The sequence below is a fragment of the Musa acuminata genome, chromosome BXJ2-6 (genome assembly GCF_036884655.1).
Source record: "Musa acuminata AAA Group cultivar baxijiao chromosome BXJ2-6, Cavendish_Baxijiao_AAA, whole genome shotgun sequence".
NCBI classification, from domain to species: Eukaryota; Viridiplantae; Streptophyta; class Magnoliopsida; order Zingiberales; family Musaceae; genus Musa; species Musa acuminata.
Genome location: NC_088343.1, coordinates 36,601,596 through 36,673,684, shown reverse-complemented (window position 1 = coordinate 36,673,684; position 72,089 = coordinate 36,601,596). Strand labels below are relative to the sequence as shown.

Genomic DNA, 72,089 nt, shown 5'->3' with positions numbered 1-72,089 from the left:
AGTTCATAAATGAAAACAAAAATAAGTATAACTTGGATGGTACTAATTCGCACTACAAAATTATCAAAATAATTAATGTCAAACTTTTTATTGAAAACCTTAAGCAATAGGCTTGGCCTTGTATTTTTCAATTATATCATTAATCCTAATCTTCTTCCTGAAAATCCATATATAATCAGGGATTTAGCTGCAAGAGATAAATGTTGAATCATAAATTTTAATGATGAAATCAATTGATGAGTTTATAGACTAATAAGTGTTTGAGATAAGTGACACAAGAGAAACTTGATCACGGACTTAAACCATCGAAATGTAAATAGTTGAAATGAGAGAATCAGACGTTGGGTCGGAGAGCATCATGTCAGAGATTGGATGTTAGGTCGAAGGATTGGTCGATATGCCAGATGATTGACTTCGTACCATGAGTTTGGGCATCGGGCCGGAAGGATCGGGTATTGCGCCAAAAAGATTAGATATTGTGGGAGGTCAATATTTTGATGGATCGAACAATACGTCGAAGGAAAGGACGATGCGTCAGAGATTCAAATGAAGTACCGGAAGAATAGATGACATTTTAGATAATGTGCTGAAGGCTTCCTTGTAATTAGAGTTATTAAGTCTAGATCGAAGTCATTTAGAATCTAATTGAGTTAATTTTGGGGTGTAACCATGTCAGCTTGATTAGGAGTCTATTGGGCATGAACCAAGGTCAAATTAGGCCTATTGCAAGACTAATTCAGTATCCTAGGATTGGGCTAGGCGATGGTACTGCCTATGAGCTGGAAAGCACGGGTTATGCTTTTTCGGGAATCTCGACAAAAGTACCTCCAATGTCAACGGTAATGTCGCCCAAGGCAACGGTAGTACCACCTAGACAAGCAGTGGCACCGCTAGAGCCTAAGTTCTTAGGCTTTATTATGCAGTAGTACCACCTAGGCAGGTGATGGTACCGCATGAGCCTAGGTTCCCAAGCTCTATCAGGCGATAGTACCATCCGATGCAAGCGGTAATATTGTCAATACTCCGAAAACTTAGGGATTTAAATTTTTGCCTCTATTTTTGAAGTCATTTGGGGTCTATAAATACTCTACTTATGCTTGCTTGATAAAGTAAGAAATGAGCAAGAATTCTTGAGGATAAAAATATTATAAACTCTCTTGAAGAGTGTTGAGTCTCTTTCTCTTTGAGTTTAGAGGATATACTAAGAAGGAGTGAGGTCTTTCGTAAAAGAAGGGTACGGAGATTCTCTCCTAGCCTATGAAAAAAAGATAAGATTATAACAAGGGTAATTAATGTTCACTATTGAAATGAAGATTAGTAGTAAAAGCCGATGACCACTAGGGAAGAGGAATTAAGAGTGGATATAAGTCGAGATGACTAAACTACTATAATTTGGTTTGTATTTCTTTTTATTTTTTTTTATTATTACAAACTGATTTAGTTGCTCATTATACTTACATTCTAAGCTAAACTTATTTTCGATATGAATTTATTAATTAAAAATTTTAAATTAGAACTTTATTTCGAAAGTTCTAATTCATCTCCTATTAGTGTCTTTACAATTCTAACAGTAAATTAATAAAAATCTAAAGTGTGATTACTAATTATGATTTCTATTTCATTATTAATCATCTCATCTCTTTTGAGACACAAGCATTAGGAGAGCACATTGCTTCTTAAAATAAACTTGGTATATCTATTATTATATAAGAAATAAAATAATCACTAAAGTTCTTTTTAATCGTAGGTTTAGGTTGAATGTTAGATTTTATAGATGTTCATCATTTAAAATATTAGTAAATAATATAGTTTTAAAAAAATATATTTTCAAGGAATGATTCCATTAAAGTGTCATTTGAGATTTTTGCGGTTTTAGAATTTACTATAGGAACCACTATAGTATCCTACAAGTGCTACATCCATTCTTTTAGGATCTATCTTCCTTCACTTGAGTTTTGGAAAATATCTCCACATTCAAAAATAACTTAATTTTAGTTTATAACTCTTCCAAAATTTATATGGAGTTAAGGGAAATATCTCCACATTAAAAAATAACTTAATTTTAGTTTATAACTCCTCCAAAATTTATAAGGAGTTAAGAGAGCCTCCCCCCATAAGTTGTGAAATACTCATAAATTAAGGATCAAAGCATTAACTATATCTAAAAGATGTGTTTTTTTTGTTATATCATTAGAATGAGGTGAATAGGAAACAACGAAATGAATTATGCCATGACCTTCATAAAATTTGACAAATTCATTAGAGATGTCCTCACCTCCTTTATCAAGCCTTAAAGAAAAGTCCTTCTATTTCTAATAGTGTAGCTAACAATTTTAATTTTGGAAGCAAACTAAATTGTAATCTTCAATCAAGAAATTGTCAACTACACTAGATTGAAGGAATTATTATATTAAATTTAAAAAGTCATTCACATACAAAACCTTTCCCTATATATATCTCCCTTGAAGATTACAATTTAGTTTACTTTCAAAACTATAAAATATCATAATTGTATAAAGAGAGATCACTGATTAGGTTTTGACAGATATCTAGTTGATGCATCACATCTTGAAATAAAAGTGTCTTTCGTGAAATAAATTTCAGGTTGACGTGTTCCTAACACATTCACAGATGTCCCATTCTCTATGGTTACACTTCCTCCACTTGAGATTTTGTAAAAAAAAAAATCATTTTTGGTTAGTATAAATATGGATATTTATACCAAAATCTACTCATAATTTAGAATTATGATAGGTTAGATTCACAATTAGGATAAAGAAAACAAACATGAAAGAGAAATTTGATGGTTCCGCCTCAATTACATTGACTTGAAGTTTAGATTTAAAGAAGTCATTCTTTATGATCATCTATTTTCTCGGTAGAAGCAAGATGGAGCAAGGTGATTGCCCCGACCATAAACATACCAGAAGCAATCTTTTCCTAGCTTCTTATTCCCTTTGGGTTTAGAGAAATGTTTAGGGTTTTAAAATTAGTTGGATTTAGGGTTAGGGTTAGAATTTAGATTAAGATTTAAGAATTTTAATTTAGACTTTTACCCTTATATTTGAAGTTTTACTTTACACATTAAAGTTATGACTTTGGTTCTAGTTAGAGTTTCTATTATTTTGAAAATGACTTTAGGATTCAATTTATAGTCATATTGACTTTAGTTTATATTTGATTTTCTAGAGTTTCTCTTTGTGGATATTAGTTTTCTATTCTAATAACTTAGATAATAGACTTAAAATTTTGAGTAGTTTGAGATATCCTAATATCTTGATCAAATTTGGACCAAGAGGCAGGAAGTCTATCTAAAATGATGAAATAATCATCAAACAACTATACGAGAGTAACAGTTATAAAATATTTGTTTCATAATACTAACCTAGTAATTAAATTAAATTATTTAACAAAAAATCAAACACTTATATAAAGATTAACATGAATAAATATTTTTTTTAATTTTTGGGCTAGTACCCCATTTAGTTTTAATCGTAGGTGAATACTATTAAAATATTAGAACAATGATACTAAAATAAAAATAAATCGAAATATGTTAAAATTAATATAAAAAATTTAAGAGATGAATTCGAAGACATGCAAGTACTATTCTAAGCATATTCCTTAGCTCCATTCCACCATTATCGAAGAGTCACTCAAGATACAATCAGGATGTTTCTTTTATAAGTATGATCATGAAAAATCTAAAGATGTTCTACACTAACGATGAAAGAGAAATAAAGAAAAAATAATAAAATGAGTGAAAGTGAAAAAAACTTCTTTTTGTCTTTTTTTTTTCCTGTCTTTCTCTGTTTTTCTCATAATATTTTGCCAATTTTTTGACAAAATTTCAGTATATATCTTTTTATGCTTGGAAGTGGTTTACTTATATCTAAACCCAACCAATAAGGAAATGCCATATGGCATTGTACAGACAGCACAATGGTACACTCCTGCATGGTGCACACTTGGGCGATACCTAATATAATATAATTTTATAATTATAGGTAAATGAGTAAATGAGTAATTTTATAATTATCTAATATATTATAAAATAAAAAATAAAATTAAATATGTGTCATGTTCAAACATGCAAGTAAATCCGACTCATCAAATCCAAATACCTACATGTTAATGAGTTAGAGCTAATCTTGCTTTTCAGTCTTAATATATCAAACTCCGAATCAGCTTACAGTTCAACAGTTTTCAAAGAATGATCTTACAAGTACTTCAGTAGTGGATGCAGATTGACGATGTTGTGCCGCTCGTCTCTTCCTGCAACAAGCACCTCTTTTCCTGTACTTCAATGGCAATCTTGGCTCACTTTAACATAGCTTTGTTGACTGCATAAAATCCTTTGTAGAACACCACAAGTTTGTGTAACGTCGGAAGGATGGCAAACTTAGCTCCGTATCTTGTTGGACACAAGTTATAACCGTTATTATTAAATATCTAATTTAATAATAATATAACTGTTGTCATTATGATTCATAATTCATTATCATGAATTTCTTCATTTATTATGATTTAAATGATTTCAGTTTTTTATTTTTTATGCATGAAACCGTTATTATTAAATTGAATATTTAATATCATTAAAGTTCTTAATTATGATCCAAACGTTATAAATTTTAAATTAATTCTTGAACGTTATGATTTGGTGATAATAAATGTTCTTGATGGGAGAACATATATATATATATATATATATGAGAATTTTGGTCCCTGGGCTCAATCATCTCTTTGAAGCGAAAGGCTTTCCTACACCATCTAAAGCGATAGTTCTGAGCCGAGAAGTACCAAAGTTCAGGAAGAAACCTCTACAGAAATTCTTGGTGACAATGGCTGGAGGTACGCTATTTTGTTTCCGCATTAGTTTTTATTGTGTTTCTATTATAATGATTTAGAAACACAAGTTGGTTTTAGTGATTTCTTACCAAGGTTCGCCATACCGATGTGTACCGCCCGGTACGGGCGGTACGTACCGGTCCGAGAGGCGACCGGTACGCGGACCGCCCTCTACCGGGCGGTACACCAAAAAAAGTATATATCGGGCGGTAACGATCGAAATTTCGACCGTTACCGCCCGGTACCATTCGGTAACGGTCGATTTCGACCGTTACCGCCCGATACCACTCGGTAACGGTCGAAATCGACCGGTACCACTCGGTAACGGTCGAAATCGACCGTTACCACACTGTAGCAGTGCTACAGTGCTCCAACGGTCAAATTGACCGTTGGAGCCCTTTCTCCTCCTATTTAAACTAATCTTCTCTCTCCTATTTCATTATACTCTCTTAAACTCTCTCTCAAACATTTCTTTTCTCTCATAAACTCTATAAAACAACGATTTGTGAATTCAATCGAGGTAAATTAGAGGAAGAACTTTCTAATCAAGAGGTATGTATTCGTTTTCTTTAATTAGAGAGTAATTAAGTTATTTAATGCTGCGATTAGTTATTTTAATGATGATTTAATCGAAATTTGTTTGATTTTATATCAATTTAATGTCTTTAATACCTATTAGGGTATTTGTCATGTTTATAGTGGTGAAAGAGAAGTAAATGATTAGTGTAGATAAATGATAAGTTTATCATAATTTGAATTTTGAATCATATTGGATTAAAATTACATATTTAATGTTTCTTTTATGTGTTTAACATATATATGATGGTAAAATAAGTTTAATTATGTTTTATTAAAGTTATTTAATATTGTAATTAGTTATTTTTACGATGATTTAATCAAAATTTATTCGATTTTATGTGAATCCAATATCTTTAATATCTATTAGAGTATTTGCCATGTTTATAATGTTGAAAGAGAAATAATTAGTGAAAAATTAACTATATTAATCACATAATTAGTGTATCTAATGATTTTAATACTTCTTTTATGCACGTAACATATTTATGATAATAAAATATGATTAGTTATGTTTTAATAAAATTACTTAATATTGTGATTAGTGATTTATGATCGATATTTGGTCAATTTAATATGTTTATACTTTATAGTTTATTTGATTTAAATTTGATAGGATCATGGCACCAAAGGAACAGTCACACGATGATGCATGGGTTCATGCCCGAAAGCTAGATGGAAACCGTCATCATTGGCAATGTATTTATTGTGACTACATTGGTAAAGGTGGAGGAATAACTCGAGTAAAAATGCATTTGGCTGGTGGGTATCCTGACGTTGCAAAATGCAAGAAGGTTCCAACGGAGATCCGTAAATTATTTCAAAGCAAGATGAAACAAGCAAAGGAAGATGCATTAAAAAAGAAGGCAAGAGTTGAGGAAGAATATCATAGGGCTACACAGGAACCAATTTATGATCAGTATGAGGGTTGCGGCGATGAAGTCGACCCGGATCTCACAGCTGGGATTCGTGCATCATTGGAGCATCAGCATACGGTCGATGAAGCAATGAGGCATCGACGACCTGACTCACAATTAGAGCATGGTAGTGGTAGTGGAATCCAGAGGTCAACCAGCATGAGGCAACCAACTGCTCCTTCTCAGTTAGGCCGAACTAGTAGCATAAGGTATGGTGGACTCCGTGGTTTTATGAGAGGTCTTGGCAGGAGGTCCGCACCAGATATTGTTGATATTGATCCGTAAGTCTATCCCCCACAAACCGCGAAACAGACACGGATTGACGATGCATATACAAAAGAAAAAAAACGGGATATTGGGAAGGCAATCTCAAAATGGTTCAACTTTCATAGGATTCCAGCCAACACAGCCCAAGGTCCATATTATCAGAGCATGATCTCCTCTATTCAAAAGTCTGGCACGGGGATCCAACCTCCAACACCGAAGGAGATTCACGGCGTGTACTTAGATGAGGAGGTGGCAGAACTAAAGGATTGGATCAAATCCTTCAAGAGGCAATGAGATGAATATGGGGTGACATTGATGTGTGACAGTTGGACAGGACCAACAAGAATGAGTATCATCAACTTTCTTGTTTATTGCAATAGAAGAGTGGTGTTTCATAAGTCCGTTAATGTTTCTGAAAAGATCCAAGATGCAAACTACATTGAGAGCTTGATGGACACTATGGTAGAGGAGATTGGACCACAGTATGTTGTCCAAATAATAACCGACAATGGAGCGAATTTCAAAAAAGCCGGTTTGCAATTGATGGAAAAAAGAAAAACTTTGTTTTGGACTCCATGTGCAGCTCATTGCATAGATCTAATGCTAAAGGATATTGGTGAGTTGGATACGGTCAAGAAATGTGTAGCTCGAGCACAATCAATTACAAAGTTTATATATAATCATCATTGGGTCCACGCATTAATGCAAAAGTATGTAAATGGTGAGATACTTCGACCTGGAATTACTCGGTTTGCTACAAATTTTATTGCATTAAAATCATTACAGCAAAAAAGACATGGCTTGAAGGCAATGGCTAGCTCACAAGAGTGGTCTGAATCCAGATATTCGAAATTGAGTGATGGAAAGAAGATAGAAAAGGCCATTCTTTCATCTAGATTTTGGGAGACTATAGCAGAAATCATAAAAGGTGTGGAACCACTTTATATTGTCCTCCGTAAGGTCGATATGGACAAGCGTCCACAAATGCCGTATCTTAAATATATGCTGATTTCAGCAAGAGAGGAGGTCAGGAAAGCATTCAAAGATGATTTTAAGGCCGACCAATACGTACGAATCATTGATCGTCGGACCGAAGTTCATATGGATCAAGATATCCATAATGCAGGTAAATTCATATTCAAAAATACTTAATTTATTATTATTTAGATAATAAATTATCATACTAACAAAATTATGTTTTGCAGCGTATTATCTAAACCCGGCAATTCAATATCAATATGCTCTCGGAACGCAAAATAATTTCCTAACGACACTACGAAATGTTATATATCGACTCTTGCCAAACACTACCGAGGCAGCCGATGCTTTTATGGAGGGTCGATTATTTCGAGAAACAGTTGGTTCATTCTCCGACGTTGTAGCTATATCATGCCGTTACACTATGGATCCTGGTGAGGAAAAGTTATGCATATTGATTATCAATTATATTTAATGTTAATTATTTGTTATGCTAATAAAATCTTATTTATATCTTTTTGCAGTCGAGTGGTGGTTACAATTTGGAGGCGATGCACCACATTTAAGGAAGGTTGCCGTTCGTGTACTTTCACAGACAACAACATCTAGTGGTTGCGAACGTAATTGGTCAACGTTTGCGTTGATTCATACGAAAGTCCGCAACAGACTCTCCTACAGACGGTTAGAGAAACTAGTATATGTCCATTATAATATGCGGCTAAAATTGCGATGTGCTGAGTTGGATAAGGAGCCAGAGGAACCAGATATTGATCCCATTGACCTCCAATTCTACAACGAAGATTCAGAGCCAATGTTAAATTGGGTTGAAGCAGCAGAGAACCAAGAGGATCCTCTACTTGATGAGGCGGGAGATCCTCAGCGTCCTTCACGTTTTATCACCGAGGCAATAGAAGAAGAAGAAGCACAACCCCAACGGGTAGAAAATCCCCCTCGATTACAACATGGTATGAGTCAAACTGCTCGAGGAACTACCGATACCCAACGGTCACACTCGTCCGCCCAACGTGCAAAGGCAAAGGGGAAGGCAATAGCATCAGTTGCATCATTGGAAAGAATCGAGTCGGGCGACGAGACACCTTCACAATCACATTCTCTTTCTCATTCGGTCCAGAGACATGACAGCAACACGGACAGCAGTGCCTCAACAGATGATGGCGGTGATACCGGGCAGTCGTTGGTCTCGTCTGCACAACTTGAGGGTGGTGAATGGACTGAGGAGCAATATTTTACACATGCCACTCAAGATTCAGATCATGGAACTCGACAAGGTACTGGTCAAGTTTATGCGCGGAAGGGAAAGGAGAAGGGGAAGGGGAAGGCAGTGGATGAATATGAACAAATGCGACAGAGCATACATGATATAGACACAGAAAGAGACTCATCGTATTCATAGCCATCGTATTATGAAGAATCATATGGGCAACAACAGTATGGTGATAGTTGGTCATCCTTCTCTGAGCAACAACATGATACAGAACAACACCAATATATGCCTCAAGAGCTGCCTCGGACAAATATGATTTATGACGATCAATCTACGATCAGTACCACATTGATGCATCAATGGCATACGGTGTATCAATACACTATGTCATGGGATCAATTTCATGATTGGGTCCAACAAACGTATCATATTGATATGTATCGGATCGAGGACCCCGATCCACCACCCGTGGAGGCTCGTCGTTCGTTTTGGTGGTAGAATTAACAATCAGGTATATCTAGATATATGATTATTTAATTCATTTGAATTTTAGAGTTTATATTGTAACAAAATAGTCTAACAATTCAACTGATTTTTCTATAGATATTTCAATCTATAACGAGCTGAAATACGAACCTCGAACAAGACTACCTCAAAGCCCGAAAAAGATATGTGATGCTATTTTTATCTAATTTACATTGATTTTGCTAAACTTATACTAGTACTATATTTATTTGTAACTTAAAAACTCTATCCTAACTTTTTTTTTAATTTTCAGGTATTTTCGGAGGGATAAATCGGTGAAATTAAGTGTACCGAGCGGTACACCTCGGTATACCGCTCGGTACGCCGTACCGTACCGTACCGAGCCGGCGTCGAAACGCCGGTACGGTACGGTTCGGCGAACCTTGTTTCTTACATTTGGTATCAGAGCCTTTTGACCTCTGCCTTGATACGAAAGAGTTTTCGTTTTTTATGCCATGAAGATGATTTGATTATGGTTTCTTCTTGAAAACTTCTTGATATATTTTATTGAAAATCATGAGGAAATATCATTTTCAACATTTTAGTTGGTAAAATGCTCATATTATGTATGCATATTTAGGTATATTAAATTATGCTTATGAGCAAATTTTTTATATTTAAAATGTCTAGTGATCCATATAATCTTAATGAATTAAGAATTAGCCACAGCATCCTTAATTAATTAAAATTATATATAAAGTTAAAATAAGGATCACATAAGTAATTAGACATCATATTGTGATTGATTATATTTCGTATAATAATTGTTATCCCATAGGATCTTTTATTATATTTAATATAATTAATCAGGATAAAATATCAGATTATTTTCATAATTTACCCACAAGGATTATGAATTGGAGTATAATTTGATAGTTTTATCATAAAGACCATATGAATCTATTTGAATTAAGAATTTAGCCCACAGGAAATTTTTATGTCATGAGATTCATATTTTTTTGCATGTTTCACATTGGTAAAACATGTAATTTAGTCTATTAAGCTTCAAATTTTGATATAAGCATGTTTGATTTTATGCAGTTTCTCAAACTGTTAATTTCTCTGATATTCGATGTGATATTCCTGAACTTAATGGTGATAACTATAAAATATGGAAGGAGAGGGTTCTCCTCCATTTAGGGTGGATAGATATCGATTATGCTATCAAGAAAGACGAACCACCTATAGTCACTAATACCAGCACTCCAACTGAGATCACGTTATATGAGCGATGGGAGCGATCCAATCAGCTCAGCGTGATGTTTATCAAAACTAAGATGACCGCTAGCATACGTAGTTCTGTTGACCAGCATGAAAATGTCCGAGACTTGCTAAAAGCTATTGATGAACAATTCGTCACTTCAGATAAGGCACTAGCAAGTACCCTTATTATGAAATGTTCATCCCTTAGACTCACCAACATAAAGAGTGTGCGTGAGCACATAATGCAAATGCGAGATATTGCGGCTCAACTTAAGAAACTTGAGGTTAATATGTCAGAATCCTTCTTAGTGCACTATATTCTGAACACCCTTCCACCTCAATATAGCCCTTTTAAAATTTCATACAATACATATAAGGACAAATGGTCAATCAATGAATTAATGACCATATGTGTTCAAGAAGAAGAGAGGCTAGTGATGGAATTTGGTGAGAATGCATTAGTAGTAACCACTCGAGGAAAAAATAAAACTAATAAACATCAAGCCAATCAGAAAGCTCATTAGTAAGGAAAAGGTAAAATACCACCCGAAGCTGATATCAAGAAAGAAGTAAGGTGTTTCTTTTGTAAAAGAAAGGGACATGTGAAGAAGGAATGCACGAAATTCCAACAATGGCTTGAAAAGAAAGGTAAACCAACCTCATATGTATGTTATGAATCTAATATGGTCAATGTTAATATTAACACCTGGTGGATTGACTTTGGATCAACAATCCATATTGCAAACTCTTTGTAGGGTATGCAAAACCGAAGGAAGCCAGTGGGAAGTGAGCAAAGCATCTTATCAGGAAATAAGATGGGCTCACATGTGGAAGCAAGTTGAACATGCATTTTAACTTTAAGTAGTGGTTTTGTTTTAAAATTGGAAAGAACCTTTTATGTACAAAGTTTCTCACGAAACTTAATTTCTGTTTCCAAACTCGTACCATTTGGGATTCCTTTAATTTTAAAGACACATCATTTTGTTTATTACATAAATCTGATTGTGTTGAGAATGGTATTTTGTCTGATGATCTTTACCGTATTTTATTATAAAATGAGAATACTTCAATGCATGTTCACGTTGGCATTAAGAGGTGTAATATTAATGAGGACTCCTCTATATTATGGCATCGGCGATTAGGACATATCTCCATAGAGAGAATTAAAAGATTAGTTAAAGATGGGGTACTTAGTACTCTTGATTTTACTAATTTTAAGACTTGTGTGGACTATATTAAGGGAAAGCAGACCAATAAGTCCAAAAAGGGTGCTAATAGGAGTTCAGACTTATTAGAGATAATTCATACTGATATATGTTGTCCAGACATGGACATACATGGTCAGAAATACTTCATCTCCTTTATAGATGATTACTCACGATATATGTATATATATTTGCTTCATAACAAAAATGAAGCATTGGATGCCTTCAAAGTCTTTAAGGCTGAAGTTGAGAACCAATGTGGTAAGCAAATTAAAATTGTGAGATCAGATAGGGGTGGAGAATATTATGGTAGATATACTGAAAATGGACAAGCACCTGGTCCTTTTGCTAAGTTTCTTCAAGAACATGGAATTATTACCCAATACACTATGCCTGGTTCTCCAGACCAGAATGGTGTTGCAGAAAGAAGAAACCGAACCTTATTAGATATGGTGCGGAGTATGCTTAGCAACTCCAGTCTTCCTAAGTTCTTGTGGACTGAAGCACTAAAGACGGTTGTGTATATATTAAACCGAGTTCCAACTAAGGCTGTCCAAAAGACACCATTTGTATTATGGAAAGGTTGGAAACCGAGTTTGCGACATATGCGCATTTGGGGATATCCGTCTGAAGTCAGGATATATAATCCACAAGAGAAGAAACTGGACCCGAGGACTGTTAGTGGGTATTTCATTGGATATGCCGAAAAGTCCAAAGGTTACAAATTCTATTGTCCATCTCACACAACTAGGATTGTGGAATCAAGAAACGCTAAATTTCTTGAGGATGATATGATTAGTGGGAGCTATCATATCAAGAACATAGTTTCCGCACATGATCATATAGAATCTCAACCTTCCACATCAAATGATAGATTGGTTATAGTTCATAGCACTCCTCAAGTACAAACTAGTGCTGAACAACCAATCATTGAAATTCCACAAGTTGTTGATAGTATTCTAATAGATCAAGCAGTTCAGGAATTACAACAAGCTCCTGAACAACTAGTTGAACCACAAGTTCCTCAAGGAACCATTGGTATAACATTAAGAAGATCTACTAGAAATAAAAGATCAGCAATTCCTAGTAATTATGTTGTATATTTACAAGAATCTGATTATAATATTGGAGCCAAAAATGATTCCGAAACATTTTCACAAGCCATGAGTTGTAAAGAGTCAAATTTGTTGCATGATGCCATGAAAGAAGAGATGAATTCCATGATGAGCAATGGAGTTTGGGATCTTGTAGAGTTGCCTAATGAAGCAAAGGCTATTGGTTGCAAATGGGTCTTTAAAACTAAGAAAGATTCGTTAGGCAACATTGAGAGATATAAGGCAAGACTTGTTGCAAAGGGATTTACTCAAAAAGAGGGAATCGATTATACGGAGACGTTTTCTCCTGTATCTAAGAAAGATTCTCTACATATAATTTTAGCATTAGTTGCTTATTTTGACCTTGAATTGCAATAAATGGATGTGAAAACGACATTTCTAAATGGAGATCTAGAGGAAGAGGTTTATATGAAACAACATGAAGGTTTCTCCTCTAGTGTTGGTAAACACTTGGTTTGCAAACTTAGGAAGTCTATATACGGCTTAAAATAAGCCTCTCGTCAATGATATTTTAAATTTCATGAAGTGATTTCTTCATTCGGATTTGTTGAAAATCCTATGGATCAATGCATATACCAGAAAGTTAGTGGGAGTAAAATATGTTTCCTTGTTTTATACGTAGATGATATTTTGCTTGCAACCAACGATAAGGGTTTGCTGCATGAGGTGAAACAATTCCTTTCTAAAAATTTTGACATGAAGGATATGGGTGAAGCATCTTATGTCATTGGCATTAAGATCCATAGAGATAGACCTCGATGCATTTTAGGTCTATCACAAGAAACCTATATTGATAAACTTTTAGAAAGATTTCGGATGAAGGATTGTTCACCAAGTGTTGCTCCCATTGTAAAAGGTGATAGGTTCAGTTTGAACCAATGCCCAAAGAACAACTTTGAAAGGGAATCAATGAAAAACATCCCATATGCTTCTGTCATAGGAAGCCTTATGTATGCTCAGGTCTGTACAAAACCTGATATTGCATTTATTGTGGGGATGCTAGGTCGATATCAGAGTAATCCAGGTATGGACCATTGGAGAGCTGCAAAGAAAGTGATGAGGTATCTACAAGGAACCAAAGATTATATGCTTATGTATAGACATATAGACAATTTGGATGTGATTGGTTACTCAGATTCAGACTTCGCCGGTTGTGTTGATTCTCGTAAATCAACATCATGATATATTTTTATGATGGCCGGTGGAGCTATTTCTTGGAGAAGCGCTAAGCAGACCTTGACTGCTACTTCTACCATGGAAGCTGAGTTTGTCTCTTGTTTTGAGGCTACTTCACATGGTGTATGGATTAAGAGTTTCATTTCTAGGCTTAGAATCATGGATTCTATTTCTAAGCCATTAAGAATTTTTTGTGACAATTCAGCTGCTGTCTTTATGGCTAAAAACAATAAAAGTGGAAGTTGAAGTAAACACATCGACATTAAGTATTTAGCCATAAGAGAACGTGTAAAGGAAAAGAAAGTGGTCATTGAGCATATAAGCACTGAATTGATGATTGCTGATCCTTTGACTAAAGGCATGCCACCTCTGAATTTCAAGGATCATGTAGAAAAAATGAGACTTGGTTCCACTTTGTAATGATATTGAAACTCTTATATATTATGTAATTTTCTCATTCATGTGCACATTATTTTGAGAAAATATATTGTTACTGGACCAAGAATAAACATAAGGTTTATTCATTAAGTAATATTACCACATTAAGATTAAGAAACTAAATACATCATGATACATGGATGATAATACTCGCTCTTAGAGGACTTATCGCTATGATTCGTGTATTTATTTCTTAAGAAAATTGTTCGAGAAAGATTAATTCAAATTATTAAGATAAACGTATGGACGAGAATGTAACTGTTATTATTAAATATATAATTTAATAATAATATAACTGTTCTCATTATGATTCATAATTCATTATCATGAATTTCTTCATTTATTATGATTTAAATGATTTCAATTTTTTATTCTTTATGCATGAAACCGTTATTATTAAATTGAATATTTAATATCATTAAAGTTATTAATTATGGTCCAAACGTTACAAATTTGAATTAATTCTTGAACGTTATGATTTGGTGATAATAAATGTTCTTGATGGGAGAACATTTATATATATGAGAATTTTGGTCCCTGGGCTCAATCATCTCTTTGAAGCGAAAGACTTTCCTACACCATCTAAAGCGAGAGTTCTGAGCCGAGAAGCACCAAAGTTCAGGAAGAAATCTCTGTAGAAATTCTTGGCGACAATCGCTGAAGATACGCTATTTTGTTTCCGTATTAGTTTTTATTATGTTTCTATTATAATGATTTAGAAACACAAATTGGTTTCAGTGATTTCTTACACAAATCTCATAAGAGAACGATCAAATCGAAAGATATCAAGTTGGGATTTTTCATCAACATCCAAATCGAAAGCTCAAGACAAGATATCATCTTGTAGGTCAAACTATTCCGAGGAATCACGGTGATACTTCAAACTCCAAAACCTCAGGTTTGAAGATCAAGTCGAGCAAAGTTATCTCGGATCAAGTCATCTATGCCAAGTTTTCTTAAAGCTCAACAAATATTTTTGAGATGAATTACTTGATAATAATAATAATTAATAATATATATTAAAATAGTTTCATATTAGAGCGTACGTATGGAAAAGCTGTGGCTTGGATTGGGTTCGATGACATAATAGATCAGCCAACCCACATCGGTCGCTGTTGAGCTTTTTGGAATTGCAATTGGAATTGAGTCGAGGATTGAATCCCCAACTTATACTCATTTGATATATGTATTATTTATGGCACATTTAAGGTCGAATTAAAGTACACGTTGATCAAATTCGTGACTGACACGTGTAAAAGAGCATACCCGAGTGAAGCGGGTTTTACTTGGAAACGCGAATGAAATGGATGGAATGAGATCCGTGAATGTGTATTTAATTCGTGCGATCTGAGAAACGAATCATGTGTTTGCGCCCAAATTGGCAGGAGCGGTCCACGTCCGCAGGCCGGCCGCGTCCGGTGGTCTCTGATTCGATCTCTTCCCCATAAACCGATCGCGGGCCGAAACCCTAATCCCGATTCACTCGGGTTTTGATACACACGAAGAAACCAATTAGGAGGGAGGGAGAGATGACGAAGTCGGCGACGGATAAAAGGAGGGTTCGGAGAGTCCCACAAAATGGGGGAAGAGATCCTTCCGATCCCCCATCCAAGGTTTGATCTTCTTTCCTCACCTCTTCTCTGTGGTTTCTTGTTCTTTTTTTCCCATCTCGTTTCTCCTTTCCGGCTCCTTTCATTGCGTTTGGATTTGAGATTTCGTTTCTTTATGAATCTTGCTTTTTTGGGGAACAATTTCTTTTTTGTATATATTGCAATTTGATTCAGCGAAATGAAGTTTGATTGTGCGATTGCTGTTATGGTTGGGGTTATTCGGTCTGTTCGCCGACGCGAGCAGAATTAGGTGCAATTATTTTTGCGGCTGAAAGTTCTTGCCGGATGGTGCATTCGTACTTTGATTGTTTTGGTTGTTGATTTTGGTGGTTATGAACTGCCTATTTATTTTGTTCGATAGGTTCTGAACAGAAGTCCAAATTATAGGCAAGTAGTATAAATGGCGGAAGTAGTTCCATACTTATTTTTTCGTGTTAGAAATTTTGTTGTAATAATGGAAATTTTGATTTCGTTGAAAATCCTATGTATATATGCAATTTTTCTTTCTTGCTTGAAAATAAGAATAGAACATTTAAAGTAAAAATAAAAGATGAGATTAAAAACAAAAGATCCACTAAACACATGTCCAGCTATATGCTTCTTTTTATCCAAAATTCCCCCACATGGAAGGAAATCTTCTTGGACCATTTGGTTGTGCTGCTACTATGAAAACAAAAAATGCAAATGGTTGAGTCCTGTATGCTTATTTTTGGTTTTGTGGCTACCAACTACAGATCAGTTCTATAGAATGTCCTACAAGTGATGAAGCTTGAATAGGATGGTTATTTTTTTTACCCATTGATCATAAACTGAATGAAGTTTAGATAAACTACCAATAGTTATTTTGTCTTAGTTGCTGCAAGTCTTATCAAGTGCATTGGGATAAGATACATTCCAGGACCAAGTGATTACCAAATATTTGCATGTGAAGTCGAAGAGTAAAGATTTAGATGAAAGAAACCATATTTACGCTAGCATCTTCAGTTTATGAGAAGATAACTACTGAGAATGACTGCATTGAGTTTGAAATGGCAAAACCATTATTTTTTCTTCAATGAAAAATGTCTAATATATAGCCAAACTGCTGGCAGAAATTGCTATTTTTTTCATCTGTTTTAATATATCCTTCCTCTCACCTTCTATATAAGAAGTAGGTTGATAGAGGAGGGATATTGGGAAAAATGGCTGGTCTCATCCTTTAGTCTCACATTTTCTTATCATCCCTCTTTTCCATCCATGATTTCAATGTATAGAAACACATCTTGGGCATATTTATGTCAATCAAATTTTAAGCTGATCAAGAGTGAATAATTATGTAGTGGTCAATTCATTTCTACATCACTCAGTAGAAAGAAGAATTTGAAGGAAGAAAAAAATTGGAGTAGGTAAAAAAAAATCATAGTTAACAATTGAGGAAAAAGAAAAGAAGTCTAGTCAATTTATGACCCTTTCTATAGTCCATTTCAAGCATGGTCGGAGGGGGATTGCATCAAGTTGTTGATAACCAGTGTACAACTTCATCAAAACTAATTTTATTATAATTTACTGATTTGTGGGTCTACTAAGAAAATATAATAGGTAATGCTTTTATTTGTGAATAGTTAGGGCCTTAGGGGTCATTCTGATACTACCGATCAAAGACAAAATGTAGGAAAAACCATCGAAATGCGGTTTATACATGTTCAAAGATATATAAATGGAACCATTAGATAGGGTGAGTGAGTTCAGATTAGTGGTGGGTGAGAGGTAAGCGAAGATCAGAAACAATAAGAAAGAATTTGCTGGTTCTTGTCTTGATTAGTAATAAATATTACCCTCAAGAAGGCTCTAGTGCAGGAAGATGTCCATTTGTCTTGAACTTCATGGTTGATGTAAATCTAAGATTTAGCTTATGCCGCTCTTGATTTTATTGCTGCTGGTCACCCCAAGATTTTTAAACTATGTATGAGGCTTCAGTCGTAGGACTTTTTAATTGATCTAGATGAATTTGGCTTACAATCATATATTTCTTTCGATTTTAACTAACTGAATACACAACACAGAAGTTCATAATAGTAACCCTAGGAGCCTATCCTTTGAATCGGTACCATGATTTTTATTTTCCAAAACCTGCAGCACTACCTGTTCGTGAGAGCTATCAACCTGCTGTTTTAACTCCTTTTGGGATCTTATCTAGATTCTAATGATGTAGAGATTAGAAACTAATGATTAAACATAGTATGCCTTATATTTGGCATCTGCTGGACACATTTATGATAATTAAGCCACTTAAAAACTTAACCATATAAATATTGCTTATCAAAAATCAAACTAGCATCCAAAACCTAGAGGGATGTGTGTGTGTGTGTATGAGTGAGGGAAGAAAAGGGTGCCTGCCTCACTTCTTATCTATATATTTACTTTTGGTAGGGTGCAGGAATGTTACCAGGCCAAATGTCTTTAATCTTATAACTTCCACTTTTTTCCATTTTCCTGCATATAAAGTTGAGTTAAAGTGTGATCAAAGAAGGAAAAGTAGGATGGCATCTGCTGAAACCAAGAGCAAGGAACCTACAGTGGGGTCTTCCATTTGGATTTACTATTTTCTAAAGTGATTGAAATGTTCAATTGGCAGATGATTTAATATGCTTAGATTAACAAAGTAGATAGGCACCAAGTTCATTTGTTAAAATTAACACAGCCAATCTAAAGTTGGGCACAATTTAGGTGACATGGAACTGTTGTATAAAGCAAATTAATTAAGTTAACACCCAAATCTTATGAATTCCTTGCAAGTCTTGGTAGGTTTGTGTAAAGATTTCCATGAGAGAAGAAAATAATGTTTCCACCTGATCATGCCGGCATTTTTTTATCAAATATTTGCATCGCAGATTTAGGAATTCTTGACTGATTTTCAGGATTTGAAACAGCTTGTCTATGGAAACAACTTTCAATGTCACATTTGCTGGGATTTTGGCATTTAGTATCAACTAATGTAAAGAAAATATTATGGTGAGTCAATCACCCAGTGTGTCTGTTGCATTTAGTAAAGAGAATTTAAGGACTGCTATGCGAAGAAAAAACAGAAGTAAAACTGTCATAAGAAACTGGTCAATACCTGCTGGATTAATTTCTCCTAACTTCTGTTTGCATCTGATTTGTGGCTCCTTTTAACTCCCTGCTTTTAACTCTTTCTAGGACTCATTTTCATATTTGATAAAATAACTGAAATTGCATATTACATCGAAGAGATAGGGGATGATGATTATTTTAGGATCAAGAGGCTAATTAAGTGTCAACATGCCAGCAAATTATTTTGTATACAAAATTTAACATGAAACTTGAAATTTATTGAAAAAAATAAATGTTCAACGACTGATAATAAATGACTACAGATCAAAACTTGCCTAGTGGACTCTAGTTTCACAGTGTCTAGCCCTTTATTCATTAAACATTGAAGCAGGCAGTTGGAGAAACCATTCCAATAACTGATTTCAGTTACATAAGCATCCATTTAAAATCTCTAATATTCAGCCAAACAACATTACAAACCCCCTGTTGTCAGTATCACTGGTTTCTTTTAGATGGGCATCGACTATATGAGGGAGGCACTATTTATAAGACATGCGGGTATACTAGCTGATTGAATGAAGTATCAGCCTGTTTTACTTTGAGCTCAATCTAACTCAATTGACTTCTTAAAGTGACTAACACTTTTCTTGATCCTCCAATTAAATTAGTTCACATGTGTAGGATGTAGATTCCAAGGCCTAATGAACCAGGAAAAGTATGCCTTAATAAACTATTAATTTCTCTCTCTCTCTCTCTCTCTCTCTCTCTCTCTCTCTCTCTCTCTCTTTATATATATATATATATATATATATATATATATATATATATATACACACACAAAAAGAAACCATAAACTGCATTTAATTACATAAAGTTACATGTTCTATATTTCTATATTTAAGCCCCTTGCATTCTTTGGTAGGGTTCACACTGACATAGGAAATCTCTATGTTTCTTTGGGACAATAATGTGCACTGTGATCCAACATAAAATACTTTTATTACATTTTGGATTTTTGCACTACATATTATTAAATAGTTCTGTTGTGTGGTCATCTGTAGAGGTTTGTGGCATAAAAGATGAAAATTAGGGGTTTAGAAATTCTGTTGTTATCCTTTACTCAATGCATCCTAAGATGAAGTGGTTGTATTGTACATTTCATCCAGAAACCAATGTCTGAATTCTACAATTTTATTTTCTATGGCTATTCCTGATTTTCACTTGTATTTTGCTTCTATAATCTCTCAATTTAAAGCACATTTGAAAGAAAAAAATGTAAATGTTAAAAGAATCAGTGACACAATTTTAATGTTAAATATGTATTAGGAGGTTAGTACTTATGCTTATGCCCAAACGGGATTAGATGAATTTTCATAGGAATCACTTTTGGTGTTGGAAATTTTTTGAGGAAATTTAAATGCTTACATTGATAATTTGAATATGTAAATATTGCAAAATATTGAAACGGGAGACATGACTTCAGATGCTGCTGTCTTCTATATATTTTTCAAGAATAGGAATAGATATATTATGTTTTATTTGCACATAAATATGTTAAATTAACATTTTATCACGAGGAGGATAAATACTATTGCAGAAGCTAAAAGGTTATAGAATTATAACAGAAGTAAAAATTAATAGAAATTATTGATGATTTCAGACTCATATTAGGAAGATAAATAAGTATATTTGAACTAATGATGATACTTAAATTTAGAGGAAAATCACACTAATATCAAGTGGGATTTGATGGCTCATCATGTCAAGGTAGTGGTTTCATATTGAAGAAAGGTTAGCAGTGGTGAAAACTCTAAAAAATAATTATAGCAAAATGGGTATTAAAATGGAAGTGAATTAGATATTTTTAATTATCAGGAAGAAAGACCAAGAAAGTGGTAGTTTCACAAAAATAAGGCTCACGACAGTCTTACAATATGATAGGGACAAAAGATAGAGTGAAGCATATATATATTTGCACAAGAAAAAGGGAAAAATTGAGATGTCGAGCTTCTATATTATGTCAAAAATAAGTAAAATGGAGGAATTGTTTTCACAAATTATTTAGCCAGTACTTTATTTTATATTTAGTGTTTTTAGATCTAGAATATAGCCATGCATTTAGGAGCCATAATTTGTCAGTAAAATTTATCCGATGTAAAAAAACAATAAAAAGATAAAAATCGAGTACATTATAAGGCTAAATGACATCCTTATTGAGGTATGAAAGTGGGAGATTAAAGAATACTTGGGGTTTGTTCCCACTGCATCTTCGATGGAGTTTTTCATTATTTCTATGGTATTATTTAATGGTCTTATTTTTTGAAAATCTCTTCCCCAAATTATCTTAAACTATGCAAATCATAAGAGTTGGAAATTGGCCAGGCATAAGAATTTAGAAAGTGATTGTTTTGGTCAAGGCTAGCCTTATCGGTCTGAGTCAGCGTGTCGGCCAGCGACACGGTATTTGTTGCCCGTATCGGGGGCCAAAAATTACTCCGAAATTATCTAAAATTAAAAAAAAATAGATTAGGATTTTTAAGTTGGAAATAAATGTAAATTGCTTCGAAATTAAACCTATTCTACGTTCACAAACATATAAATCACCCTAATATGCATGAAATACAAAGATATCACCCAATATGTGTCTAATTTTGATTAAATCAGCATTAAACAAATTATTCACAGCATTAAAAATCATAATTACTCCCTAATTGACTCTATTCTTACCATCATAAAGGCCTTAAAACAACATATTAGACATCGAGAACATAAAATAGGCTTAATCATCTCATAAATCAACAAAAATCTAGAAAAAGAATATGTACCTTTGATTAGAGAGTTCTTCCTGTAACTTAGGTATTAATCTTTCCAAATTAGCCTCCCAAGCTTGATCCAATCCACAAATTGCAATCTTATGGAGTTTACGAGAGTGCAAATGAGAGAATGAGAGAAAGAAGTGGGTGAGAAAGAGATTGAGAGAGCAGAAGACCGTGAAAGGAGAGTGAATGAAGGGGTCGAAAGGGTTTAAAAACCCATAGATCTGGTTCAAACGATCAAATGGACCGTTTGAATTCAATATATCTCAGCCATTGATTGGTATCGGTTGAAAACCGACCGTTACCGATTAGTGCAAGTTGGCAATGATCGGATTTTGATTGTTTAGTTTGGTACAGACCCTAGCGATACAGGGTCATATGCCATGGATCGCTCAATACAGGGCGGTCTGCGTGTCGGTCCCTTATCAGACCGATACATACTGCCTAGTAAACCGCGGCACAATGAACATTGGTTCCAATAATTGCTAATAATTTCTATATAAATGAGGCTCACGAGTTGCCTGTTTTGGTACTAAGACAATTATAAAAGTGAAACTTCTTATATACTTCTAAATTCTAATTATGATTTTAGCTTTATGTTACTGTGAATCTTGCTTAATTGTTAAAATACATATAAATTATATGCAAAACTGGAGTTGTCTTTTGATAGATTGGTATTTATAAAGTTATTTGGCAGGTATCGTTTATATAATGCCTGAAAAAAACACATTTTGGAATGCTGATGAAATGTATGATTCTAATTTGTCGTTCAATCTCTCTATATTCGATGTAAATTTGACACACTATTAGATAGACCACTTTGTAATTTGTTCTTTGTTTCTGGACAGACTTGTTTTCCCTGGTTTGGTTGGTATGTTACTTTGATCATTTAAATTTTGGATTCTTTTACACTATGGAAGGACATTTCACAAGGCTGCAAAAACTATTTCTAGTGAATGATGATGCTATCTCCGACATACTTGATGTTAGTCTTGAGATAAAAGGGTGACCCATGATGCATGAGACTTTTTTCAATGGAGGTTCTATGTAGAGCCAGTGAATGCGACCTCACCCCCATGGAAGTGGGGATTCCATAACTTGGATCCTATTTAGGCAAAGGGTCAATGTTAGTCCTGAGATGTGGTTCTTGAAAGTCCTCCTAATGGATGATGTAACTGGGAAATTGTGCTTTATGTTGAATTCTTGATGTCATACCCCCTTTGTGCTTGATTTCTTTCGACTTGTTTTTTAGTTACTTTTTCTTCACAAAGGCAAATTTACATTTAGGATGTGATTATAAGACAAAATGATGAAAGACAATTATATTCATTGTCACTTTATATTACTTAATGAGCCTGAATTTGTCTTGTGCTACCATTGGATTGTGTCCCCAATCAACTTAAGGGCCACGTCCCTGGAGAAAAGATTAGGCACCTTTATGTTGAAACTTGCTATTTGTTGGATGAATAACTCCTTTTGATTTGTCAACCGGAAGGCCATATTGTTGCATGTATTATGTCAGAATTTATTAGCACATAGTTTAAACATATTTAATTATCTCTTTGGATTTTGATTGTCAAGCAGCATATTGTATTTAATTAGCACATGGTGTCTTAGTTTTTCTTCTTTTTTTCTGAATAAGTTTGATGAAGGGGTTGAATGTTTCTATCAAACTACTAGCATGATTTGTCTTACATGCTTCATGTTATTTGCAGAAGACATCTTCGAGTAAAGATGTTTTTCAGCTATTTGCTGAGAAGGTTAGAGACAATAAGAAGCTAGAATCAAGATGGGCTATCATGCAAGAAACAAGAGTTGAGTACTTTAGAGGGAAAGACATTACCATCTTTTTGAGAAACCATCCAGAGGTTAAGCAAATCCTAGATTCAGATAAGGATTTAGAGGTGGAGGATATTGTTAATACCTTATTAATGAAGAACCTTTTGGTAAGATGTGACCGTGTGGTTAAAACTATTAGGCCTGGGAAGAAAAAGTTATCCTCATGGCCAGCTCATCTGCAGATACATTCTGTAAGTACCCTTTTAACTATAGACTCAAATCACATGCAGTCTGAATATTTTGTTTTTTTCTCTCCCCAGTATATGAGTTCCTCAACAGTTATTTTTAAGCATTATTGAGATACACAAGCTTTTCTTCTTCCATAGAGTATCTTGTACTTTTGTTGTTACTATATGAGGTTTGGCCCAAAACAAGAAGTGAGCTCATCCAAAAAGGTCCTCACACTGAGGATCTGCAAAATTCCAGCAGGAAGGAACACTTATTCACATGAAGTTTTGGACTTGACAGTCCTTATTGATTATGATTATAACTTGAAGCATTGTTCACATTTTATTTGGACAGAAAGTCCTTAATGATTTAGTTATTATGATTTGGTGAAATTTAATCTAATTAGTTTGTTTTTCATTTTTGCTAAACTTCCATACGGAATCAATGTCTGACGTCCATGAAAACCTATTCTTGTTACACTGTGTCTGTTAGAAGAGTCGAGTTATATGCTGTTGATTTTTTCTTTTGCACATCTATTGCTTGCATGCTTCTTAAAATTTTGGTTTCCTGAAATTCTCCAGTCAGGAATTTACCTTGAAATCTCAATGTGTTATTGTTTTTGAATTACCAAGATCATAACAAAAATTTAAGTTATTTCAGCTAGTGCTAAATAGCCAGTAGCCAGAGGATTTATTTATCTTTCCATTACCAGATCCTCCACCACTTCGTTAGCTTTATGAAGTTCTAGTTTATTAGTAAGTGATGAAATATAGTTCTTTTTTGCAGAATTAAGTGATGAAAGGGGATTTGATACCAAGGCCTTGCAATAATCTGACAATGCCTTTACTAGCTTAGCTTGTTGTCACTTTGAAAAAAATGTTGGATGAGGTTTCAAACCCTTAACTCTTGATAAATGGATTAGGTATGCCACTACTACTACTTTTGAAAACATATCAAATGAGGTCTCAAACCTTTAATCTATGGTAAATAGAATTGATACATTACAACCATACAAATGTTTTTGGTGAAAATATATTAGATGAGGATTCAAATCCTCAACCTTTTGTAAGTGGGTTACACCACCACCGGACCAATATTTAAGGTATAAAAATACACCCAATTCGTTTACACCGTCTGGTGATGGTGTACTAAATCCACTTACTAAAGGTTGAGAATTCGAAACCTATATTTTAATATATAAAACATTGATTTGATGATGGTGTGTCAGATTCACTTACCAAATGTAGATGATTTGAAGCCTCATCTGATAATAAAACATGGATGCTATGACTTTGACCAGGATGTTTTATGATAAGCTGGTGAAGATATTTAATATAGATATTTCTGCATGGGCTGAGATGCATATTTTATATTATTAGCATTGATATTAGGATGAACTAGATGGATCTCAAGTGTTTAACCTATATAGGATGATGCAATATGGATTCAAATTTCGAGGTGCAAAACTGCCTGGTTGATGATATGTAAGAACAATTAGGAGTTTTGGAACAATTATGGAAGAATTTTTTGCAGTATCATGTCATGAGGATATAGCCATTGCTTGAACAAACCCCAAATATTTTGAATAAAAGCTAAATGTTTATATGATATATGTTGTGACTTTGTTTTATGAGATTTATTCTTCACAATCGACTAGCATTTTGAATCTCATTTCAAAATTGCTGAAGGGTCATGACCAATGGCACCCTCTTGTATTTGCTTGTTGATGTGCTTCTACATGTACGAAGACTATGTAAGGCATTTTCTAAAAGCACAAAATTTTGAGTCCTGCGGTCCTCATGTTTCAGTCTAAAGTTAGATGATCAAGAGTTGCTTGGGTTTCAGTAATTTTGTGCACATGTCATTGCATTAACAAATGTTATGATTTTTGTTTAACTGTTGGAGCAGCTGAAACTAAAGGAATCTAAGTTGAATAAATTCTGTTTGATTTGCTGCATTTAGATCTATTTGCTTACCATGATGTACAAATACTGCATAGCATTCTCCTGCATATGAATATTCTCCTGCATGGCATTGCAAATCGATGGCGCAATTTTATGACCTCTTGTTTGTAGACGGCACATATTAAAAGCTAGATCACTTCTACAGATCGAAGTATAGCTCAAGTTCTTGACAAGAATGCAGAGGTGCCATCTGTCACTCTTGTCTTTGATGAGAAACTGTGATTCCCATCATCAGCTTGTAGCATTTAGATTGAGGATCCAATATCAATTGTTACAGGCTTACAGCAAGGCGTATTTTGTGCATTTTGATCTTGGTTTGGTTTGTAACTAGGATAAGTTTGACTTTAGGTATATGCTAGGTTGTATTTCTAAATTTTTCAAGTACTTTTGGACAATATTATAAGTATTTATTTTTATCTTCCTTTAAAGTTGGAAATTACTTTAGGCATATTTGGTGTTAAGTGTAAAAGTCAAATTGTCTGTTGGATGCTATTTTGATAAATTTCAAGGTGTTCGTAAAATCCTAGTTTAAGTTAGACTTGGGTGTGGTCAAAGTATTTATATAACTTAGGGCTGTTGTCTTTTAGAAAATAGAAGATTATATTCTGATTTCTTAAATCCAATGAATTCTCCATTATTATCTTTTCCCCCTCTTCCCCGAAAGTTTCTATCTCTATTTTGTCCTATTCCCTTCCCTGATTTGTTATTTTTCTCTCTGTGGTAAGTGTAACGGCATCAATCTTGCTGTTGTATGTTATTGTACAACTGGACCCTTTTTACATAGGATTATACATCTGATCGAATAGAATCCTGTGTGGCGGAGACATGTAATGAGCTACACTATCATCCTTCAGATTCCTACTAAAATTACTTTCACATTATCACTTAAATGCCTATTCATATGTTTTCAATGATTGTTGGAGATGGAGTATGGATATATACGTTTTTTTGAAGTCTATTGAATTCTACATTATCTTTTTCTCTTTTTTCTAACGGAAGTTTCTCTATCTTGTCTTGTTCTTCTCCCTAATTTGTTATTCCTCTTTTTCTGTGTCAAGTGTAACAGCATCAATCTTGCTTTTGTATTCTATTATACCATAGGACCCTTCTGCTTGATTTTAGACTGGAAAATTTTTATTGTATACATCTGATCAAAAGGATCCCAGTGTAGCAGAGTCATGCAAGGTGCTACACCAACATATTTCAGAATCCTACTACAACAATCTTGCTGTCATATTCTATTATCACTAATAGCTGTTGTAGAAATAACAAAAACTTCCATCTGTATCTGAGTTTTTTTTTCCTTTTCCTTTCATCAACATACTTTAAATAGACATATCAATAATACAGTTACTCATTTGCATTTGAATATGATGTTTTATACACTTGATGCCATTGATTTGATTATGCTTTTTTGTCAGCAGTATGTGACGATCAAGCATGTGTTTTATGGTTTCAGGTCTATTTTACTTTGTCAATGGGTATCATATACATCTGCTGTTTAATTATCACCTACATATGTTCATTGATTATGAAGATCAAGCATATAATGGCATTGCCATACATGATTGTTCAACAGATTCCTGATTCTTTGCTTTTTGTTGTTGCTTTGTCATTGATCTTGTTCCATACAGATGTTTTATAAATGATTTTATGTTCTAAGGAACTCTGTTGCTGAGCGCTTGTCTCTGAGGTGTAATGATTTTGCAAAATTGTTCATTTTTTATCTATATTTGCATTTTAGAATAAGAAAAATATATAGAGGAAATCTTGACATAATTGTCATTCTTTATATTTTCTTCTCGACTAATTAGTTTTATTCAACTGAATTTCATTTTCATTTCTATATGCAGGAGCAAGTATTCTCTGAAAATGATGGTTTTTTTGCATGGACTTTTATGAAAAGGCGGACTCTATGGCAGACAATTCTTTCATTCCTTTGGCCGCTGGTTGCACTTGCTGTGTGCTTGTTTCCTGTTTACCCTTACCAGTGCAAGATTGTTGTGCTCTACTCCTGTGCTGGAGCTCTATTATTCTTGGTCACCCTTCTTTTATGTAAGTTCCACAATGTCAATGCTATTTGATATTTGGTCTATTTTATTATCTAGGAACTCTAAATAACTTTTTACTGAATAAAAGAAATTGAATGTCGAGGAAGCAAATATACCTTTTGCTGTATATGTGCTAAAGTATTTTGGTAATTTTGCTTCTGCCTGTTGAATGATTATTTTTTTTCCCTCCTTTTATGTGGGCATGATATGTATCTCAATAGGAGTTGACATTATAGATGTTTATCCAGCTCTTTTCTGTTTCGTTTAATATACAAGTAACTTGTTTACCATCATCATACATTATCTTATGTTTATGAAATATTTTTCTACACTTGTTAGCTAGGATTGCCATTTCATGGCAAGGATGTATATGTCCATAACCTTTGTGACACCACACAATGCTGTGTTATGCCAATTGACATGCTCTTGTGGCAGTAGCATAGGCCAAAAGCAGCACTAACCTTCTGTCAGCACTTCCAGCAATGATATCTTTGTAGCGTGATATAGTTCAAACTATGATGATGTATGCCAATTGGCTTGACAATTGTTTTTTGTTGGATATAGTCATAATCATACAGTTTATAGAAAATGAAGTGTTTGACTATTTGTTTGAGATTAATGGCAAGATGTACTTAACATATATGAAAGACAGGACCGCAGGTTGTTATAAGTTTTCTAAAGAGGTTACCCATGAGCCTTAGAACTCAGTTGGAATTCAAATTTATTTGCTCAAGTTACTCTTTCATAAATGAACAAAATTTGAGCTAGGCCTACTCCCTCATGCTTGACTTGTTTCTGCCCCTATGTCACTGAGAAACAAGAAAAAGATAACCTTTGTTGCTTATATTACACCACTGCATTCTAATACTGGATATCCAAATTTGGCAAATTCGCACAATTCATGGATGTTCTTTTTTTGGTAAAGAAATTAGTGGTCAATGCAAAGATTTGTTTATAACGAATAATCATTTCTGCTGGTATATACCAGTGTGTGATATGTCCTACAAGACATGGTCAGATCAAATAACCTGAAGAATGAAAGTTATGCCAAAGTTTTCTAGCATAGAATGGTAAGTGAGTCTACACAGAGATGATACATTCTACAGCTATTATGTTTGTTATGAGGGTTAAGGTCTCCATTTTGCAAGACATTATCTTAGTTAATGGATTTTGTGGACCATAGAAACAGAGAGGTCAGTTTACATGGATTCCCTTTTGTGCTTTTATTTTATATGAAGTAATAGACTTCTCTATGACAAGTTTTTTCTTAAGAAAAAAATAGGGTGTAGCCTACTTAAACTCATTGCATTAAAGAAACAACTGCAAAAGGAAATAAAATGTAAAAGAGCTACAAATTAAGACATTGTTTAAGCCAAGACCAAAGGAATAAAATCTAGACAGATTTTTTTGGGTTATTAATTCTCCACAAATAGAATCTCCAATAGGTAGTTCTCACTATCAAGAAGAGAGTTGATCATAGAGGCAAAGAGGTAGAGTAATTATCAAATCTCCTTGTGAGGTTGTTTAAGCGGGCATAATGGACAACTTTAGATGAGACCTTTGCCAAATCAGTTTAACCTGGAAGGCAGCCTGAGGTGATGGTATTAGGAAAATGGTGGGTTAAAAAGAAAAGAATGAGAAGCAGAATAAGAGGTTCATATAATACTAACGCATAGGATATAATCCTGCTTCAGGTGAATGCATTTAGATGAGTTATCAACCACCCCTTAGCACTATATCTATTCTATACTGGAGGTAATGCATCTTATGATGCCTAGCATCAATGAATATCTTTTATATTTTTATTCCTTAAATCATATTTCAAGTACAGAGTACAAAATACTGATACCCAAATTTTGTTGTTGATATAAGGTTTTCCATTCATATTGCATAAGATGCTTAGAATTTATATTGCTCAAAGTTTAATGTTCTTGTTGATATATCGTTTTCTGATCATATCACATAATAATTAATATGCACTTAGAACTTAGGAAGATTGCTCAAAATTTAATGCTTCTGAATTTTGCTTGGAAAATAATACTTATGAAGTTATGATTTAGAGCCTTTGGCTTAATTTTTTCAATGCAAATTTAATTCAGCTGATATAGTTATGATTTAGTGTCATGGATAATTCATATGTTTCCTTGATTCTAGTTTGGTTGGAACTCCATTGTTTTTGCTTATTCTGGTGATGACGCTCAGTAACTGAAAAAGTTAAAAGTTATTAACCCCACAATAATCTGATTGCTAGTGACAACTAAGAGAAGGTTATTTATGCACCTTGACAAAAAAATCTAAGGCACTTTATTTCCTTGGTGTGATGTGGCCGTATGCTTGACAGTAACCAAATAACAAGGCCTTTCTTTGATGTTCTTTGGCTTCATTCTTCATCTTTCAGTGAGAGGAGCAATCTTTGGTTTTCTCTATGTCGTATTGGGAAAACGCATTTGGTTTTTCCCCAATATCAATGCTGAGGAAACAACATTTAGGGAGTTGATTCGGTTTTGGCCGAAGAAGGATGAAGAAGAACCCCCAAAGTGGACATCCAGGCTTACATATGCTGTTGCAGCTGTGCTATTCATATTGTTGCTTAGGCATCACGCTCCTGATGAGGCTGCAAGAGCTAGGTATCTTTTTTTTCCAACTATATACTTTCTATATCAATTGCCTATATTGACAATCGTTAAAATGCTTCAACTGTTTGTGCCAACTCTATAAATCCTTTTGACTGTTATTTTGCCACCGATGGAAAGCTTTCTTAGTTACATTCTTGAATTCTGGTCGAGTCTCAAGATATATTGACCTCTTTACTGCTTGCCTTGTGGCCCTTTTTGCTGTTATATATAAGGTGGTTTCTTTACTGCAGATACCAAAAGAAGGTTTACAATATCATTGATGATGTTCTTGAGTGGTCTCCAAAATTGGCATTGTCTGGTATGATGGAGAAGCAACACCCTGTGGATAATGCAACAGACATAAATTATACACAGGACGAGAGCCAAGCAGCCAATGCTGAAGAATTAACTGATGATAATGTGATGGTGAATATTAGTTCATCTGGCACTGATGATCATGATGCTGGTGAAGTAGAGACCTAGAATGAGCTGAAGATTCATAAGATGTAACAGCAGACATTTGAACCCTCGTGTCATTTTTTTGGATGCTGAATCATGTCGGTAAATAGGACTGAGTGTGGTTTCCTCTGTGATGAGTATCTTGTCATCCAGAATAGAATACTAATTTGTCATTCAAGGATCATTGAAGTTGCATGTCAAGCTGAAGGTGTCTCCAAGAAATACGTGCTGCCAAAGTGGCATTTCATGTAACATGGAATGTGATATGTATGTGGATTAGGATTCATGCTTTTTTGTTGAGACCATGGGACCCGCGGCTTCAATGGAATTAAGGATTTGATGAGTATCTTGTTGTCGAGATATCATATTAATTCAGGATCGTTCATGTTTCATGTCAAGCTAAAAATGTCTCCGACAAATAAATGCTGCAAAAGTTGCATTTCATGTAACATGGAATGTGGTTTGCCCGTGGATAAGAATTCATGCTTTTGGTTGAGACCATATAGATCTAGGATTTGTGAGACAGTTGGATACGTGATCAGAATGACATGCTGATGATTTGCTAAAATCTTATAGGTATGTGGTCGCAATAAAAATGCGTGGTATGTTCATTTCATATGACCTGCCAACATGAACGCAAGTTGCATGGGAAGGTTCATGAGGATCTTTCCTTTAATATATCAATTATCCACTTGATCTTCTTTATTGAGACTGCGTCGTGGTGATGTCTTTGTGTGCCATTTAATAGTGGACTCTTCTTCCTAGTTAAAAAAAAAATACATCGAATTATCTGTTTGATGTTGTCAAATCAATTTTGTGATATTAAAACTTAAAGATTTAAAGCTTCATACTTTTGGACCAAATTGGATGACACCAAAAAAGTAAATTATTTTTGTTAAATTGTCCGACTTGACACATAAATGAGTCCATGTGAAATTATTTAGATATTCATGGTGATGAAATATATTATTAGCAAACTCAAACCTTCAAAAATTATTATTTTCATACCACAATGACGAATGATCAGCGCTGACTTGGTCTGAATCAGAAAAGTGATTTGACCAAAAATTTCCAAAGGGAAAGTCTTCTTTTTTTTTTCTCTTTCTTTCTTTCTTTCTTTCGATTGAGTTGGAAAACATTAAGTTGGAACGATATACAGGAAGCCAAGAAGAGATTTAACTACAATAAACACATTACATTAACATAATAATTGTTGTTAACGATACACACACATTGTATGTAAAATACATTAAGTTTCATTATTAGACTATAATTTAAAATTTTATAATAAACCTGCAACAATTCAATTAATTAAGACAATCTATAAAAAGAGAGAAATAACAATCATTAGAAATACTTACTAATTTCATCCTATCTACGAGTCCGAACGTTTATCAAACCTAATTTGGTCCCAAATTTGATCATCGAGTTGCTAAATGTTGCTTAGGTGGGCCTGAGCTTATTCCAAAATCCAAACCCTCAACTTGTATCTTTTTTTTTTTTCCCTTTTCATCTTTCAAATTCAGTTAATAAATATTTTAATTCAACTTTAAACACTTTAATTACATTTAAATGAATCAGATAGATATAATTGACTATAAAATCCAGACTTAGAGAAGAGACAGACGCAGCTGTCAACGCCATCATCTCAAGTCAAACTGTTGAACACGAGAAGACATATGAAGGCAAAAGTTGCTTGAGATCTAAGCGGAGGACGTCCACCACCTCCTCTTTCGACTTGTTCTTCTTTAGCGTGAAGTGAAGGGTGGGCAGAGGAAGATGACAAAGCCGAACAATTCGGTGCATCTGCCGACCTCCCCCGGTCAACTTGAGGCCAACGACGAAGCCTCTCGTCTCGTCTCCTTGTTTTAATTAATCCAAACAAGCTTCAGCCTTTTCCTTCCGCATCCTCTAGCCGTGAGCCATGGGCCCCACCGACGAGGTCGAAATCCGTTCGCCATAAGGCTGTTGCCCGCTCTGGTCGAGAGAGCATATCTTCATAGTACAGAGAGTTCGATTTCGAGGAAAGTGGGTGTTCAACGTGGCTGTCAGTATTCTGAGCATCCTTCGAGTTGACCATTTCAAAACGTCTTTGTTCAATCCAAGGAATCCTAATCTCCTGCTATATTTTAGTTGTTATTGCGGAGGTTCCCCACCAATAATAATGACAAATGTTTAGTACTCCTGGAGTGATGGCTCAACTTTCTTATATTATTTTATATTTTGGGGAAGTGTGTGCTCTGCTGTAAAATATTCCAAGTTGGGGATGGGAGATGTATCCATTACATATTTGGTTCTAATAGTTAATTCTATTGATTTATAAAAGTGATTAATTATTTTAAGCCTTGTCCTTGAGACTTTAACTTATTATTGGCATACCCTCCTCCACATTGGTAGTGTCTTAAATTAAAAAAATATAATATATATGTATATAGAAAATATATATTTAGAATGATATATGTAACTTTGATAGATGATAAAATAAATAAATAAATATATATATATATATATATATATTTAGAATGATATTGACGAGAGATATAAATGTCATAGTAATAAATGATGAAATAATTATTAATAAAATAATAATAATAATAATAATAAATCTAAAAATATTATATTTTAAATTAAAATAAATATTTAAATACTCTTTGGTTTAAATAGTTGTATATTTTTTCATAAGGAACAATGATAGCAAAAGTTTCATATAGTTACTCGCAAATGGTTTGGACATTAGCACTTGTTATTGTTGTCGTAATTATTTCAACCCTTATTGATTAGTTGTCATATATTCCTTAATATTAACAAATAACTTAGCAAATCAATGATTTGATTTTTCAATAATGCATTAGGTTTTGGAATCTTATTGATCGATGACATGGAGTTCCGTTTCCAAGTCTTTTTTTAATCTTATTTTATAGTGTGGAAGGTGGGGGAAGTAACATCTTTTTCTTCTCTCAAACAGTGAAAATTATGTATACATATGAATAAAAAGGAAGTCAGTATGCTTCACGTTTAGAGTCGTTCTACAAGTGGCCAAGAACGAGAACAATTGACCTTTCTATCCCAATCCAAAATGTTTTTCTTGGATTTAACTCATGCATCGAGGAAAACATGCAAATAGTTGTGGTCTTATTAGCCACCTCACCTCCAAGGAAAAACTTGCGATGAGAACTGATCATACCATCTTCTTATGCAAAGAAGGATGAATCATGTGTGATGATATTGAGGTGCTTGGGGAATTGTTTGTTGCCGTGTTGGAGAGTAGTGATGTGCTTAGATGAGAATGCATACGAATACAAGAAAGAAATTTTGGTATGTTATATTGATTCATATGTCAAAGTTTAGTATCTTTTAGTATCTTTCCCATATAGAGGGCATAGCTGACCCGATTCATTTTCCTCGTGCTTTAGAGCCGTAAGTTCGAAGAACACCTAAAAGACAAGGTGGAGTTTCAATTTAGGATTTTAAGATAAATTATCAAAACTTTTACCAATTTAGTTGATATGTTCAAACTTTTAAAAAGTTATTAATATACTATGATGAGCACTAACATTAAAAATATTTTTACTAAACTTGTGTGACACTCAAAAGTCAAATAAAGAATAAGAACATAGAAAATGAGAATATGAGCTTGAGATTAGACTGAACATATCATGTCCATTTGATCAACATACTAACCAAATCGTTAATAGGTGACGTAGATACTAACTCTATCCTAACATAACAAGAGAGTTCTTTTGCTCAAGATGATAATTGATAGTCCTAATGTTAAGATGAAATGTTACCCATACTCGTTATCTCAATATTTTTATGTATGATGCTACGATTAAATAATGATTAGATAATCTAAATAATTATTCTCGATATTAACCATGACTTAGGCTCAATGATTGTTCCACCACACTATAAAAGTTCCTAGAGTTATGGAAACTCTCTTATTTTATCATTACATTTTTAAATTCCTTGAGCTCTTTAATAAACTTAGGTATTATATTTTTGTTAGCATGACCATTAATATAGTTTTGTTGGTCATTCGTCAAACTCCTATCTTTTTTACATCATAACATGTGATAAGTGTAGAAGTAAATCTCGATCGAATCCGAACTCTCATCTTGTGTTAAGTAATTAAAATACTATTTCTCACCTATTTTATCATCTTTTTAGTGTTAGGTTGATACCATTGTGTCTTTCAATAAGATTCTCTAAATCAATATGGTTAGAAGGAATATTTTTTTAATTTTGATATGGATGGGACCCTTTGATTTGGGGCTGACGTGGTATCACAGTGGTCTTATAGTCGAAACAATATGCTAAACTCCCCTTTTGACACAATTTGCGATGCTAAAGGAGTCCTTTTCCAAGTCACTATAGCACTATATAGTACTGAAAATACTATTTTCAAAAGAGATATATAGTACTGAAGTCACTTGAGATATGAGAGACTATAGATCTATGCTTGTATACATTACGTTCTCCATACAAATAAATACATGAGCACATGTCTAAAGATGAATTCTTATGTACATTATATTGTTTCATCCAACTATAACTATGTGAGATTTATAACGCAGTGCGTTGCATGTGTACATTTATGCATGCTAACTGTACACGTAGTAGAGGTACAAACTTAGGATCAGTGCACACGATTTTATACAAATGTAATAATTATTTTTTTGACTCGAATCTTTATAATATAAATGATATAGAAGTAATTTTATCATTACATATGTAAAGAAATATAGATTTACTCAAGTTATCGCAAGTGTGGCCGACATAAATAAATAATGGAGGACTCTTCTTTGTTCTTGTGTGTGCCAGCAGTATTCATCAAGAAGACCAAGTCAATCTCGGCATTTGAGTTTGTCGTAATGGCTGAGGTGGTGATTTGAGCATCATCTAGGTGGTATTCTATTCTACCACTTACATGACTGTGGATATGAGCAAGAAACATTGCATGTTGGGACAACAAGAAAAAGAACCTAATGCTCTCCCTCCCCCAACTTGGTCGGTTAGATTTGGTCCCATAGCCATCTCTACTCATGTAATTTATTTAATCGGATTCCCCACTAATTTTTTATTTTAATTTGAATTCAACTAAAAACACATACCTATTTTCCTATGTAAACTCGTCTTAAACCAATTAAAATGCATTAAGATTTGAATTAAATATGGTAGCTAGAAATAGATATTCGAAATATCTTACTCGATATTGTTACTAAGCAACATTTTAAAAGAATTCTCTTTTCCACTTTGACTCTTTTCGTTTCAGTGGTTTTTTTTCTTTCATTTTTTCTTCGAAAGTATGATTTTAATTTCAACCACTAAGGATATATAAATTTAGTCTTGTCGGTGCCTAAAATTAAATCCGAATCCAAAATTTCCTTGTCTCTAATGTTCTTCATAGAGAAAAGAAAAATATATATTTAAACAGTAAAACTCTCTGGTTTTCCATAGTCACTCGCATTCCAAAAAATCTATATACTCAAGTCAACTTAGATTGCTATGTGATTTAGTGATACGATGTTTGGGGTTTAGTGTACGGTGGGTCCATCCGCGATAGTATATCATTCTCTCTCTAAGAAAAGCTCCACATGAGATTTATTTATATGCGAAGCATTGATTTGTGGGCGAATCTGAAGCTCACAACATAGTAATAATAATGATGATAAAAATTTTGGCGCATTGAAATATTTATTAATAATAATATTATTATTATTTTTAAAAAATTATTTTGTTCAAATATTATAGTTAATTTCCTTGTAGAAAACCTAAATTTTATTACCATACAAAACCATTTTCTATTATTAATTGGATTGGAATCCGATTCCACTTGCATCCAAGTATCTATTTCTTGATAGGGAGACAGACCTATTTATTGCTTACATATGTTGCCACAAAATTTCTCGCACTTATTGTCCTCACCATCAAATTAAACCAGGCCGCCGTCGTACTGGAAGAAATGGACGGTCGCGATTGCATCTGCACATAGCTTTGTCGTATCTGGACCGGTCATAGACCGGTTCACAGTACCCCGATGAAGAGCGGTTCACTTTTGGTTTTTTCCTCTCTTCTCTGCCCAGAGAGAGAGAGAGAGAGAGAGAGAGCGCGCTTCTTCCTTCGAGAACAGCCCAACAGCCTCCTCTATTTAAAGGAAGGGGGAGGGGGAGATCGGTGGGAAGAAAGCAGGGAATTGAGAAGGAAAAGGGCAATAAGATTGGCTGTTCGTGAGCTGTTTTCTCTGGACCAGCCTTTGGTTGACACCAGAAACACCAGATCTCCAAGACCTCACACGGATCAAGGTTGGTTCTCAGATTCAGGTATTCCTTTTCTTTCCTTTCTTACCTGCCTGCGTTGTTTGTTCTGTGCCTGTGTTCGGGTTTTCGATTCAGGAATTCTTTTTGGTGGTTATTCCTTTTCCTTGGGCAATTCTTTTTGGCATTAGTTGATTATTACATTGGAGAAAAAAATCCTTTTTATGGAATTTCAACATAGTTTTCTGTTCTTAATCTTGATTTGAAAGAAAGGAGTAACCTTTGCTGTGATGTGTAGGAAAAGATCGTATTTTTCTTTTAAAGGGACAGTGGATCTTATTGATTTTGGTGCAAATTGTTCGTTGAAGTATTTGATTTGTTTGCTAGGTCTTGGTTGACTTCAAATAATTAAGTTTGAACTATTTAGTTCTGTTTGTGTGATCTGTTTCTGTATTGATTGGCTTTGCTCCCTTTTCTTTTTGTTCAGGGGCAGGCTTGTAGAAGCAAGACTAATTTTGATGGTCAGTTCATCCTTTTTATATGTTCGCACTCTGATTCATTCGTTCTTATTTATATGCCTGCATTCTGATCCGCCTGTTACAATGGATTTGTTACTTGCCTGATTTTGGTGTTTGTAAATATAGATATGGTCTATGAAATGTCTATTAATGTTGGATCTTTTGGGAATTGATGACCAGGGGGAAGAAGCACCTGAGCATCTTTTGAACAGCTTGGATGGGCATTTACCTGTTGCTTGTGATTCTGAATCGAAAGACTATCAGACGTCTACCATTGTTGATGATAAGACAGTAAGACATTATTATTCTGGCTTATGTCAATCTGTCAAGTTAATGACTAGTGTAACATATGTCATGCAAGATCTAATAGCCTGTACTTGCATGCTCAGTATGTAGTTGAAGGATCTGAGGATGGAGGCAAGTCATGGATAAATGTCAAAATTTTTGATAATTTGACAAGATCATGGTATGATGCATATTAGCCTCTTCTAATTTTGGTTATTCAGGTTATGTCTAAGATTGGTTCAATTAATTCTTTAACTGAATTGAACAGGTTGATTCCTACTGTCCTGGGTATGAAACCTGTTCAACTGAAAGGTCACTCGACTCTTCTTCTGAACAATGGACGGATATTGATTGTAAAGAAGGATTATCCATTGGATGATTGCATCTGGTTTCTTGAGGTAAGAGTGTGGATTCAGCTTTGTTGCTCTTCTGTTGTGCATATCATTCAACAACTTCATGTTTTCGGAATATTTATCTTGAGTAACAATCTCTTTTAAAGTTGTAATGGCAAACAATTTCTTATGTTCTGAGGCTATTTAGTGGAATCATGTGTGTGGTTTAAGTGATAGTCTTTTTAATGACATGGAGAAATCAGCATGTTGTACAGATCTTTGTTTTGGTGTGTATAGACCATTGTCAGTTCAATTCAGTATTCATCATTAGAGGCCTACTTATGTTAGTGTGTTGGTACCATGCGTTTGGAATCATTTTGGTGCAAGACTTTGTTTATTTATACGTGCTCACAGAATTTAGATGATAGACTGTCCTTCATTTAGTTTTTGTTGGTCACCTTTTCTTTGGATAATTTGGTAGGTGGATACCCCTTTTGTTAAAGAGCAAAAGAAATTACTTGGAACAGAAGTAGTTGCCTGGAGTAAGGGTGTTATTGGCAGTGCCCCAAAACCAATTGTAATCAGTGGACCTTCTGGGGTTGGCAAAGGCACCTTGATAAACAAACTTATGAAGGAATTTCCATCAAAATATGGGTTTTCTGTTAGTCACACAACTCGAGCACCAAGAGAGAAGGAATTGGATGGAGTTCATTATCACTTCACCGAGCGAAGCCTTATGGAGAAAGATATAAGAGATGGGAAATTTCTTGAATTTGCATCAGTTCATGGAAATCTTTATGGTACAAGTATTGAAGCAGTTGAGGCAGTTACAGACTCTGGGAAGGTATTTGCTGAATCTTCCATGAATACATGGATATAAACAACAATGATATTTGATTATTCAATTACACATTTCTGTTGGTGTTGCGCTTTTTAAATTTTGGAAGGTTTTCTGTTTTCAGAGATGCATTCTGGACATTGATGTTCAAGGAGCTAGATCAGTGAGGGCAAGTTCTCTTGATGCTATATTTATCTTTATCTGTCCTCCATCATTTGAGGAGCTGGAGGAGCGTCTACGTGCACGGTATAGATACTCATTTGAAAATATTAAATATTTCTGCTCATGAATTCATCAGAAATTTGTGCAATGGACCTAGAAAATTTATCATAATGCTTCTCTAGTCATTCTACACAGTGCTACTGAGACTGAGGAACAGGTCCAGAAGAGACTAAGAAATGCCAGAGCAGAGCTTGATGAAGGAAGATCTCCTGGTCTTTTCGATCATATTTTGGTGAACGATGACTTAGAAACATGCTATGAGACTCTTAAGGTGCCTACTTCCTTTTCATGGAAAAAACATATCTTTTAGATAAGAATTATGTGACAAATGAACCATGTCTCAATTGGATTTGTTTCTTCTTGTCAGAAATTACTTGCTTCTGATGAAAATGCTAATACCCTAAATCAACCAAGTAAGTTACTAGCTCCTGGTGCTTTTGTGGTATTATGCTACTATTTGGAATAAAAACATATATATCACCTTGTTCATGCAGCTACAAAGAACTTGAAAGTTCATGTGTCTCACATGGAATCTAGGGCGGATCAAAAAATCCTTTTACACTGTGGCACTAGTGGCACTGGGGTAAAAGTACCTAGTTTGTAAGTCACCCTGTTTTGTCATCAGATAACACATCAATAACAACTGATCTTAATCCTGACTCTTCTGCTTGTTATCTGGGTAGGTTTATGCTTGACATATCATCACTTAAAGGAGGTGCTCCTGGCCGAACAAGAGGACTCAATGTATATACAGTTGAGTCATTACGTGATGGTGTTAACAGGATCAAACAACTCTGACATCCCATGAATTAAGCAACCGACGGAGGACATCTGTACCAGCACTGACTCGTTTTTGGACTGATTTAGACTTTCACAAGAGCTATTAATATCTGAACTCTTACACTGAGAAATATGTGTTTCTGGCAAGCATTCCAATTAGGTAGCTGTTCCTAAGATATCCGTTACTATTGTGAGAGTGATGGACTTTAGCAAGGCATGATTTACGAAATTCTGATTTTATAAACAAGATTTGTGTTCTCATTCATTAGAGATAAAATGTGAAGAAAATGCCAATCTTGTTCTGCGGTTATTTGTTTGGTTTGTTGATGCGACTGAAAGATTTATCTTCTGTAAAATGCTACCTCTGAATGATCTTATTCAAAGTGATTGACACGAAGAATTTATTGTGATATTGTCTAAATCTTAGTTGAATCAGTCAGTAACTCTATATTGATAATTTGTGTTCTCATTCATTAGAGATAAAATGTCAAGAAAATGCCAATCTTGTTCTAAGGTTATTTGTTTGGTTTGTTAATGCGGCTGAAAGATTTTTCTTCTGTAAAATGCTACCTCTGAATGTTCTTATTCAAAGTGATTGACAAGAAGAATTTATTGTGATATTGCCTAAATCTTAGTTGAATCAGTCAGTAACTCTTTTGATAATTTGTGTTCTTATTCATTAGAGATAAAATGTCAAGAAAATGCCTATCTTGTTTTAAGTTTATTTGTTTGGTTTGTTAATGTGACTGAAAGATTTATCTTCTGTAAAATGTGACATCTGAATGATGTTCTTATTCAAAGTGATTGACAAGAAGAATTTATTGTGATATTGCCTAAATCTTAGTTGAATCCGTCAGTAACTCTATTTTGATAATTTCCAACTCAGCATACCAATCAAAATTATATCATAAATTATAAAATTAAAGGCACGAAATTGACTGAAAGAACACCGCAAAGAAATTAGAGCATGATTGAACAAATATACTTCACCCAGATGGAAAAACAATGCAGAATACATTTTGGACAGAAAAGATTTCCCTCCCTTGTTTGGTCACTTTCTTCTAATCTACTCTTCTTATAGTGGATTGTAGCCTACCCCAAATTCTCAACCCCTTCCTCTTTATATATATATATATATATATATATATATATGTGTGTGTGTGTGTGTGTGTGTGTGTGTGTGTGTGTGTGTGTGTGTACCCCTTCCTCTTTATATATATATATGTGTGTGTGTGTGATCCATTTGGTCAGTAGCTGTTCAGAAACATAGTGCTCATTCCATGTTCAGAAAGTTTCTGATATTTATAATTCCTAGGAGATCTGCATGGGCAATCAACTATTAAAATGATTGGAGTATCTATCATGGACTTGTCTTCTGGTTATGTATAAACTCACCAGTAAATGTGTTTTTCTCGTAAGAACAAAACCACCAATCTGCTTGAGAAATTGCAGCATCATTTCATGCCTCTTGCATCAGCCTCCTGTTTAGTTTCCTTGTTGAGTGCATCATATCAGGAGATAAGTGAGTTTTTAGATATCAATCACATGTTAACAAAAGAGACCAAACAGCTTGTTGGCATACTGTACAGAACAATGATTCACATGGCCTCAAAACTTGCCCAACTTTGGCAGACTTTTATGAGCAATCATCTCTAAAGAGTTCCTCCATGGTCCCATAGCCACCTAGAGAGATCCAAGTTTAAATACAGATGCATAGGTTGTGGTGTTTTGACATAGATTGAGTGAAGGAAATGTTGCAGATGATGTCAAAAATAATTCTTCTCCACCTTCCTTTATCTCTTACTACTTCAAAAAAAAAAAGTAAACACCACAAATCCTTTGTTTTTCACTTAATGACTTAATAGCTTGCATAATTTGTATGGCCAGTTAGACAAATCTTAGTTTGGTAAAGACAGGAATCTCCACAATGTGTCATGAAGGAATAAAGTCTGTGGTGAACCCTTTCAAACTTTAAGAATATCGAGTAACCTAAACCTAAAAGGATACTTGGTATTAGTAGTAGCATTTAATCATTCATTTAGATTAAATTAAAAAATCAGGTTAGCATATTATGTATTTGCTTATCAGATATATAATGATCTTACCGAGATTGTGGAACACAACATTACATTTTAGTCATTCCAACAAAGATATATGAGAGGAAAAAATTGGACATTTAGACATTTGGACTACCAGAAAGATTGGATTAACCCATGGTATCAAAGCAGGCATTGACTGGTTTTAGAACAACACAAGAATGGATGAAAAGGGATGTTGCATTCACAGAGGGCCCAGTCAATATTCTTTATGAGGCATTGCTTGGTGTGTTTTTGTGCTTATTGGTTCTGCTCGATGTTTATATCCTTGGCTAAGACAAAGGGTGGAGGACCGGCCCCCTTACAGTCGATGTTTCTCCTGAGCTAAGAAAAAGGGTCGAAGACATCCTGAGCTAAGAGGATGGGGCCATATCTACAATATCCCATTTTGTTTATTTCGGTCATTAAAAGCTAGTGAAGCAAGAAGCAGATTTGGTCATTATGTAATTAAGAATGGATCCTGCTTAAGTACGACATTGATGGACTTAAATCCAATGTACTCCTCTTTGTTAAATTATAAATTATGTAATCAAGTAAGATATATTATAGATATGATTCGGTTATGATTATAATTATCGATAAATAAAAAATTTAATTATGATGTAATTTCTTATGAGATAACTTTAATAGGAGAGACTCTTATAATTATTTATCTTAATTCTTCTGCTCTCATATATAAAAAGGATAGGATCTTATAGGGACAAATATAATCTAATATATTATAGTTTTTCTCTCATCTCCCCTTTGTCTTTGATCCATCGCTCATAGTGATTATGTGAAAGATAGAAAGAGAGAAAATGAGTCTAGCTTTTCTTGTAGATCCAACGCTAATATGTGCACCTACATATTAGATAAAGGCTTTTTGAATAACAACGAAAGGTACATATTCTTATATTTAATATATTATTATTTGATTTTAATTTTGAACATTAAAAATTTTTATATAACAATAGTATAGTATAGTTTTTATACTTACAATTGACACCAAAGCTATGTTTTGAAATTAAATATTTTAGATTATAATTTTTTTTTATATCTATTATGTATTTAGATCTGTTTATTATCACCCTTCACTTATGAAAAAGTATTATCTGGTTTTGATTTACGATGTTTGAATGGTCTATTTATATTGTCAATATGCTTTTTATCTATTCCGTCTTATTGCCTATTTGCGGATGATGCGAGGTTCCTTGTATTTGATTGATGGAGCACTATCGACAATTTGCTATCAATGATAATATTGTTGAGGGCAAGGCCTCTAATGGTCACCAGTTTAATCACAGGTAGCGATTGCATATGCAGTAGAAGCGTCGTAGGGTGCGACAACTTACGTCGTAGGCTACGACGATTGCCACTATATGTAGTGATTGTAGTGGTTACCATTGTGTGTGATAGCTATAGCAATGTCGCTGTAGCAGCATTTGTAGGCCACGACCGACGCCAATTGGACATTGAAGGTCGAGTTCCCAACGATTGTGCCACGGTGATGGTGTGGTCACCAACTCATACACAGTCGCATATGGGCACAATGACATAGCACGACATGGCAGCACATAGACGTGCATGGGCGCAGCAGCATAATGTAGCGAACAATCATGTGTCAACCACCTGAGAATAATTACACCACCATAGGTGATGGGTAGGCGGTCGGTGTACCATCGGTGAGACTCATGTGTGTGGGTGCAATGGAACACGACGACAGTGATAATAGTGTGAGAATCAGTTTTTTTTAAAGGATATTTTTACCTCTCAAGAAATCAAAAAATTTGAATCTATCCTTAAATTTACCTTAAAACTATAAGATAATCATACAAAATATATCAAAAAAATTAAATATTAATTTAAAGTTTAGGTTACTCAAGAGGAGTTGAAAATATTAGTTTGTAATCTGTATAATTGAAACCCTAAGTTTAGCGAGGGAAGAATAGAGTTTTTCTCATCTCAACCCTAGAGTTGGGGTTTCCTAGCCTCCATAAGAAAAGCTAAGAGAATAGCTAAAGAATGAGAGAAAATATCATGACTTAGGTAAAAAAAAAAGAAGGTTAAAATAAAATAAAAGTGTTTAAGAGGTTCCCTTAAGTGTAAGGTTCAATCTCATTAGGCCTTCTTTAAAGTTTTTTTTTTCTTTTTTTTCTTCTTTTACTAATATAATTCTAATATTACAACAACTTCAATTGAGTTTAGTTTGATTTGACAAAGATGATAGTTTTGATCTAAAATCATATTACTAAGTGGGCGTAACATATATATATTATATATTAGTTAAAATTCAATATGTGTGAAATTCGAGCACTACAAAAATTTCGAGTCTACCCAATTAACTAAGATTGACTAGTCTAATTTAGGATTCCATATGGAATTAAAAAATATAAATTATAATTTTCTTGGAATTAGTTTTCTCATATGACATATTGATGAAATTTTACATATGATAAATAAAAATCTAATTATTGTTCTTGAATATTTATTTGATATTTATACGTATATTTTTAAAATTATAAAATAATATTTATTTTTATATAAAAGTATTATTTATGTTTGATGAATATTATTTGTAACTCATATCCCTATGTTTTATCTAATTGGTACCTACTAATGTCGCTTGAGATAGTAAACTTATGAGATTTTATCATTTATAAGATATTTTAAATTATATTTTATATTATTGTATTAGTCTTATAGTTGCCAAAGTTACCTAGACCAATAACTTAGTCTTAAATGATATTAAAAAAAATAATATTTATAATGATATATATAATAAAGAGATAATTCCAAAGAAGAATATACTTTGAATAATTATGCAATGGGACAGGATGATAATATTATTACAGTTTTGGGTTGTATACTCAAATGTAGAAATACTATTCCATATGAATGTTATCAGTCATTCATAAATAATTTTGAGTAAATACTAGATATGTCAATATTTCACCCAAATATGAAATAGAGATGATATAATAGTTTAATATTTATTAAAAAATTTAAAATAATAATATTATATTATTTTATTATAGTGATACTTTCGTCATTATATTCTTATAAATGTCTCTATATTTTTGGATTAAATTATTATAAATGACTTTAGCATATACATTATACACTGTGTGTTAGACCTTGATTAGACTAGTTAAAAGGATCATAGAAATAACTATTAAAGGTTTTAAAATAAATAATTAAAATAAATAATTTAAAAATTCTAAAAGATTCAGTTTTATAATAATTACTAATAATATTTAGACTTCATTATAGTCTATAGGTAACACATTAGAATATTTAAAAATTAATTTAAATTTATTATTAAGCCATTAACTGACACCTAAATCAAAGAACTGATTGAAATTGAGTATAATAGTATTTAAAAATTTAAGATTATATCCTCAATATGGTTGATAAAGTTGTACACTTAAGAATATTATGTATCAATATAGTTGACTCCTTTCACATATAATTTATTCTTAATTTTATTTATTCTTAGTTTAACTCATTTAAAATTTATTATATTTAAGGATAAGTAAATTTTTAATAAGATAATTTATATATGTATATAAAGAATTAAAATTTTAATTACGTCAAATATATATAAAAATTATATTATGATATAAGAATAAAAGAATTCTTCATTATTTTCACATAAAGAAATAATTCTGAAATATTATATGATACAATAAAAAAAAGTTAAAATCGTTGAACCAGAATAGTATCTATGAACTCAATTACCTAATAACTAAATTAAAAAATAGTCTATTATATAAACATGACTTAAAAGATAATATCAAATAATATAATTGCTAGTCATATGTGCCCTGCAAGCTAATCACGTAAGTGATGACACTTGTGACTTGACACGTAGTCTTTTTGCTTATTATATTTTAATATTTATCACTTTATATTACTTATTGCATATATTCATATATATATTGTGATGTCCTTGGATCTGTGTAATGAGAATCGGATCGTGATGAGATCACGATAATGAGATCGATTCATCTTTAAATATATATCCTAAATAATCACAATCATAGGTTACTCGAGATGAACATTGAGATAACCGAATAGATTGGTGTGTTGTATACCCGTCCATATGATGGATGCAGCTGGTCTCATAGTTGCTCATTTGGGGACACTAGGGATACAGTACAGGTACACATTGGAGAATGAGTTCACTGATTGATCTGCTTATGGAATGTTGAATGGTTGATGATACTTTATTATCAAATAGCAATTTCGTAGTCTCAATGGTGTATCTGGTCCTTAGACTTGAGATACCAAGGATATCCTGAGTGCTCTACTCTTTGACATTCGACTCATAGGTTTGAATGTCCCATATATAGCACAATCGATCATTGGGAGTGATAGCCAACCATACGAGGACTATTGAGTGTCGATAAAGGATCATTCACTTTCGGTGTTATGAGAGGAATGTCCCATGTGTTCTTGCTCAAACAATCTATAGCTAGGGTCATTCGGATTGAGAGAGAAAGAGTTCTCCGAGAGAATCTGATTAGAGCAAGACTCGAGTAGAAACCGTATAGGTTTGACAACACCATGCCCGGTATATGATCTTTGGGATATTAGATGGATAAAGGATTATAGGTACATGGTAACTAAGGACAGAAATGTCTAATGGATTGGATTCCCTTGTATCGTCTGAAAACTACAACGTAGTGACCTAGTACATCTACAATCAATGACTCAAGTGAATTATTATGGAGATAATAATTCACTAAGCTAAAAGAGTTCTGACAGGTATAACTCACGGCCAGCTCGATATTGGGCCTAAAGGGCCACACACATATGGTAAGTATTGCAATGAGTAGAGGTTCGGATATAAGATATCTGCTAGAGCCCCTAACTTATTGGATATCCAATAAGCCCCTGAATTATTGGATCGAGATCCAATAAGTACCCATAAGAGATTATTGGATAGAGATCCACTAATCTAAGAGGCTTAGGTAGTTGGATGGAGATCCAATACCCAATATGAGATGCTCTATTAGGATTAAGTTGATAAAAGACCTCTATAAATATGAGGGAATTAGTGGTTTATAGGCTAGAGTCTTTTGCTTGTCTCTCCTATTCTCCTCCCCCTCTCCACCTCATAGCAAGCTTAAAGTTTTGAGGAGTGTCGTCATAGCCTTGTTGTGTGGATCACTGTTGAGATGAGGGTGCTTGACCTCCTTCACCCTCTCCTAGAAATTTACAGGGATTCAGGAATATACGATCTCCCTACGTAACATAATCTATCTCACACGTGACTTTCTATTTTACGGATTTTTATGCATCAATCTTCGCATGACGACAAACATACATTTGAGAATTGAAGATTTTGTTTTTCTATTCTTCACTGTGTAATGTCGCCCCAAAATTTCCCAACAATAATAGCTAAACTTACAATCAAGAGTTTTATTCATAAAAATTACATCGATAATTAAAATTAATGAACCAGAATATTATTTAAGAACTCATCGAATTGCCCAATAACTATAAATAAGTTTATTATATAAATATGACTCAAAGAATAATATAAATGATATAATGGTCAAACTTATCGTCAAAGATTTTACTCATAAAAAATACATCGATCAAAATAAGATATTTTATTTAGTTTTTTAAATGAACTTATTAAACTCATCATGACATTAGTGATGTTATGATTTTGAGTTATATCAAATGAATGTGAAAATAAAATTTCTAAATGAATATATAGATTTATATGGGTTACTCTAAACGATTCATAAAGAAAATAAAATAAATATAAATTTTGGTATGCACAATTACAAAATCTATGATAACCTTAAACAACCCTCCGTATATTAAGTTTTTTGATATCATTAGTTTCTTTAAATTTAAAAAAATTTATGGATCAGTATTAATATCTGAAGATTAGTGGGAGTAAGTTTGTTATATTGATCTTGTATGCAGATGATATTTTATTTATCAATAGTGATCTTGGTTTATTGTATGAAATAAAAAATTTATCATAAAAAATTTAAGATGCTTGATATGAATGAGACATATCATATTATTGGTATTGAGATGTTCAGAAATATATCTCAAATGTTACTAAGACTATCTTAAAAGGATATATTGATCAAGTCTTAGATAAATTTAGTATACAACTTTATTCAGTAAATGACAAAAAAATTCAATTAAAATAAATCTTTTTAAAATAACTTAGAAAAGAATAAAAAAAAAAATTATTATGTATGCCATAGTTAAATATATATTATTATATGTTTAAACTTATATTAGACCAAATATCAGTTTTATAGTTAGAACACTACTTAGATATTAGATATTAGAGTTACGAATCAAACACTAAAAGATTATAAAGAAAATAATAAGATATATGAAATAGACAAATAAATATATGCTCACATATATAAAATTTAACCAACTTAACGTAATAGTATTTTCATATATTGATTTTGTAAATTACCTCAATAAGTAGGAAATCCACTTTACATTTTATATTTATACTAGTTGGAGAGATAATTTATATAGAAAAATATAATGCAATACATTATTATATCATTGACAACAAAAGCTGATTTTATAATATACTTTAAGACCACTAATCATGCCTTATGATTATAAAATTTTATCTTTGTATGATTAGACTTAATTATCAAGTCACTAAAGATATTATGTGACATATTTTAATTTTAATTTTTTTTGTAAGAATAGCAAGTATTCTATTAATTCTATGCATTATAGTATAAAGTATTTAGTAGTCAAAGAAAAAAAAGTTCAAAAATAATTAACATCATTGAAGAAATTGAGTTCTACTATATTGATTGCTGATTTATTCAAAGGTCTTATAATCTAAAGTATTTGAAAGAGTATATTATTATAAATGGGTTTGTAAATAACCTATAAAAAATATGGTAATACATGTTTGAGTGGATATTATAATTGATATTCTTATTTATATAATTAAAATTATTTATTTTTTATATTATGATTGAATGTGATAACATGATCGTCTTAAAAAAATAAATTACATAGATCATTTTGAATTATATTAGGAATGACTAATGGTACATAGAAGGAAGTATGACATTAATGATATACGACCACTATGACTCGTATTAGTAGTTAAACTTAATATACTATTATATTTATTAATACTTATTGGCTTGTTTTATAAGATCTATGCACACGTGTAAAATATATTTTTCAGAATTTTCGAATCTAATTAAATAATATTATTTTAAAATAAAATTTTATTTTAATTTTTATATCTTACCAATTAATAGATTAAGTAGTAGAATGCTAGATTATATAGTTATATCTAATTAGTTAAGGTATACAAGAGATATGATTAAATTTTGATTGTAGTTATCAACTAATAAAAAAAATATCTAATTATAATATAATTCCTTAAGAGATGACCTCGATGGGAGAGACCCTTCTAATTATTTATCCAAGTCACTTTACTCTTGTTTATAAAAGGATCGGATCTCTTATGGACCATATAACTCAACTAATAATTAAAAGATTATATAACTTTTCTCATCTTATTTTTATCTCTAATTCCATGAAGGATAGAAAGAAAGAAAAATACAAGTTTAGTTTTTATTAGTATCATTATAATTTTTGGATCTACGATATATTCTCGGATCAAATAAAATTTTTTTGAATAACATCAAAAGATATGTATCATGTATCATATATTTAAACTATTATTATTTAATTTTAATTTTTATCATTAAAAAATTTTATATAATAATAGTATATTACGATTTTAATACTTACACTCTTTCCCACATTTTCTTGAAAATAGAAAACCTGTGCGGGTTTGATTGGTGCCACGCTTATATGTTAATTCTCATGTAAAATGGGAGAATCTTTGATTCAGTATTATTTGCAATGCTTCCAGTCTAGCTGTATATGGAGTTACATTAAACTGGAATTTGAATAAGATGCAGCTCACTCTTCCTATTTCAGTACACCATTTCCACTGAAGCTTGGAAAAGTATGGCCAAATCATTGATCTGAGGAACAGAATATTTCTAGCTGAGGTTACCTCCACCTGGTTGACCATGTGCCAGATCATGTCTTAAGACTGATTCAGAGTTGATTTTGACTGCTTGTAATGCTCCTCCATTCAGTTCCTCATGGAAACTAAAAATATTTGATCATGACATCACAAATAGATGGGGCAGATACTGCTATAATTTTCTCTCTTTGAGTTTTTGGCCACATAAAAAATATTCAACAGCTGGAACTGTGAAGATCTTTGAGTGAATCATTGTTGTACTACTCTTGGCTGTGCTGAACAAACCTTGAATTTTGTCACACAAGTAAATGAATAAACCAGAGTAGTGCATGTTTAGCTTATATTTTAGACTTAGAACAAACCAATATCTCTTGGGCATCTTGCGTTGCTTGTGGGGCACTTTGATAGGATCATGCACAAGTAATAATCAATGAGGACAAAGAAAAAAACAAACATCAAGCTTGGAGATTATTACTTGTCATAATTGCAATTCTATCTATTAAATTTTGATTTGTTAATCAGAATGTGGTTTATCCCTCTACATAAAATATGGATTGTATTAAATTTTGACTCACGATTTAGCTCTCTCTCTCTCTCTCTCTCTCTCTCTCTCTCTCTCTCTCTATATATATATATATATATATATATATATATATATATATATATATATATATATATATATATATATATATAGGTTCAACCATAAAAGATATTTCGGAGCTACAGCAATTACAGTTGCAGATTATTATGACTGCAATAGAGAATCTAGTTGTCATACATCCACTGATGAAATTAGGGCTGGGTTTTCATGTGACGTCAGCGTTTGGAAGAACTCTTATACATCTCTACATGCCCTCTTATATCATAAACCATGCTGAAGTGACAAACCATCAACGGAATCAACATGGTAATCGAATATGACTGTAACCCATAAGATTAAGCTAGTAAATTATGGTACAAGACATGATATATTTAGTTCCCATGCGAGACTATTATTCTCAAGTGATTCCAATTAGTCTATGATGACCCCTCTCCCATGAAGAGAATTTATTGTCAGCAGATCAAGCTCTATGTTCAGAGGATAAATATTTTTGCAAATCAAGTTAATATACATCTCTCTCTTTCCCTCGCACATAATTTTTTCCCACGATGATTCGTTGTTTGAGAATCTAGATTTCGCAATTGGAAAACAAGTTTTAACATTCCTCTTATAGTTCTAATCCCATGAACAAATGCACCGCAAAAGTCAATAAAGAAGTCAAATCTCTTGGCAATGAAATGATTATCCAATCTTTATGATTATTCCATTTTTTCAAAGCTTACCCTCTGCCCCATCTACATCGCCGTAGGAGCAACCAACGGCGCCCACCGGGCTCCACTGATATCTACTGCCGCCTTCGTGGTTCATAAATGGGTAGAAAAATGTTGCTCGCGGTGAGGTAATTGTCTTTCTCGTCGTTAAGTGGGCTTTTTACGACCCATAGAATGGAAGTCGGAATGGGCCGCTTGTTAGTCTGCCGGGACACACGTGCACGACTCTGCTTGCCGACTTTAAATATATACGCGTAGCATCAACAAATCCATCCAGGTTCGACGAACTTGGGCTCCGGAGCCCACATGCTATTGTCACCCACCATTACCCATTCCAACGCAGAATTCTCGCTGCAATAAATCCATACATAACACATCGGATATAGAAACATTGGGTGGATATATCGCGCGTCCATCACCTTTTTGGCCTCCAAAAAGGAAATCTATGCTTTGTTTCTCAGTCCTCTGATTTTAGCTCCTCTCACTCTCTTTGATCTGCCCTGCTCGAACAACTCAAGACCAGATTTCCTCTAGGGTTTCTGCCTTCTCGCCTATCTCTCATGGCGGCTGCAGCGGCGGGCGGGGTTGGAGTTGGGGCGGATCAGGGGGTGCAGATCCACAGGTTTCGCGGGCTGAGGTCGTCGGGGTTGATTCCATTTGGGCGATCTTCCCGGAGCTTAGCGGTGGCGTCCTCATCGAGCTCTTCTTCGGTTGTCACGGCTGTTTCCGCCGTAAGATTTGTGAATTTGCTTTGTTTTTCTCTCTCTTTCTGGTTCAGATGATGGTGAAAATTGATCGTGTGGATGGTATTGTAAAAGGAAATGTTGGTTTAGCCTCTCTTTGTCGTTCTTCGAGTGGTGTTAGGAGTTGTAGCTCCGGTCTACGTCGGGAACCTTATTCGCTTAATAGGATTATAAATTCTAAGTCGATTGGAGTCCCACTATATTCACTGAATAGCTACTAAAGATGGCTAGAATCCTAGGTAACATTGTAGGTCATTCCTAAGCATAACTCATATTTATGTAACGTAAAATCCTACATTTTTTTGCTGATCAATTTTTCTTCGGACTAGATACCCCTAAAATTTTCAAATGGGCTTAACACCGGTTCCATCTGCCAGAGGCGTCAGAAGAAATTGATGCCCTAATTAGGAATGCGGATGCCGGAGTGTCAACCTTTCTGAAGAAGGAAAGATCTTCTTTTATATTGGTACTATAATATATGTAAGTACCATACTTCTGTCCACAATTTCATCAATCTGGCAACATTTGTCTAGATGTTCTCCAATGCATCAGCATATGATGCAGAACATTTTTTTGTACATCCAAGGTATGTCCGAAGGAATATTGAAAGTACTCTTAAACAACTATGGTCAATAATTGAACACTGTGGAACAACCAATACGTTAACATCATTAGAAACTGGTCATAAACCACTTATGACATGCTGAATGATACTCCCAGGAAAGATATTATTTTTTGTTAGACCTTGCTACAAGTTCTCTTCTGACCGTAATTTCAAGCGAAACCTATATGTGCATGAGCAGTTTTAAGAAAGAGGCATTCTTGTATATTTTAATACTGTTTTAAGTCTGATGTTTAAGGTCACATGAGTAAGAACGTTTAGATTAGCTCCTCTTGGTTATAAGCTTTTATCTTGAACCATGTGGTTAGAATCTACCAGCATGCATCTTTTGAAATAATTGTAATTTGCAAATAAAATACCTCTCCGCACCTCTTGAAAGAGGATTAGAAAATTTCGACCATATTTTCACATGGATTGGAATGAGCAAAGATGATTGCTTGGATGATGCCAGTGCCGTCGAACTCTCAGCAAAGGATCAATAAAATTATTTTATTTTTCAAATAAATTTGTTTACTTAATGGTCAGAGGCAAGAAAATTTTAGAAGCAGAAGAGCAAAAAATAAGAAGATAATAAGAAAAAATATATAGTAAATTCAACCTTGCTCTAACAAGTTATAGTTCACATAGAATCCCTTCTTGATTGACATTAAATAAAGGATTGTAAACAGTGGAAATTTTACTTTATAATTTAGTATCAATGAGGGAACGATAGTGAATAATTATATGGATCAAAGAGTGGATCATACTGTCACAGGAAATTTTGGTAACACTACAGATCAACTAGAATATCTTATATCATAGTCCGTTGTTCTAGAATTGTTTAATGAACTATAAATAGCATTACATGGAGCGCTATAAATTCTATGAAAAAAATTTTAATTTTTGAGAGCATAATCATTGAGTCATGAAAAATGATTGATTTTTAGTAAAATACTATTCTATTTAGTGGATTTGTGAAACTGCTCTTCTTATCTCTCTTCCTATCTTTCTTCTTCTATTCCCTGGTGTCTGTGCAAAGCTTCTTAATTATTCCCTTTGCTGATCTCCACATAATCCTGCTTATATTATAATTGCTAAAGGTTGGAGCCCAATTCAGCCTAAAGAAAGAACTTTCATCAATTCTTCAACTTAATATGTTTTAGATAAATCATTTCACTTTTGTGTTATCACAAGGACCCTTTTTTTTTCACTAAACAGTGAGCTTGAGAGGTACCTCATTATGTTATATTTAAATGCTACTTTAAGTCATGTCATTTGACAGCCTAGCCTTCTTTCTTTTTGCAGCCTATAAGGCCAGATACTTCTGAGGTAAAGCGAAGCAAGGTTGAATTGTTCAAGGAGAAAAGCAATTTCCTTAGATATCCTCTAAATGAGGAGTTAACTTCAGAAGCTCCAAACATAAATGAGGCTGCCACCCAACTGATCAAATTTCATGGAAGTTATCAACAAACTAACAGAGATGAACGTGGTGTCAAGTCTTACCAGTTTATGCTTCGTACAAAGAATCCATGTGGGAAAGTACCGAACAGGCTCTACTTGGTTATGGATGATCTTGCAGATGAGTTTGGCACAGGCACTCTCCGCTTGACCACTAGACAAACATTTCAACTGCACGGTATCCTGAAGAAGAACCTCAAAACTGTAATGGGCACTATTATTAAAAACATGGGCTCAACTCTTGGTGCATGTGGTGATCTGAACAGAAATGTATTAGCTCCTGCAGCACCATATACCAAAAAAGAATATGTCTTTGCTCAGGAAACTGCAGAGAATATTGCTGCACTCTTGACACCACAGGCTGGCGCATATTATGATCTATGGTTAGATGGGGAAAAGATCATGTCAGCAGAGCCCCCTGAAGTAGTCGAAGCTCGTAATGACAACTCACATGGGACTAATTTCCCTGATTCTCCAGAGCCCATTTATGGCACTCAATTCTTGCCTAGAAAGTTCAAGATTGCAGTGACTGTGCCTATTGACAACTCTGTGGATATCCTGACAAATGATATTGGTGTCGTCGTAGTTTCTGATATTGATGGAGAACCTCAAGGCTTCAATATTTATGTAATAGATTTTACTTCAGGTTATGTTATGTTTTATTATGTGATCTACTCAATTTTACCATTGCAACTTGCTTTTGTAGGTAGGAGGAGGCATGGGAAGAACACACAGGGTGGAGACCACATTCCCTCGTCTGGGAGAGCCTTTAGGTTATGTACCAAAAGAAGACATCTTGTATGCTATAAAAGCTATTGTTGTTACACAAAGAGAAAATGGGAGGAGAGATGACCGCAGGTATAGTAGAATGAAGTATTTGATTGGTGAATGGGGGATTGACAAATTCCGCACAGTCGTCGAGCAGTATTATGGAAAGAAGTTCGAGCCATTCAGAGAATTACCAGAGTGGGAATTCAAGAGTTACCTTGGATGGCATGAACAGGTACAATTTCATGTGCGGTTTTGCCCTTTAACTTCACATTTTGATGGCTACTATAAAATTTTCTGTCATTTCAGACCATATCTGTTTATATCTTCGTAATATGTTTTCATTGCTACTCTGCCAATGCAGGGTAATGGTGCATTGTTCTGTGGAGTACACATTGATAGCGGGCGTATAGGTGGGAATATGAAGAAAACACTAAGAGAAATAATTGAGAAGTATAACTTGAATGTGCGGATTACACCTAACCAGAATTTGATCTTGTGCGACATTCATCACTCATGGGAAGAACCTATCACCGCAGCACTTGCCCAAGCTGGTCTACTGGTAAAGCTTGTCATATTTTGTTCTTCACTTTAAGAAAATTATTTCTGCTCTATGAAAGAAATTTTCCAAGTTGACTGTCTTTAAAAGGAAAGTCTGGTTTACTAATGGACTAGAGATATTAGAGCCAACAAGTTGATTTAGTAGTAGGTTCATAACGTATACTGGGCTAGGTACTTTTTAGTACAACTAAGAAAGTAAATGTATTTATAGCCAAAAAGAAAATATGGATGGTTTCGTATTTTTATTATTCAGCATTTATGTTTTGTCTTGCAGCAACCTACGGAAATTGATCCTCTTAATTTAACTGCAATGGCATGTCCTGCACTGCCACTTTGTCCACTAGCAATAACAGAAGCTGAGAGGGGGATACCACAAATTCTTAAAAGGATTCGAGCTGTATTCAATAAGGTTAGTACCTTAATTGATCCATCTTAATGTATTTATACATAATTATGAAAATGCAACTTTTGGTTCCATAATGGTAATATTTATTTTTTTGAGAAGTGACAACGGGTTCCTAGGAAAATGCAACTTTTGGTTCCATAATGGTAAGATTTATTTTTTTAAGAAGTGAATGGGTTCTTATTCTTTTCACAGGTAGGCATAGAGAACAATGAGTCAGTTGTGATAAGGGTAACAGGCTGTCCCAATGGGTGTGCAAGACCCTACATGGCCGAGCTAGGACTGGTTGGTGATGGTCCCAACAGCTACCAGGTACTCAAATGCACTTATGATTTGTGCTAATGTTGCATGGTTAGATATGTGGAATTATATAGACTGGAAATATCTGAATGATAAATCAGCCGGGAGAATTGTATGTCCCATTTCTTCATAGGATGTTCATACTCCATTGCTATGTTGACAGCATTAGTTGTTTATCCAGTTGTACCAATCAAAGTCAGGTTTAACAATTTTGTGTAATTTATATGTTTTAACTAAAACTTTGTGTCATTTTGCTCTCAAGCATAATGGACGTGAAATCTCCATTTAATAGTCATCCAAAAGTGGTGTTGTTTGCTGAAAACCTGAGTTATTACTAATTGTAGAATATACAGATTCTGCAACTAGCCAATGCAAGTCATCAAGCTTTCCTTGGTAACATAAATTCTTATATTGTTCTGTTTAAAATGCAATTCAGGTCTGGCTTGGTGGGACACCTAATCAGACTTCGTTAGCAAAATGCTTTACGAACAAGGTGAAGGTCCAAAACCTAGAGAAGGTTTTGGAGCCATTGTTTTACGGCTGGAAGAGCAAGCGCCTGCAGGGTGAATCATTTGGCAGCTTCACGACTCGGATAGTGAGTATCAGATTTCATTTGCCTGATACTACCAATTACCAGATATTATATGTAAAATTTGTAAATATATTTTCTTTACTATTTTGCAGGGTTTTGATAAATTGCAAGAGCTAGTAGAGAAGTGGGAGGGTCCATTGGAGACAGCATAGCAGTTTAATCTCAAGTTGCGGATGGTAGACATATAAAAGCCATGGCTGCGTTAATACAGTAGCAGAATAAGGTCACGAATCCGGTTGGCCATGGAGGTTATTTGCAGCTGTTGCAGCTCAACTGAATGGCAGAAGTTTACAATATGATATGGGAACTGATCTAAATCAGGTTATTTGCAGCTGTTGCAGCTCAACTGAATGGCAAAAGTTTACAATATGATATGGGAACTGATCTGAAGTTTTGTTCCTAACGTTGCTGAGGCAATTGAATGTTTTCTTTCTCTTGCACTTTGCTTTCAGTCGTTGAAAGTTTAAAGCCTAAGAGCTCGTTGTTTGTGTTTGTTGTCGAGTGATTAGAAGCGAACCTACTTAAACTATTACTGCTGAGGAATAAAGCCTTTCGGGATACAGCTGCAACAATGATTCAGTATTTTGCTATATTAGTTTAGAGATCTGAAAAGACTGGATGTTTATTTGGTTTGACTGATCATCGTCCATGGAAAGAGAACTGTGACAAGAAGTGAGGAACAACCACCATATTTAGATATAACTTTGGGTGTGATCTCAACACATTTTTCTCATGCTTATCATTTAGTAGAGAGCAGTAAAGATTCATATGGTGGAGGAAACTGAAGCCTGCCTGGGTCAACAACTGAGGTAAGTAGCTTCTTGGTCCATTTCGGGAGTTGTTATACGTCTTTTTTAGTTGTTTTCCAGCACAGAAGGATACTAAGAAATTGAGCGGCTTCAAAGGTGTACCGAATCATTTCAGATTTATAAAAATAAATAAATTGTCATTTCATTATTTATAATTTATAAAAAAAATTTATCTTTGAATTCAAATTTTTATCTTTAGATTTATTTTTACTAAAAAATTGTATGTTCTTAGTAGGACCTAAGCAATGAAAAAGTCTTCTATAATCAAGCCTAAGATATATTATAAAATACCTCAGATTTATTATAAAATAATATATTACTTTGAAAATACATTAAGATAAAAAAACAACAATCATGCATGTTGATAGGAGTCTTAAAAATCATAAAATAATCTTTATGAAACATATAGCAATGTCAACTAATATATAAACTCAAATTATAAAAGAATCTTTATGAAACATATACCAATGTTAACTAATATATAAACGCATTATAATTCTTATGCAGTAAATAAAATTATATATCAATCACATACAATATATCTTGAAGATAAACATAATATATAATAAAAATATACATCACACTCGATGGTATATTCTCCCAACAGCAAATAAAAAGATATACTCTATGGGATTAATTCCTACCAATAGCAAATAGAGTGGTATCCCTCACCCATCCAAGTGGGGACATATTTTTTCCAATAATAAATAGATGGATCATCTAATCATCATATTTGATAGCGCATAATCCCCGAAAAGAATAATCTTATATATAATCAATTATTATAATTTATTTATATTTATCCATTCATATATATATATATATATATATATATATATATATATATATATATATATATATATATAAAGTAGTATAATAAAATATTATGAGATACCATAATGCATAACTTACTAGACTATATTTGTTGATGGCTTCGAATTGTGATAGGCTGCACTTGGACAACTCAATATAGTCACATATATTATATGATAATAATTATATCAATTTAATCTAAAAAAATAAATTATTATTTCCAAATGATACCATCATATACAAATTTTAAGTTCATCAAATCATAAAGATATGAGGTATCAATCTTTAATAGTCCTCAAATAACTAGAATCATAATTGGAATAGTTTAATTGACTTAAATCAAATTCAATTTAATTATAACATAACGTAACTAACCTCAAATCATTATAGAACTGGTTTGAAATCATCCTAGATTGGTCTAATTTAGATTTGATTAATTTTAATTAGGTTAAATAAGTTTAAACTGATCAAGTTAGTATGAAATCACCGTGAACCGACTTTAACCAATTAAACTTATCTGATTTAGTCAACTAACGAGCTCAAACCAATAAAAAAAGAGAAAATTTAGCTATATCACATAGTGCTAACCTAGATCGAACTAACGGACGTAGAACTTAGATGAGTCATGTGTGTTGCACATGCTTGTTTCAAGTCATAGGTTGGGTTGAGGTACAATGGATTAGAATGAGAACCAATGATGTGTCTAGCGCTAATCATATAGTTGAGCAGGCTTAACTTCACAGGCTAGATTAAGCCTCACTCATAAATTGGACTAAGCCTCACCACTAAACTAGGCCACGCTTATCTTACAAGTTAGATTGTGCATAATCAGATGAGTTAAGTTATTCTTGACCACATGGGCTAGATTATGTTTGGCCATATGAGTTAGATTGTACTTAACCACATGAGTTGTGCTAAGTCTTACTCCTGAATTGAGCTACACCTAACTCACGAGTTGAGTCATGCCTAATTACATAGGTTAGGATATGCCTATGGGTTAGGTTGTACCTAACCACATGAATTAATTTATTTTTAGTCATATGAGTTGAGTTGTGCTTGGCCACATGTGTTGCATTATACTTGGTCATATGGGTTGTATCATACTTAGCCACATGAGTTGAGTTATACCTAACAACATGGCATAGATTATACATGATCACATAGGCTAGGTTATACTTGGTCACATAGGCCAAGTTGTACTTGATCACATAGGCTAGATTGTACATAGCCACATGGACTATGTCATATCTAACTAACATGAGTTGGACCATACCTAAATATATGGATTAGATTATGTCTGACCATATATGCTAGATCGTACTTGGCTAAATAGGCTAATTTAATCAATCAACTAAACTCAGACCTCAATATAATCCTGCTTATTAAATTTGATTTTTAATATTTTTAATATACTTTAAAATATTATAAAATTATAATTAATCTTAAGTTTATTTTTTTCATGAATTAACTAATTTAAAATCATGATTCTAAATTTAAAACTCATTAAATGATAAAAATTTACATATAATTTCTTGAAACATAAATATATCTAATTAAATAAATTAAAATATTATTAAATTAATTAATTATTCTAACAACATGGCCTCGACTATACATGGCCAGGCTAGGTTATACTTAACCACATAGGCCAAGTTGTACATAGTCACATAAGCTATATTATACCTAGTCACACGGAATATGTCATGTCTAACTACATGGGTTGAACCATACCTAAACATATGTGTTAGATAATGTCTGACCACATATGTTAAATGGCTAAATGGGTTAGTTTAGTCAATCAACTTAACTCAAATCAAACCCTAATATGATCTTACTTATTAAATTAGATTTTAATTTTTAAGATACTTTAAAATATTATAAAATTATAATTAATCTTAAATTTATTTTTTTCCATGAATGAACTAATTTAAAATCATGATTCTAAATTTAAAACTCATTAAATAATAAAAATTCATATATAATTTCTCGAAACATAAATATATCTAATTAAATAAATTAGAACTATTATTAAATTAATTAATTATTCTAACAACACAACGTGAACTATACATGGCCACATAGGTTAAGTTATACTTGGTCATATAGGGAAAGTTGTACCTAGTCACATGGGCTAAATTATATCTAGCCATATAGATTAGGTCATATCTAACTACATGGGTTAGATCATATCTAAACATATATGTTAGATTATGTCTGATCACATGTGTTAGATCATACTTGTCTCAATGGGCTAGTTTAGTCAATCAATTTAACTCATATCAGACCCCAATATGATCCTGCTTATTAAATTAGATTTTAATATTTTTAATATACTTTAAAATATTATAAAATTATAATTAATCTTAGTTTTAATTTTTTTCCATGAATTAACTAATTTAAATCCATGATTCTAAATTGAAAATTCATTAAATGATAAAAATTCACATATAATTTCTTGATACATAAATATATCTAATTAAATGTATTGGAACTATTATTAAATTAAATAATTATTCTAATATCATAATGTAATGATCATTATTTATTAATTATAAAATTTTAAAATTAAAATTATATTACATATCTTATAAATTATAATAATTCTAATATTAAAAATTTTAAAATATAAATAAAAACTAATAAGAAAAGAATAGAAGATCCTACCTCTCATCGAGAAATCCTCTTTTTAATTCTCCCACTAGTTCGATAAGGAATGAGAGATGCGAAGCCCTCTTTTATATGGGAGAAGATAAGCTTTTCACAAAAAGTAAATAATAATTTAATTTTTATTTTTAATTTCTTTTTATTTTACTTTCACACATAAAGTTATAATTATAATACTTATTTCTTATTATTGATAAACAAAAAATGAAATTCAAATAATTTACTTTCTAAAATTCACATCACTCTTTAAAAAATAAATTAATTAATAACTTAATTGATTGATAAATTTTTTTCACTTGTCCATATGATTAAAAAAATCAATTTTAATTATTCTTAACCATACGACACAAATAAGGAAGTTAATTATTTAAATAAAACAACACATTCTTTTATGATAATATGATTTATATTAAAGGAGAAAATATGATCGATGATTACATTCCTTCCCACTTAATGAATATTAATTCAACATAGTGGGCACTTAAAATACTAAGTCAAAACATAAATCTAAGCCATCTTTAAATGTTCCACTCGAAAATTTTAAGTCAAAAGATGTGTTTACTTTTTTATTATTTTTAGCATAAAATATATCAAAAATTGAGGAAATTTGGTTTTAGATTACCCGTATAAAGTGATAATTAGCAAGCATATCAAAATAGGTATCCAATAAATTATTATAATTTTTAAATTTTAAAAAATTAAGTAATTTTTGACGTAAAATAAAAGTTGAGGCTACATGTGTAACTCAACGAACAAAAGCAATCAAAGACCAAGTATTCAGCATATATATTTTATAATTCTAAACAACTTAGAATCAACATTATATTTAATCCTCATTAGATCTCATCATTGTATTAGATAAATAAAATCTAATAATTTATTTGAAAATTATTAAATCAAAACTTGATTCAAACTGGTTACACATATAATTAGATTTAAATATCAATACATGATCAAATTTATTCAACTACAAAAGTATACATATTATTAATGTTAGGAAACAATTTTATTTATATAAAGTATCCTAACACATGCCAAATCTAATCTCAGTTTCAAGAATAATATTTGATTAAAAAATAATAAAAGTAAATACTTTTCAATTTATATATTTATGAAAGATCCTACAAAATTTTTGTACATAAATTAATCAAAATTTTTACATTTAAAAGAACAATTAATATTGAGTATGATCTTTAATTAGTAAAACTAGACATGTTAACCACAAATATTCATAACAATATAAGGCAAAAGTGAGGAAGAAAATTAATCATCAATCCTAAAGAAACCACACAATAAGTAATAAATATATTCTTATAATTTCTTAATAAATTTATTTTATTAATATTTATAAACAATAAATATTCAAAAGCATAGGGTAACAATATTCAGAAAGTAATATGTGAAACTATAATAGAAATTATATCAAACTTTATTCATGTATAATCTACTTAAAATTTATAATAAAATTATAAGAATGAATTCTAGGTACCAACATAAATAAATTATTGTTGAACTAAGAAAATGTTAAAAGACTCATGCAATAAACTTAATTATATATAAAATAAAATTCTAAATATAACTAAGTCAATTGATTTTTATTTATTTATTCCAAATACATCTTAAAAGGAAATAATATATCTTGTAATCTAATTAACAACTCTTAATTATGTTTCAAAAAGTGGAAAAGAGTATCATAACAAAATTATATCCAAAATGTACAACTTTACAAGAGTTTCTATGTCAAAACATTATAATATTTATTATAATTTAGAAAAATTACACTAAAATTTTGACTTTTGACTTTTGACTTATTATTTTTTGTTAAAGTCATTTAAGGAGACTCTCACATCTTTAATTAACTATTTTTATCTAAAAATAAATCATATTTGATTTAGTAAAATAACCTTAATATTCTAATATTCTAAAGCAAATTATGTCATACTTTTAAATTTTAAAGCAAATTGTGTCATCTAATATTCTAATTCTAGGATCTCATATTCCAATAGATCCTCAAAATCATTGTTTTGATATAATTAAATTATCACATCTCATATTTATAAAAATAAATAAATCATTATTTTGTTATTTATAATTTATATTAGACTCTTTTAATTTTAATTTAAATCCTTATCATTACAATACTAGATTTTTTTTACTAAAAGAAGCATCACATCTTCTTAATAGGGTCATATATGATGAAAAAGTCTCTCCACCCCAGTCTCATATCTTTTATAAAGTAATAGGTTACTTTTAAAATAAATATAGGAGAAAAATGCATCAAATAGGAATCTCTAAAAAATTATAAAAATAATCTTCGGTATTGAAACATATACAAATATTAATAATTTAATAAGAAATGATAATATATCAATTTATTATGAAACTCATATATAAAAAAATAATGTTAATTCTTATGTCATAAATAAAATCATGTAATGGTTACATGCAACATATCTCGATGACATACGTAACAATTAGATAACAAATTTATACATCATACTCGATAGTGTACTCTCCCAACAATGGATGAAAAGACATACTCTACGAGATGGATTCCTATCAATAGTGGACAAAAGAACTCATATTAAACTCACAACAAATAGCGTGCCCCTCTCATCTGCCCAAGAGGAGATATGTTTCTCCCAATAATTGATAGAGGAACTATGTCACCATCTAACAATCTACTACTCCCCAAAAGGAATAGCCCTACTTACTTTTGGTAGGGGTACATAGTCAATCATGATTATATATTTACATTCATTTATTCATATATTTATGCATTCAAGATGTAATATAATAAAATATTATAAGGGATCATACGACTATGTCTATTGGTGACTCGGCATTATCATGGACCCATAGCTTTAGTTTCACTTCCTGACTATCAACCAGAACCCTAATTGGAATTATCCAATTGACTTAAACTAAGCTCGATTCAATTGAGACCTAGCATAATCAATTTCAAATCCTTATAGAACTAGTCTATAATCACTTTAGACGGGTCTAATTTAGATTTATTTAATTTCAATTAGGTCAAGTAGGCTTGAACTAATTAGGTTGATCTGAAATCACTCTAAACTAGTTTGAACCAATCATACCCATCTGATTCAGTCAATTAATGAGCTCAGACCAATAATGGAAGAGAAAATAGGATTATATGGCATAGTACAAACCTAAATCGAATTGACCCACATAAGCCTTAGATGGGTCACATGCACTCTATATGTAATTCTCAAGCAGTAAGTTGGCTTAAGGTAAAATGGTCTGAATAGAAAGGCGAAGATATGTCAAGCCACAATTACATAATTGGGTGAGCCTAACTTCATAGGTTAGTTTAGCCTCACTCACGAGTTGGGTTGAGTCTTACCATTGAATTAGGTCATGTCTAGTTTACGGGTTGGATCATACATAATTATATGGGGTTGGGCCAAGCTTGACCACATGAGTTAAGCTATGCTTAGTTATATGAGTTAGTTTGTGATTGGTCATATAAGCTGGATCGACCTTGGCCATAGGGGTTGTATCATACTTAGCCATATGGATTGGGTCATGCCTAATCACATGAATTGGATCATATCTAGCCACATGGGTTATATTGTACCTGACCATATGGGCTAGGTCATGCCTAACCATATAGGTTGAGTCGTACCTAACCGCACAGGCTAAGTCATGTCTAATCACATAAGTTAGATTATACCTCACCATATGAGCTGGGTTATGCCTGACCACATGTATTAGGTCATACTTAACCATAAGAGCCGGTCAAGTCAATCAACTTAACTCATGTCAAACCACAATTTGATATCTCCTATTAAATTATATTTCAATATTTTCAAAAGTACTTTAAAGTATTATAAAATAATAATTAACCTAAAATCCATTTTTTCATGAATTAACCTATTTAGATTTATGATTTCAAATTTAAAACTAATTAAATCATTGGACTTAAAGCATAAATATGTCTAATTAAATAGTCAAAACTATTATTAAATTAACTAATCATTTTAACATCATAATTTAGTGATATGTATTTATTAATTTTAAAATTTTAAAAGTAAAATACTATTATGCATTATATAAATTATAATAATTCTAATGTCATAGATATTAAAATATAAATAAAATCTAGTAAGAAAAGAATAGATAATCCTATCTCTCCTGGATCCTCTCGTTAGAGAATTATCTTTTTAATTCTCCCACTACCAAGCATAGTAAAAAGGAGGTAAAATCTGCTTTATATAAGAGAAAATCAACTCTCCTCAAAAGGTAAACAATAATATTTTTTTATTTTTAATTTATTTTTATTTTACTTTCACATATAAATATAGAATTATAATATTTATTTCTTATGATTCACATACAAAATGAAATTCAAACAATTTACTTTCTAAAATTCACATCACTCATTAGGAAATTAAATAATTAATAATTTAATTAACTAACAAAATTTCTAACTTGTCCACATGATTAAGAAAATTAATTTTAATTATTTTCTTAATCATACTACACAAATAAGGAAGCTAATAATTTAAATAAAGTAAGACATTATTTATATTTATTTGATTTATGTTAAAGGAGAAAAAAACGTGATTGCATTCCTCCCAACTTAACAGAAATTTGATCCCAAATTTGATATAAAAGGATATTAATTCAATGTAGTTGGCACTTAAAATACTAAGTCAAACGATGAATCTAAATCAACTTAAAAATATATAAATGTAAATTTGCCACTCAAAAACTTTAAGTCAAAAGATGTATTTTCTTTTTTTATTTTTTTAGCACAAAATATATAAGAAAATAAGGAAACTCATTCAACAAATTTAGTTTTAATCACCCATATAATGTGATAATTAGCAAGCATATCAAAATATGCATCTAATAAATTGTTAGAATTTTGGATGTTGACATAAAATAAAAGTTGAGGCTATATGTGTAACTCAACAAAAGAAATTGAAATGATAAAAATTTATCTAACTATTCAACATATATGTTTTTATAATTTTAAACAACTTAGAATTAATATTATATTTAATCCTTGTTAGATCTCATCATTGCATTAGACAAATTTTATCTAATAATTGATTTAACACATTAAATTGAAACTCCATTCAAAATAGTTACACATATAATTAAATTTAAATATCAATGCATAATCAAATTAATTCAACTACAAAAGCACATATATTATTAATGTGAAGAAATCATTTATACAAAGCGTAACAGAAGTCAAATCTAATCTCAATTTCAAGAATAATATTTGATGTCAAAAAATAATAAGAGTAAATACTTTTCAATTTATAAATTTATGAAAGACCCTATAAAATTTTTGTACTTAAAATTTATCAAACTTTTATAACTAAGAGAGCATTTGATAAATCTTGACCATAAAGAAACCACACAATAAGTAGTAAATATATTTTTATAACTTTAAATAAATTTATCCTTTTTATAATTTTAGACAAAAATAATATTTAGAAAGTAATATGTCAAACTATAATAGAAATTATGTCAAGCTTCTAATCTTCTTAAAATTTATAATAAAATTATATAAAGGAATTCTATATCCCCAACATGAATAAACTATAGTTGAGCTAAGAAATTAGACTCATACAATAAACTTAATTTTTTAGTAAAATAAAAATCTAAATATTTTATAGTGAACATAAGCATCATATAATATTTTCTTAGTTCAACTATAGTTTATTCATGTTTTAGATTACCAAATTATTTTTAAGTATTAGATATAAATTTAACTAAGTCAATTGATATTTAATTATTTATTCCAAATACATCTTAAAAAGAAATAATATATTTTATAATATAATTAACAACTCTCAATTATATTTCAAAAAGTAGATAAGAGTCTCATGACAAAATTATATCCAACATGTAAAACATTATAAGAGTTTCTACATCAAAACATCACAATATTTATTATTTTTTAAAAAAAATATACCAAAATTTTAACTTTTTACTTGATATTCTCGGTTCAAGTCATTTAATGAGACTCTCCTTCAATAACATATTTAATTATTTATGTTTATTTAAAAATAAATCATATTTGGCTTAGTTAAATAATTTTAATCTCTTAAAATCATGCTTCAATTGTACTACTAAATAACCCTAAATCTAAATTTCAAGATTAATTGGGTCAATTAATATTCTAACACTATGATCCCATATTCTAGTAGATCCTCAAAATCATTAATTTGATACTATTAAATTATTACATCCTAGATTTTTTTTTAAAAATATACTATCATTTCATTATTCATAATTTACAAAAGATTTTTTTAATCTTTTAATTCAAATCCCTATCTTTACCGGATTAGATTTTTTTATTGAAAAAATCATAACTTCGATCACAAGCGACAAAAAATCTTCACCTAAACCTCAAATATATTCTAAAGTGGTTGGTTACTCTAAAAATAAATATAGGATAAAAATACATCAACAATCACACACTGGTAGGACCATACAAAAAATCATAAAAATAATATTCAATACTTATGAAATATGTATAAACGTCAATAATTTAATATAAAATGATAACATACCAATTCATTATAAAACTCATGTATTACAAAATAATGATAATTCTTATATAATAAATAAAATCATGCACCAATCATATGCAATGTATATCGATGACATATATAACAATCAAATAATAAAGGCGTGTATCATACTCGATAGTATACTCTTCCAACAGCAGATAGAGAGGCATATTATATAAGATAGATTTCCCCCAACAATAGATGGTGAGAACCCATATTAAACTCCCATCAGAAACTCCCATCAGCGAATGGAGTAATATCCCTCACCTATCAAAGTGGAGGCACATTCTTCCCAACAATTGATAAAGAAATCATCTAATCATCATGCTTGATAGCCTATTAATCCTCAAAAGGAATCATTTTATTTGACCTCAATGAGAATATATAATCAACCATGATAATTTATTTATATTCATTTATTTTCAAGAAGTAGTATGATAAGATATTGTGAGGGACATATCACCCGCTAGACTATGTACATTAGTGGCTCCGTAGTACAATGGACCCATAACTCCTTTCACAAATTATACTTCCAATATGGATCATTTAGTATAATCATATATATTATATGATAACAATCACATCAATTTAATCTAAAAAAGAGAAAACTAATAATTATTTTCAAATGATGTCTTCGTATGAAACTTTTAAATTCATCAAATCATAAAAACATAAGGCATCAAACTTTTAATAATTCTTAATTAACTAAAACCATAATTGGAATAATTCAATTTACTTAAATCAAACTCAATTCAATTAGAACATAACATAACTAACATCAAATCCTTATAGAACCGGAATCACCTTAGACTAGTCTAATTTAGATTTAATTGATTTTAATTAAGTAAAATATGCTTGAAACAATTACAGATGGTTTAGAATCACATGCATATAGGAAGAATTGAAAAATATAAATCATAATTTTTTTAGAAAAATACTTTATCATTGTGTGAAGATTGGTGCATAAAACAAAATGCAGAACTAAAAATCGCATGTATCAAAAGAGATTTGTTACTAGGAAGATTGTATATCCTTGAAAATTCTTAGATCTATAAGAGTAGATGAAAAAGGTCAACATTCCTCCTCTCTAGCGATGATCCACATAGTAGATATAGCGAAGACGCTCATAAAATTGTTGCACGATCTTCCTCTTCACGCGCACCACATGATCAAAAAGGGGTTGGGCCTTCTTGCTATCCACATGCCCTTAACTAGGGTTATCAACTATGGAGGAGAGGAGAGAGAGAGGAGAATAGGAGGGGCATCCAAGAGATGACTAGCCTATGTCAGCTTTTGGCCCCTCATATTTATAAAGGTTCCTACCACTTAACCCTAATGAATCCTATCATATTAGGTACTGAATCTCTATCTAATTGCCCAAGCCTCTTGGATTAGTAGATATCTATTCAATAATCCCTCATTTGCTCTTATTGGATCTTATCCATAAGATTCAATAATTCAAGGGCTTATTAAATATCCAATACGATAGAAGCTCCAACGGATATCTCATATTTAAATCTCTACTCGTCGCAACACCTACCATATATGTGTGACCCTCTAGGCTCAGTATTGAGCTAGTCGTGAATCATACCTATCAGAACTCCTTCTAACTCAGTAAATTATCGTTTCCATAATAATTCATGACTCATCAACTATAGACATACTATGCCACTATGTCGTAGTCCCCAAATGATATAGGAGAATCTAATCTATTAGACATATCTGTCCTTAATTACCATATATCTATAGTCTTTCATCCATCAAATATCTCAAAGATCATATACTAGACATGATGCTATCAAGCCCATATGGAATCTACTTGAGTCTCACTATAATCGGATTCTTTTGAAGAACTCTTTCTCTCTCAATCTTAATAACTATGGCTAAGGATTTACTGGAGCAAGAATAAATATGATATTCCTCTCATGAGAATATAATATATTGGACATGTCTATCCTCAATTACCATGTATCTATAGTCCCTCATCCATCAAATATCTCAGAGACTATATACCAAGCATGGTATTATCAAGCCCATATGGAATCTACTTGAGTCTCACTCTATTCAAATTCTTTTAAAGAACTTTTTCTCTCTCACTCTGAATGACCATGGCTAGGGATTTACCGGAGCAATAATACATAGGATATTCCTCTCATGATATCGAGAGTAGATGATCCTCTATCAACACTCAATTGCCTTCATAAAATTGGCTACCACTTCCAAGACCGGCTATGTTAGATCTAGAACTTCCAGACCTATAAATCTGGTATTGAAGAGTAGAGTACTCATACAAGACATCTTTGGTATCCTAAATCTAAGTACCATAGAATCATTGTCTGACAATGAGGCATCATTAACTATCCAGTATTTCATGAGGAGATCAATCAGTGAACACATTCTCTAATAAGTACCCACACTATATTCTTAGTGTCCCCACACAAGCAGCTATGAGACTAATCACCTCCATTATATGGATAGATATACAGCATACTAGTATATTCGATCATCTTGATATCTATCTCGAGTAACTTATGATCAAAATTATTTATGGTTTGTGTTTAAAAGCGAACTATTCTCATTATAATGATCTCATCATGATCTGATTCTCAATGTACAAATCCATAGATATCATAATATATACAATATACAATATAAAGTAAGAAAATGCTAATAATAATAATAAGCAAAGAGATTGTGTAATGTGTCACATGTGCTATCACTCACATGATTGTCTTTCAAGGCACTTATGACTAGTAATCTCTCACTTAATCTAAAGTCAATCACTTGTATCTGATCCTCATCAGATGCCTATGATGCTCAAAGATAATATGAGATAATAGCTTCATTAATGGATCTACAATGTTATTGTCGGATGGAACTCTTTCAACTATTATATCTTCATGGGCCATAAGCTCTCTAATCAAGTGAAACCTCCTTAGAATATGTTTAGACTTCTAATAAGATCTAAGTTCCTTCGCTTGAGCAATCGTCTCATTATTATCACAAAATAAAAAAAATCGACTCTTCACTACCTAATGTGATTCTCAAATCTATAATGAACTTCTTCATCCAGACTCCTTTCTTTGTTGCTTCTGTTGTAACAATGTATTCCGTCTTTATAGTCGAGTCAATAGTAGTATTTTGCTTGGAACTCTTCTAGCATGCCATATCTTTATTTAGGATGAACACATTCCCTAAGTTAAACTTACTATCATCAACATTATATTAGAAACTCGAGTTCATGTAACCATCAACCCTGAGGCTACTTCCTCCATATACTAGTAAAAGATACTTAGTAATTCTCAAGTACTTAAGGATACACTTTACTAACTTAAAGTTTTCCAAACCTGGATTTACTTGATATTTGCTCATAACACTTAGATTATATCACTAAGGCATAGGATATCATATCCATGTCTACCCTTTCTTCAAGAATCTTTGGGGAGATGCTCATTAAAAGTGATATTTCATATCTCAATGGCATAAGACCTCTCTTATAATTTTCTATGTCAAACCTTTTAACAATGGTGTTTATGTACTTTGATTGGGACATGCCAAGTATCCTCTTGAATCTCAATAGATCCGAATCTTCAAAATATAAGATACTTGCCCTAAGTCCTTCATGGAGAAATATCTAGATAGCCAAGCCTTTAATATGGAAAGCATTCCTACATCATGCTCAATGATCAGGATGTCATCCACATATAACACCAAAAAGGTGATAGCACTCTCACTTACCTTCCTATACACGCAAGGCTAATTTTTATTCTTAACGAAGTCATAAGATTTAATTGCCTTGTCAAATCTCATGTTCCAACTTCGGAAAGTTTGCTTTAATTCATAAATAGACCTAAGCAATATGCACAACTTATCTAGACTCTCTTTAGATATGAATCTCTTAAGTTGTATCATATACACATCTTCATCGAGACTGCTAATGAGAAATATGATTTTCGCTTCCATCTACTAGATCTCATAGTTATAGTGCATTGTAATAACCAATAAAATTCAGATATATTCCAATATAGCTATTGATGAGAAGGTTCATCATAGTTAATACCTTATCTTTGACGATACCCCTTAACCACGAGTCTTGCCTTATAGGTCTTCATCTTTTCATCTACTTTGATCTCCTT

General features: G+C 32.4%; 3 protein-coding genes across 7 annotated transcripts; all 3 read left to right on the top strand.

Moving 5' to 3' along the window:
* Positions 1 to 15,824: 15,824 nt before the first annotated feature.
* LOC135615391 (uncharacterized) lies at positions 15,825 to 31,392 on the top strand. Of its 2 annotated transcripts, none has more exons than XM_065113817.1 (5): positions 15,825 to 16,086; positions 23,666 to 23,980; positions 27,775 to 27,976; positions 30,371 to 30,599; positions 30,839 to 31,392. In XM_065113817.1, exons 1-5 carry the CDS (start codon positions 16,003 to 16,005, stop codon positions 31,068 to 31,070), a joined length of 1,062 nt encoding a protein of 353 aa, XP_064969889.1. In that variant the 5' UTR covers positions 15,825 to 16,002; the 3' UTR covers positions 31,071 to 31,392. The 2 variants fall into 2 exon arrangements, with proteins under 2 accessions (XP_064969889.1, XP_064969891.1); XM_065113819.1 differs by having other exon boundaries at positions 15,853 to 16,086; positions 23,669 to 23,980; positions 30,839 to 31,247.
* A 5,754-nt stretch (positions 31,393 to 37,146) lies between these two features.
* Positions 37,147 to 40,585, top strand: LOC135615390 (guanylate kinase 1-like). Of its 4 annotated transcripts, none has more exons than XM_065113814.1 (11): positions 37,147 to 37,348; positions 37,788 to 37,821; positions 37,999 to 38,109; positions 38,208 to 38,284; positions 38,372 to 38,501; positions 38,917 to 39,279; positions 39,398 to 39,519; positions 39,631 to 39,766; positions 39,863 to 39,908; positions 39,990 to 40,095; positions 40,179 to 40,585. In XM_065113814.1, the coding sequence occupies exons 2-11, from the start codon at positions 37,819 to 37,821 to the stop codon at positions 40,291 to 40,293; spliced, it is 1,209 nt and encodes a 402-aa protein (XP_064969886.1). In that variant the 5' UTR covers positions 37,147 to 37,348; positions 37,788 to 37,818; the 3' UTR covers positions 40,294 to 40,585. The 4 variants fall into 4 exon arrangements, with proteins under 4 accessions (XP_064969886.1, XP_064969885.1, XP_064969887.1 ...); XM_065113813.1 differs by having other exon boundaries at positions 37,147 to 37,366; XM_065113815.1 differs by lacking the exon at positions 37,788 to 37,821 and having other exon boundaries at positions 37,148 to 37,348.
* Positions 40,586 to 52,156: 11,571 nt separating this feature from the next.
* On the top strand, positions 52,157 to 57,682 carry LOC135615389 (sulfite reductase [ferredoxin], chloroplastic-like). Its single transcript, XM_065113812.1, has 8 exons — positions 52,157 to 52,415; positions 54,334 to 55,113; positions 55,193 to 55,489; positions 55,619 to 55,816; positions 56,090 to 56,224; positions 56,414 to 56,530; positions 56,955 to 57,113; positions 57,203 to 57,682. Exons 1-8 carry the CDS (start codon positions 52,245 to 52,247, stop codon positions 57,260 to 57,262), a joined length of 1,917 nt encoding a protein of 638 aa, XP_064969884.1. The 5' UTR covers positions 52,157 to 52,244; the 3' UTR covers positions 57,263 to 57,682.
* Positions 57,683 to 72,089: the final 14,407 nt, after the last annotated feature.

What these genes read in the sequence shown, in the direction of transcription:
- LOC135615391 (XM_065113817.1), top strand. Translation starts at nt 16,003, where the DNA reads ATGACGAAGTCGGCGACGGATAAAAGGAGGGTTCGGAGAGTCCCACAA. An exon ending in CTCATCTGCAGATACATTCT is followed by an intron (nt 23,981 to 27,774) that starts GTAAGTACCCTT and finishes TTCTATATGCAG; the next exon opens with GAGCAAGTATTCTCTGAAAA. An exon ending in GATGAGGCTGCAAGAGCTAG is followed by an intron (nt 30,600 to 30,838) that starts GTATCTTTTTTT and finishes TCTTTACTGCAG; the next exon opens with ATACCAAAAGAAGGTTTACA.
- LOC135615390 (XM_065113814.1), top strand. An exon ending in CAGTTACAGACTCTGGGAAG is followed by an intron (nt 39,280 to 39,397) that starts GTATTTGCTGAA and finishes TTCTGTTTTCAG; the next exon opens with AGATGCATTCTGGACATTGA. An exon ending in TAATACCCTAAATCAACCAA is followed by an intron (nt 39,909 to 39,989) that starts GTAAGTTACTAG and finishes TTGTTCATGCAG; the next exon opens with CTACAAAGAACTTGAAAGTT.
- LOC135615389 (XM_065113812.1), top strand. Translation starts at nt 52,245, where the DNA reads ATGGCGGCTGCAGCGGCGGGCGGGGTTGGAGTTGGGGCGGATCAGGGG. An exon ending in CTCAAGGCTTCAATATTTAT is followed by an intron (nt 55,114 to 55,192) that starts GTAATAGATTTT and finishes TTGCTTTTGTAG; the next exon opens with GTAGGAGGAGGCATGGGAAG. An exon ending in ACCTTGGATGGCATGAACAG is followed by an intron (nt 55,490 to 55,618) that starts GTACAATTTCAT and finishes CTGCCAATGCAG; the next exon opens with GGTAATGGTGCATTGTTCTG.